This window comes from Lygodium microphyllum, chromosome 7, assembly GCF_053477565.2.
Source record: "Lygodium microphyllum isolate KBCC chromosome 7, Lygodium_microphyllum_v1.1.10, whole genome shotgun sequence".
Taxonomy (NCBI): Eukaryota; Viridiplantae; Streptophyta; class Polypodiopsida; order Schizaeales; family Lygodiaceae; genus Lygodium; species Lygodium microphyllum.
This window is the reverse complement of record NC_141141.1, coordinates 111,235,887-111,307,975: the sequence shown is the minus strand read 5'-3', so window position 1 is coordinate 111,307,975 and position 72,089 is coordinate 111,235,887. Positions and strand designations below refer to the sequence as shown.

At 39.8% G+C, this 72,089-nt stretch overlaps 1 protein-coding gene across 3 annotated transcripts; it reads left to right on the top strand.

Annotated features, from left to right (window-relative positions):
- The first annotated feature begins 32,944 nt into the window (after positions 1 to 32,944).
- Positions 32,945 to 56,885, top strand: LOC148033832 (zinc metalloproteinase-like protein). 3 transcript variants are annotated; one of them, XR_015691385.1, is made up of 11 exons: positions 32,946 to 33,420; positions 51,615 to 51,830; positions 52,161 to 52,241; positions 52,381 to 52,467; positions 52,547 to 52,642; positions 52,725 to 52,778; positions 52,884 to 53,782; positions 54,228 to 54,300; positions 55,146 to 55,194; positions 56,578 to 56,617; positions 56,719 to 56,778. XR_015691385.1 is itself a non-coding variant. In XM_087681843.1 (10 exons), exons 1-10 carry the CDS (start codon positions 33,154 to 33,156, stop codon positions 56,859 to 56,861), a joined length of 1,932 nt encoding a protein of 643 aa, XP_087537969.1. In that variant the 5' UTR covers positions 32,946 to 33,153; the 3' UTR covers positions 56,862 to 56,885. The 3 variants fall into 3 exon arrangements, 2 of the variants coding, with proteins under 2 accessions (XP_087537967.1, XP_087537969.1); XM_087681843.1 differs by lacking the exon at positions 54,228 to 54,300 and having other exon boundaries at positions 56,719 to 56,885; XM_087681841.1 differs by lacking the exons at positions 55,146 to 55,194; positions 56,578 to 56,617; positions 56,719 to 56,778 and adding an exon at positions 54,382 to 55,119 and having other exon boundaries at positions 32,945 to 33,420.
- The last annotated feature ends 15,204 nt before the right edge of the window (positions 56,886 to 72,089 follow it).

The following is a 72,089-nucleotide window of genomic DNA, read 5'->3' as shown; positions in this document are numbered from 1 at the left end:
TCATGGCTCGTGCTTCTACCCACTTTGTGAGGTAGTCTGTGGGCAACTATGATGTACTTTTCCTATGAGTATTGTGTTGCAAGACTAATCGGCCCAATGAAGTCAATCTCCCATTTTTCGAATGGTTTTCTTGCAATGATTGGGGTAAGTAATCTTGTACTTGCGAATTGGGACTTTGTTCTATTAACACTCATCACAGTGCTTCACGAATTGTGTTGCATCACGGAAAAGCATGGGCCACCACAGTTGGGACTACAACATCTTGCATGTTGTCATATCTCCATTGAAGTTTCTTTCCACGATTTTAAAGTGTGCCTCCACAAGTACGTGATGCATCTCATATTCATTGTTAACCTCAGCACAAGAAGAAAGCAAAAAAAAGTGAAAAAGTGCAAGTCGAGACCTAAAAGAGGTGGCCCATGAGGAAATTGGACACAACGGAAGAAGCAAGAAAGGAAATGGCTGAAAGTGCAAGGGCGGCCCCAAAAGCTAAGTTAAAGGCAAAACTACATTCTTAAATGCAAGGTGCCCCTAAAACTTTTTGTAAAAGAGTGCCAGGCTCCCTCCTATGCAAATTGTAAAGGTAAACGGGCGATAGAAAGAAAGCTAGGAAGATAGGAGGACAATGGAAAAGAGAGCCTAGGCCATAGCCGACCATGTAAAAAAGGGGATAAGAGGTTGACCGCACAAAAGGGATTTAGGGTTTTTTATATAAAGTTAAAAAGTGAATGAAGAGCTCATTCTTTGGTGTGTGAAAAAAGTAGACTCGTCTTCTTCTCTCCTTCTCTTCTCTTTGCTTGCTTGTGAGTACTTGAGGGAGGGAGTGTGAGTGAGTGAGGGAGTGAGTATGTGAGGGTGAGTGATCTTGGAGGTGAAGCTCTCCATCATCTCCTCTCTTCTTCTTATCTTCTCTTCTCTCCTCTCATCTCATGTGTGGCTATGGAGGATGGAGCTTGGTGGAGGAGGCTTGAGAATGCTTGAGCTTGCATCACGAATCGTGGAGCTACCGAGTGCTTGAGGAAGGAGGCAACTCATTTGGGAATCAAGGTAAGCTCACTACACCCCGATAGCATCAAAGGTGCATCAGCTAGGTGAGAGATAGCCGTAGGTGCTCGCTTAAAACAATAAGCGGTTCATGGGTCTTGGTAGTTGAGTATGAGCTTGCACCTCTACATTACCGAACAGATTCAAGCTTGAGTTCTTGTGTGCTTCAAATCAAGCATCAAAGTAGGGTTTACCCCTGAACCAATGCTCTTTGTAGGTAGGAGATTTGGGAGTTTAATCTTGGAAACAATTAAGTATTTTGTGTTTTTGATGATTAGGCAAGTAGGAGAAATCATTTCAATGCTTTACTTTTAATTTTTGTTGCATTTAGATTAGGTAGGATCGAGAAATCAAAGTGAGAAAGCTTTAGGGTTTCTACTATAAAACAGACCCAAACAGGCCACATATCAGGAAAAAGGAAAAAAAGGAGTGCTTGAAAGGGTTTATGTTGTCAAGAGAGTGATTGGAGAGGTCGACAAGGAAGGGTTTATAACCCAAGAGACCAAGGAAGAGCTCATTTGCAATTGTTGCTTTTTGAGAAAATGAGAGAGAGAGAGAGAGAGACCTATTGCCCACATTGGATTGATCAACTCACCTGTGTGTTTTTAGCTCATTGCAGGTATGCACAACTCTTCTTCCGTGTCTACAGCTTTAATCTAGAGGTGCTTACTATGGAGCGTGTGGTAAATCGAGTAATTTGAGCCATTTATTGTTGCATCAGTCAAAATCACGTCGCATTTTATGGCAATTTTGGGCCGAATCCCAGAATTGGCCATCGGCCCTCGTGTAGATTCAGTCATTCATCCCACTACCACGTGGACACCCACTGCTTGGCCCACTTGATTCGGTTGTCGGCCCGCCGTCTGAATCAACCATTCAGACCAACTTGGCATTCGGCCTACTTGACTTGACCCTTGGTCGTTCGAACACTTGGCCCTTAGACAACCCACTTAGATGGTCCGAATCGGATGTTCGGCCCACCAGTTGCAGTGGGACCAGTCTCATTCGGCCCTCATCCACTCCGATGATCCAAATCGTCCATTCGGCCCCCCTTGCAATTTGGACCTGTTGTGTCGAATCTGGATTTTCCAAATTTTTAATCGAAAGACCCTGGCTAACCTAGACCATCGTTGTACGAACCCCCGAAGGTCATATAGACACTTAGAACACCTTTCTAGCACAAGAAATAGGTAGATCATTGAAACATGAACTTAGAAGTGACTCTAGCCAACCAACTAGTACTCCAAGCCACTAAGTAGCCCCAGACTGAGTCATAGATTCCCAAATGGATCTTGATCGAGCTAAACGACATAGCATAACCCTAGGACCAATAAGAACCAGGCGAGAGTGCAAGAGTCGTATAGTCACTTTGCCTTTGCACTTGTACTGTTTTCCAGCACTTGAAATACACCTAAGAAAATCCAAAAGCCTAATTGCACACAATGCATAGAAAAGGGTACACACACGCACTAAGTGACTATAAATTGAGGATTGTTCATAATTAATAAGGAGCATAGCTAGACATAACCCAAGAAAGAACTCACTAGAGGAGAAGATCTGGAGACATAGTTGGGTGATCAAAACCCCAAGCATAGGACCAAGCAGAAGACGCAATGGGAAAGCTAGGAGAAATAGACACCATTGGAGGAGTGGATCCACTCGATCTAATCAATCTCATCGACAACTTGGTGGAGAGAGAGACCACGGACATGGCAGAGACAAGCACTAACCACACGCGAGACGAGGAGCTTGATCTAGGCGGTCTCCTGACAAAAATCCTATGGCTAGTCGCCAATTACAATGTCATGACAAACTTAGGAGAGGAGAGGAGACTAGCATGCAAAGCTTTGTGAAGTCTAGTGACCTACAATCAAGAGCACCAGGCCAAGAGCTTGCAGCAAAACATGGAAGTGCGTGAAATTCAGAGGATGCTAGCTCTAGCAAACAAGAATAGGACATGCCTTCCATATTTGTAACTCTGTCAAGGAGACTTCCATATTCGTAACCTTACAATCAGCATTACCTAATGAATAGGCTGCCAAACTTCTTCAAGAAAGGAGTACCATTGGATCTCCCAATACCCAATGATGCTAAACTAGTCATTCCAAGGATGGAGATAAACCCCACTAGAGTACCCAAGCCACATGGACCCTACATAACCCACCCATCAAGCGGTGCTCCAGTACACTATCTGGAGAAGTCGAATGATGAGGAACCTCACATGAACCCTTACATCTTGTATGATGAAGAGGGTAATCCAATCCTCATGGATTATAGACCAATACTAGTGATGGCATTAGGTAGAGGTTGAGGTAGAGGTAGAGGCGTAGGAGGGCAGACCCAAGAGCCAATCTCGTGTTGGACTTGTGGTCATCCAGGACATATCTCCTCGCACTACCCCGAGAGGGAGTAGGCCAATCGCGACAAGGTAGATCTTAGGTGTGCAGAGTTGGAATCACTTATCTCTTTGCCGATTGCCTAAGACAAAAATCACCTTCTAGTTCACAATCATGCCATCAGTCTCATTGGGATTGTTTGGTGTTGAGACACTCAATGGGGAGGCCATGCCTATCCTGTTACATGTCATGACCCATGCATAGACAAACAAGTCTGACATATCATTGCCAGGGCCTAGCAATTTAGATGCAGCCTCAATTGGGAAAAAGAGTCATAGGCGAAGGAAAAAGAAACCAGATGCAAAGGTCACACTAAAAACGAAGAGTGCCACAATGCTGCATGCTGGAAAAAATGTGATAGACGCAGAGGCAGAAACATCGGCTCCAAAGATGGCTGAGAAAGGAAGTGCAAAGTTTCGGGAGTACCCCAATCCAAAGTGCCAACTCGAAGCCATCGAAAAAGTGAAGGTGTGGTTAAAAGAGACCCAAGAACACCTAAAAGATGTTGAGCCCATATTGGAAGATGAGAGTAATGATCTCTCAAGCATAAGCATGCCAATCTCACCACCATGAGCAAAATCGAGAGGCGGACTGCACCACAAGTAGTGCCACTTAGACACAACTCGAATGCTACGGGCCAGCAAAGCAGTTAAGGCCATTGGCTTGGAAATGCAAGATTTGGAGAAAAGCTAGCAGCCAGCAACCTCCTCACCACACTAGTAACCACCCCTGTGATGCTCAGCCTAGGAAATCTGCTTAGTCATCATCTGACGTTGTGGCAAGAGCTGAAGCAATGGGTTGAAGATTCAAAGAAGCAAGCTGCTGCTGCTAACTTGCACGAACATGATGCAGAGACTCAAATATTGAGTCTAACACTACAGGCAATGCCCAAATCCTTACACATCAATGCTTTCTAGGAAGGTGAGGAAATGCATGCCATCTTACCGGTTCTAGCTCTTGGAGATACCACAAGAAAGGGAATTGTCGATACAAGGGCGGGAGTTAGTGTGCTTAGCCATGTAGTACTCCAGGTGTGGGGTAGCCTGCCTATTGAGAATGCTAGGTTTAATGTCGCATTAGCTAATGAAATGAAGGTAAGGCCATTCGGAGTGCTAAAGAACTGGCCCGTGAAGATCGTAGGAGTCTAATTCCCCGTTGATTTTATAGTCATGAAGGGGGTGGACTATGATGTCCTACTAGGCCGGCCCTAGATGCACAATGCACGGGTTGTAGAGGACTGGGGTAATGGTCTGATCTTCTTAGGCAATAGAACAAAAACAGTGAGGGTAGAGATGGACACTTGAAAGAAAACACCAATCAACCTAGATGCCATCTCAGCCATGCTGAAGGGTGACACTTAGATTAAAAAATCTTACAAGCAGTTGACTAATTATATCTCTTGTCTAGAAGATGAGCAAGATTGGATGCACATGCTAGCCACTATCCATCTGGCATTCTCGAACAAGGAAAAGTACGAGCAGGCTGCTAAGGCAATTGGTAAGCCTAGAGACGAACCTTCAATTCCAATCTGCATGATGGCTGAAAGCTCAAATGAATGACCAAACCCTGTCAAATTCCATATTCCTAACAACAAGTGAGAACTCCTTGAGATCCTAGAACATCTGACAAACAAGCTAGTAGGCAACCCAGCCGCTAACCTTAAACCTCTCCAAGATCTCTTGAACGAACCTAAGTGGTGATGGACTAAAGTGCATGACTTAAACTTGAGGTACAATTAGGCCTTAGTCAATGAAGGAGCCATATCAAGACTTAGAAGATGATGAGGAGTCAGATAAAGATAGCTCTAACAATGAATACGAGGACTATTGTTCCCTTTGTGACCAAAGCGAAGGAGAGGACATAGACTCCTTCAATGACAATCGCATCAAGAAGTACTACCCCCCCACGCACCCATTCCATGAACCTCCAATGTTAGAGTCTCTTGTTAACATACGAGTGGCCATTATTATGAAGATTGAAGATAAGGATGAACCTCCAATGTTAGAGTCTCTTGTTAACATACGAGTGGCCATTATTATGAAGATTGAAGATAAGGATGAGAAAATTGTAGAACCAGCTTACCTAAGGATAAATGTCACTACCAAACCACACGACCACCCTCAATGCATTGATCGATGAGGGAGCTAACTTTAATTTCCTAACTCATGATGTCGTAGTGCGTAGGGTTCAAGGTCACCATAGGGGTTTGGCAAGAAAACTAGACAAGATAGATAGAGATGTGACTTCAAGAGATAAGTAGATTACAGTGAATGTTTAAAGGTTCAAGAGATACTTCATGGTCAATCACAGGGGTTTGAGGGAGAGAGAAGAATGTATGGGGGTTCAAGAGCTTAGACTCTGGAGATGATAGAGATAAGAGAAGGATTGAAGGTTTCAAGCCAAGTTCATGAAGATGTTAATAGAGCTTCCAACTGCATATTCTTAACAAAGATCACGAGTATTATCTCATAAGTTCTAAATCAAATCAAGCTTTTTTTCTTGACTGTAAGAGCAATTTAAAAAAACAAGTACAATATGCTGTCATGTATGATAAACAACTCTGCATCCCACCATCCATACATGATGCCATAGCATGAATCAACTTTGCATGATTACATTCAATGTAGACTATTAGGGACAAAAGCTTATGAGTCAATAACAAGGCTTGTAGGGCAAAGAGACTTGCTTCAAGAGAGCTTCAAATTGAGTTCCTGATAAGGATAAGTTACCACAACCAAGAAAAAAGAGAAAAATCTCCTCTTAATTCAACTCAAAGCATTTATGAATTATCTCAAACATTGCCATGTCATAGGGGTGCATAATACTTGCATATTTTGACAAGATGTCTTCTGTAGAGTAAGAAATGAATTAAAAGAACACTGATGTAGATAATTCTCTGAATATGGCTAAAGATATCAGCCCCAAATCATCCCAAATATCTTTCGAAATTCACCTCTGATGATAGCATAAACTTCCCCTAACACGGTGTCAGAGTGTTTGGCGTTGAAAGTCCACCACGCAGGGGTAAGAGACAGTAGGGTGAAGGGAGATTTAGGGGGGGGAGTAGACGAAAGAGAAGGGGTTCGAAGAAATTGAAGACGTAGAAAAATACTCACAAAAAGAAATAGAAAATGTAGAAGAATGCTAACAAATATGAAGCCTATCAGTTTATTCCTGCATTATGAGAAGATAAAACTCTAATAGACAAAAACATGTATAAAATAATACCTTCCTCTATGCTGCTCAAATTGCAAATCGGATGCCTCTATTGGCTTCGAAAGGGGAGTAAAATACCAAGACACCTGGCCAAAATTCAGCCAAATCACTCCTTCTTCATCTCCCACTTTGGAATGTTGTTCACTGCCTGAAAACAACGATCGCACGTCGCACAATTTCGCTAATCTCTCTTTTTACATAAAATCCTCTCAATTTGGCTAAAAGCTACATGCTTTCTTTTACATGTCATCCTAAACTAGAAGTTGTCTATAGTTTTATGGATTTTTACAAGAGATAATATCTAAAATATCATAAATTGGCTAAACTTGTCCAAAAATCTAATATTTTTGAACCATGGACACCAACACGAATGTCTAAAATGGCATTGGCTAAACTTGTCCAAAAATCTAATATTTTTGAACCATGGACACCAACAATAATGTCTAAAATGGCATTGGCTCTCTAAATCAATAAGAAAGCCACACTCTAGTTTTTTTTTTACACACTGTGTGTATAGGGGCATGACAACAAGCATTGGACCCAAATTGGCAAACCGCAATTACAGTCCACTAATGCTAAACTTAACCCATTTGGGGGCCGATCATATGCACTCCTGGGAAAGTGCAAGGTAGCAATCTCTATCGAGTCTGAGAGCATACCAATAACCTTTTATGTATTGCAAAACACTAAAGATGTAGATACATAATCGATGTTAGGATGCACTTTTAAAAAGCAAGCTCATTGCAATGTTGACTATGAGTCCTAATGCATTCATCTTGCCATAGGCAGCGTGCATATAGCACCGCTTTTAGCAAGGGCTGCGTGACTCCTTCAAAGTCTACAGAGCCACTGGTAGAGAAACCCACTGTCAAGTCTAACGAGCGGGGTCGTGACCTATCACAACCTACCAAACCTCAAGATAGGCAAATCATAGGAGTCAAAGCTGAGGCCTATGAACCAAAGCTTCAATGGATCCCTAAACATCAAGGCCCACTAGCCAGGAGCAGGCTCCCATGACCCCGCAAGGCTGAGAACTCAGGCTACAAAAACCATAGCACCTCAAAAGCCTAGGCCAGCAGAGCCCAAGTCGAGCTATCACCAAAAACTACAGGCCACTACTCGCAAGCCACCTCAACCTTATCCCACTTATACCATTAAGGCCTCATATGCAACTAGTAGTGCAACACCCATGGCTCCAACCAAGCCTATCGAACAAGAGGCCAAGCCACAATCTCAGGAGCAACCCAAGCTGCAACAATCACCTATTGAACTATCTAGTTTGGTCAAACCCCAACCACCAATCGGTCTTAAATGCTCTTATGAGCTGAGATCCATTCTAACCTTGGCCACCAACTTGGTGGAGAATACAATAAATCATTTGGTTGCTTTCCTTAGATGCTTGGATGCTACCTTTATGACACTTGCTAAAAGCTACAACATGCTAGATTTCAGTCTTTTGGATGAGCCTATAGCGACAGAAGTGTGTGCACTCCCCTGTTCTTAGGAAAAATCAGAATTTATATTCATTAAGACTTCCGAAGTAGTGAAGGAGTCCTTGCCATGGATAGAGAAATGGATGAGTTAAAATAGCTCGCTAGCACCGATTCCTCTTTCTTAAGGAAATGGTATGCTCTCTGACTTCAACGAGAGCTAGAGGGCTACCAAATCATGACTAACACTGAGCAACAATGTGCCATCAAAAGCTCGGAGTATGACCCCAATTACGTAGTTCCAATCTCCTATAGAGTGTTGAGCACCATCCGTAATAAATCGACCTCTAGAAGAGCACCTCCTCACCCACCCATAGCTAGATGAAATTTTAACTGAGGAGGAGTTACACATCTCCAGTCGAGTAAACTCCGGTGACTCCCTCACGGATGTTCTCACCTACATCACTCAAGTCGACATTCATCCATTCGACATGGACCACTATGCTCAATTAGAATACAACTTGAATTTCTATACTTGGTTCATGCAAAAATAAAGCCCCCAAACACAAGTACTAAAGGCCCTTGACCTCTCGACCTCTAAATCCTAGGAAGGATTCTTCTCATTCCCAAGGGGGGAGGGGGAAAGATGAAGTAGAGGTAAGGTGAAGTAAGGTAAAATCAATAGGTGAAATGAAGAGGTGAAGTCAAACATGTAAGGGGAAATGAAACACGCAAGGAAAATGTAATATCTCAATCAATGCCAAAATAGATAAAAATCAGCTCGTGATTAAGGATCAATGTCGTAAAATTATGGGAAATGAATAGAACTGCTTGAAGGAAAATTCTATTTTTATGCTTAAGCGTGTCTTCTTTGCATAAAAGCATGATCAACTCATGTTTATCTTCTAGTAAGAAAATGTCTTAAAAATGCTAATAATGAATCATGGTCTTATGACAAGAGCTGAAGATGGCAGCACAACAGGATCGTGCCCACCATCTTCAGCGACACGCAATAAAAGAAAACCAAAAACACCCAAGAAAAAGACGACACGTGAGAGACATGAAGAGAGAATTACAAAAAAGGAGAAGGAAGAGCTAATAAAACCGCAAAGAAAGTCCAAGAAAGCTGAAGAAGAGAGAAGAAACAAAGATAAGGCTGAATTGCAGAAAATAACATAAGAATCGAAAAGAGCAGAGGGGGAACAACGAAAGAAGGTGGAAGAAGAAGACGAAGAGTTGAGAAGAAAAGAAGAAGAGGACTTGGCACAAGATGTGCACATGTCCATTGAGCAGCAATGCAAGTACAAGGAGTTGGCAAGGATGGGTGCCATGGTAGGACAAGCGTGGAAACCAATGGCCAAGCACCAAAAGACCTGCCTCCACCCGTTCTAGAGGGAAAAGGCAAGGCTACACTCCACTCAATCCCACCCACCATTTTGCCAGCCACCCCAACCATTGCAGCAACACCAGGCACCCCAACCATGGTTGACGCTAGCAACCTCATGGCATAGGTGCAGTTCTTAGTTGATAAAGCACATATCCCAATGCCCAACTAGTGCAAGGACTCCAATGATAGGAATGAAAAGACCGGTAGCTGTGGATGTTGAATTTCAATAGGAGCCCAAGCGACAAAGAATCAAGGTTACCACCACCACATGGCCACAACCTAGTGATCAGGACAAGCATGTCAAGGAGCTTTACGTTCAATTGGAAAGAGCAAAAGAGGAGAAGAGAGTTGCAAATGGCAAAGCTAGAAACTAAAATAGAAATGTTAGTTGCCTTCCAACTAGAAAAAACACGCCAAGTGGCCATGCAACAAAAAGAAATTAAGGCACTAAAAGTGGAACTAAGGGCCAAGGAAGATAAGGAGGAACAATGGCAAAAAAGACTAGAAGAAGAGAACCATGAACTAGTTGGAATGAAAAGGGAGTACAAGCTCCTGGTTCTACAACAAGCAGAGCTCAAAACGCCGCCGCACTGGAGACAGAGAGAGCGCAAGAATAAGAGGAACGACAAAGTGTCACAACTCTATAGAAACAGAATTTGTATCCTTTTTCATTAATTTGTCTATATAATGATTTATTAAATTTATTTCCTTTGCACTAATTAGATATAAAGAAAAGTGCATTGGACCTGGCCACTGATGAGTGGTCATAGGTTATGGTGGACCCACGCGGTGGGTTAGAGAAAAGATAGTTCACACTTCCACCTATATGACCCGATTGGGCGCCTATGACTAGAACTCACGCATATCAGGGTTAGACTCGCACACAGAAAGGATTGATGCCTTGAAGTGTGGGCTAGATCCACTAGAACAAACAGTTACAATCAACAAGATGGCATGATCATGAAATGCTTGTATAATGGGCATGTGTGGGCTGAAAGCCTGAAATGCACATTTCTTTGCATAGGAAAGTCACATGAAGATTCGGATACCATTTTTGCGATGTACACGGAAAAAGCTTTCATATGACACCCATATTGGGGGGGTCCCTAAATTTTAGGAGATCCCTAAATTTTAGGAGGTCCCTAAAATTTAGGAGCCTCGAATTAGCCTAAAAATGCTAGTCCTAAAAAATAGGGATATCATTCTAAAAATAGTAAGTTCTATACTCTGACTGTGCTTACTAAATTTGGTTGTTTCTATTCTTGACAGTATTCAACCCAAAAAGGAAGGCCATAAAGAAGAGACAAGTGTCAAGACACTTGTCACACAAGTTTCCAAGTGTCCCACCACTTGTCACATCTCATGACATGTGGCTGGACACTTGTCTTGTGCTACTCCACTTTCCCCTTTTGTACTAGCTCTCCCCTCTCCTATAAATAAGAGCTCGTTTTTCTTCATTGAGCATCATTTTTCTTTGCTGTAAACTCATGTACAGCACCCACAGATAGCCAGAAACTGGCCCCATCCATCCCCATTATCATCCCCCACTTCTCCATTATCAAATTCCTCCATATTCCCTCTTCTATCACTGCTGTTTTACAAGACAGCAAGCCTGTAAATTCATTACAGCACCTCCTTCTTGAGCTCTTTCTTCCATTTTAGCTACAAGAAGCAAGCCCTATCCATGTACTGCTGATCAACGATGGAGAAAGGCTGAATTCCCCTTTTTCTTCTCTCATAGTGTAAAGAAATCAGTTCTTATCATTGCATAATAGATAATGCATGTGTGTTTGTACATCTTTGCATGATCTTGTGAGAGTGAGAATAACTTCTTCTCACTCTCAGGTTGATTGTAACTGAGCTCTTCCCTAAGGGACTTGGGTTGAGCAGAAATACATTGGGGGGGGGGGGGGGGGGGGGGGGGGTTGCCCATCTTCAACCCTCAATCTTGTCTCCATTACTTTTACATTTTCATGGCTATAATTTTGTGAGTTATTTTCATTTTCAGCTTTAAGTGTTCATTCTCTTTTATATTAAATCTCGAAAACAAGCGAATATCATAATTGTTAAGCATACTACGTTGTTCGGGGCGTTTACAGTGGTATCAGAGCTTTGGCTCGGTCCTCACCCCCAACACTGGTAGTACTTACAACTATAAGTTTGTTTGTTTTCAGCCCTTGCATTGAGTGCGTGAGCATATTTTTTTTCTTTAGTCTCAATGGATCAATCGAGTGCTATCCTTCAAGCCATTTAAAGTCTTAGAGAGGAGAATCAGCAAATTCATGAGCAACTTCTCAAACTAGAAAAAGTTGAGAATCCCAAAGAATTCAAGGAAAGAAGCCCATCTACTTCAAGGAGACAAAGCCATACCAATGAAAGGAGCCGATCAAGAAGTCCAACTACTTCTAAGAGGCAGTCCCATTCTACTTCAAGACAAAGAAAGAGATCGCGTCGAAGCTCATCCTCTTCTTCAAAGTCATCTGGCGCCTATTCTGATGGATCCTCTTCTAGTAATGAAGAGTCACACCCTTCTCGTGGAAGACCTCATCATCGTCAAAGGCGTCGACATTCTTCACCCTCATCTCCATCTTCATCCCCATCAAGCACTTCATCATCTTCAACCTCAAGATCCGAGCATGGACGAAGGCATAAGAAGAAGAAGAAAACTAAGTCACTATCTCAACTTGAAAAGAAGATCAAGTTCAGTATGTATGATGGTTCCCGAAATCCTGATCTTCTTCTGAAGTTTATTCGTCAATTTCAAATTTTGTATGGTCGTGACAAGTATAAAGAAAAAGAAAAGATTAAGTTTGCAGCTTTACATTTAACCGACTTAGCCCATACTTGGTGGACGGGGTTGGAATATGATCATGCTGCCCCAAAATCATGGCGGTCCTTTGTTCGCCTGATACAAAGCCAATTTCTTCCTGTTCATTTCAAAAGAGATGTAAAAATTGGAATGGGATCAGCTTTGGCAAAGGAAAAATGAGTCACTTGGTGACTATACCAAGAGATTTTGGGAGCTACTTTTGAAGGTCCAACATTTCAAGAAGATCAGCAGTTCGGAAAAGCTTAGGAAGTTTCAAGGAGGTTTGCATTTTAAACTTCGTACTGCTCTTAATCATTATCATTTTTCTAGTCTCAGGGAACTCATTGACCATGCTGAGACATGGGAAATGGAGCACAATGGCAACAAATCATTCCAAAAGAATGATAAGAAGAGAGTAGCTGATGATGAGGAGTATTCGGCCCCAAATGAAGGACAAAAACAGTGGCAAAAGCAGCCATCAAATCAAAAGAAGATGAAGCCCTATGCACCTCCTAATGCTCCTCAATTTCGCTCCAATCTATACCCACAAGCAAAGCAATTTTCCGAAGAAGAAAAGCAATGCTTCATGAAAGAAGGGAAGTGCTTTAAATGTGGACAAACAGGCCACATAGCGAAGCAATGTCCAAACAAGGGACAAAGCAAGGTTTCTGACAACAAGCCTAAGTCGCCAGTGAAAATCAATGCTATCAGTGATGTAGTTGCAAACACAACTCACACTCCAGAGACGCGCAAATTATTAAAAGCTTGGGGACAGTTGCAAGGTAAGCAAGCACTATTCTTGATAGATCTTGGGGCGAATGAAAATATTATTTCCTTGCAATTAGCTAAAGAGCTTGGATTAAAGAATGAAGAGATGGACACTCCGGCAGAAGTTCGCCAAGCTTTAAATGTTGATGAAGGTGACACAATGAAGACTGCGATACCCTACATTGGCAAGCTCAAGTTTCAAATTCAAGGCTACAGTGACGAAGATACCTTCTGTATCGGAGACCTTGATGGTTGCGATGTGATTCTTGGCATGCCCTGGAATCATAGAATAGATTCAACCATCTTCTCTCAGAAAAAGAAGGTAGAACTCACCAACAAAGGCAAGAAGTACGAGATCCAAGCTGGAGTTTCTGGAGACACCATACCTATGGTAAGCCATATGTAAGTCTCTAGAGCAATTAAGGATTGTGTTCAATGTTGTCTGCTTTATGTCACTGATGTAAAAGATAATATGAATGCTGAAAACCAAGAGCAACTTCAGCTCTTGGAAAAGTATAAAGATTGTTTTTCGGAAGATCTTCCTTATCAGCTTCCCCCAGAAAGGCCAGAAGACCATCATATTGATATTATCCCGGGCAGTTCTCCTCCTAATATAGCACCATACCGTGTGAGCTGTCCTCAACAAGAAGAAATCAGAAAGCAAGTCGAAGACCTACTCAACCGTGGGCTAATTAGGCCAAGTAGCTCACCATTTTGTTCACCGGTTCTTCTTGTTCAAAAGAAAGATGGCACATTCAGGATGTGCATTGATTATCGAGCCCTCAACAAAATCACTGTGAAGAATCGGTTTCCTATTCCCAGAATTGACGACATTTTGGATCGTCTAGGAGGCTCAAAGGTTTTCAGCCGCATTGATCTAAAGAGTGGTTATCATCAAATTAGGGTAATACCACAAGATGTACACAAAACTGCTTTCCGTACTTCATACGGTCTTTATGAATTCTTGGTGGTTCCTTTCGGATTAACCAATGCACCAGCCACCTTTAATCGAATGATGGAGCGCATCTTTAGAGAGCATCGACAATATGTCGGTACTTTCTTTGATGATATTCTTGTCTTTAGCAAGAATGAAGAGGAGCATCATCAACACTTGGAAATTGTTCTACAATTACTACAATAAAATCAACTCTTGGTAAATGGTAAAAAGAGTGAATTTTTCATGCATAAAATAAATTACCTTGGGCATGTCATCTCTTCTGAAGGGATTCAGATGGATCCTGAAAAGATCAGGATAATCCAAGAATGGCCTCATCTTCGTGATGTACATGAGGTGCGATCGTTTCTTGGCTTATGTTCTTATTACCGCCGCTTCATCAAGCATTTTGCACATATGGCTTCTCCACTTCATGACCTTACAAAGAAGAAGATCTCTTTCCAATGGAAGGAAAAAGAGAAGGTAGCCTTCACAAGGCTGAAAACAGCTCTTACTTCTGGACCTGTTCTTATCATTCCAGATCTAGTAAAACCATTTGTGGTGGAAGCAAATGCTTGCGGTGATTGTATTGGTGCAGTGCTAAATCAAGAAGGCCATGCCGTAGCCTTTGAAAGCCGCCGTCTAAATGATGTGGAGAAAAGGTATGACATTTATGAAAAGGAGCTCTTAGCAGTGGTTCATGCTTTAAAGATATGGAAACATTATCTTTTAGGCAATGAATTCCTTACTAAAACCGATCATCAAAGCTTGAAGTATTTCAAGACTCAAAAGCATTTGCAGGAGAAACATGCAAGATGGGAAAATTTCTTGTCTATGTTACATTTTCAAATTATGTACACTCCAGGGAAACAAAATGTAGTTGCTGATGCACTTTCTAGAGTACCTCGCATTGCAACTATTACAGTGGCTCATCATGAAGATTTTCAAACGATGAAGAATACTTATGATGAAGATACTGATTTTGCAGCAATTTGGTCAAATTTACAGCAAGGAGGTTCTCATCCAGATTATTCCATCAAAGATGGTTACCTTCTCATGAACAATCGCCTTTGTGTCACTCTTCTTGTTCGACAAAAGGTGCTTAAAGAAAGTCATGAACCCCCTTATGCAGGGCATAGAGGGAGGGCAGCCACTCTAAGTGCAATTGAGCGCTACTTTTATTGGCCAACATTACGAAAAGATACACATAACTTCATTGAGGCTTGTCTGGTATGCCAAAAATCCAAATATGATAGGCAGAAGATTCCAGGATTGTTGCAACCTCTTCCAGTGCCCAAAGATCTATGGGAATCTATCACAATGGATTTCATCTCAGGTATTCCAAGAACACCTCAAGGTCATGATATGATTTGGGTCATAATTGATAGATTCAACAAACAATCACATTTTATTCCATGTCATAAAACATTGAAATCCGCACAAGCTGCAAGACTTTTCATTCAACATATCTTTAGATTACATGGTATGCCTTCTGAGATCATTTCAGATAGAGACTCCAAATTCACAAGTAACTTTTGGCGTGCTTTATTTGAGAATTTGGAAACCACTTTAAAGTTCTCCTCAGCTTTTCATCCTCAAACTGACGGCCAAACAGAGGTGATGAATCCCACTCTTTTGGATATGTTGAAAGCTTATGTTAGTGAACATAAGTCACAATGGGAGAAATATCTTCCATTATTGGAGTTTGCTTACAACAATACAGTGCACTCATCCACAGGGAAAGCTCCAAATGAAATAGTACAGGGTAAAGTGATTCCTCCTCCAATTATTCGCACTAAAGATAAGATTTTTGCTGCTGATGAGTTTGCTTCAGATTTAAAAACAACAATGGATCAAGTTTGAGCCACTATCAAAGTTGCGCAAGAGCGACAAAAGAAGCAAGCAGATAAACGAAGAAGACCTTTGGCTTTTGAAAAAGGTCAATATGTCTTGCTAAAGTTTGATAAAAGCAGGCTCAAACAAGGTTCTGGTCAAAATTCATCTTTTCCAAAGCTCTCCAGTAGATACTTTGGACCCTTCAAAGTGATTGAGAAAATAAATGAAGTTTCTTATCGACTTGAGCTTCCTGCTCATTGGAAAATACACAACGCTTTTCATGTAAGTTTGCTAAAACCTTACATAGGACCAGAACCAAAGGAACCCATTATTGAAGATCCCCCAGAAGTTGAAGAAACATAGCAACTCTTGGAACCTGAAAAGATTTTGTTTCTCAAGGATCGAACCATGAGAAGTGGCCTTGTGACACGAAAATTCTTACTAAAATTCAAGAATCTACCCACAACAGATGCACAGTGGGTAGATGAAAAAGTCATGAAGGATTACCCAAATATTCTACAGCAATATCAAGAAGCTTTTCAGCTGAGGACAGCTGAATAAAAGCCAGAGGGCTGTCACAACTCTATAGAAACAGAATTTGTATCCTTTTTTATTAATTTGTCTATATAATGATTTATTAAATTTATTTCCTTTGCACTAATTAGATATAAAGAAAAGTGCATTGGAGCTGGCCACTGATGAGTGGTCACAGGTTATGGTGGACCCACGCGGTGGGTTAGAGAAAAGATAGTTCACACTTCCACCTATATGACCCGATTGGGCACCTGTGACTAGAACTCACGCATATCAGGGTTAAACTCGCACACAGAAAGGATTGATGCCTTGAAGTGTGGGCTAGATCCACTAGAACAGACAGTTACAATCAACAAGATGGCATGATCATGAAATGCTTGCAGAATGTGCGTGTGTGGGCTGAAAGCCTGAAATGCACATTTCTTTGCATAGGAAAGTCACATGAAGATTCGGATACCATTTTTGCGATGTACACGGAAAAAGCTTTCATATGACACCCATATTGGGGGGGTCCCTAAATTTTAGGAGATCCCTAAAATTTAGGAGCCTCGAATTAGCCTAAAAATGCTAGTCCTAAAAAATAGGGATGTCATTCTAAAAATAGTAAGTTCTGTACTCTGACTGTGCTTACTAAATTTGGTTGTTTCTATTCTTGACAGTATTCAACCCAAAAAGGAAGGCCATAAAGAAGAGACAAGTGTCAAGACACTTGTCACACAAGTTTCCAAGTGTCCCACCACTTGTCACATCTCATGACATGTGGCTGGACACTTGTCTTGTGCTACTCCACTTTCCCCTTTTGTACTAGCTCTCCCCTCTCCTATAAATAAGAGCTCGTTTTTCTTCATTGAGCATCATTTTTCTTTGCTGTAAACTCATGTACAGCACCCACAGATAGCCAGAAACTGGCCCCATCCATCCCCATCATCATCCCCCACTTCTCCATTATCAAATTCCTCCATATTCCCTCTTCTATCACTGCTGTTTTACAAGACAGCAAGCCTGTAAATTCATTACAGCACCTCCTTCTTGAGCTCTTTCTTCCATTTTAGCTACAAGAAGCAAGCCCTATCCATGTACTGCTGATCAACGATGGAGAAAGGCTGAATTCCCCTTTTTCTTCTCTCATAGTGTAAAGAAATCAGTTCTTATCATTGCATAATAGATAATGCATGTGTGTTTGTACATCTTTGCATGATCTTGTGAGAGTGAGAATAACTTCTTCTCACTCTCAGGTTGATTGTAACTGAGCTCTTCCCTAAGGGACTTGGGTTGAGCAGAAATACATTGGGGGGGGGGGGGGGGGGGGGGGGGGGTTGCCCATCTTCAACCCTCAATCTTGTCTCCATTACTTTTACATTTTCATGGCTATAATTTTGTGAGTTATTTTCATTTTCAGCTTTAAGTGTTCATTCTCTTTTATATTAAATCTCGAAAACAAGCGAATATCATAATTGTTAAGCATACTACGTTGTTCGGGGCGTTTACACAAAGAGAGAGGAAAGAAGTGAAGTATAGATTGCAAAGGGAAAGAGAGGAATAAGCAAGATTGGAAGGAGAGATCGAGCACCTAACAAAGGGAAAAAAAAAGGAATTTTTGCAAAAATGAATGGGATAGGAGCCAACAATAGTTTCCATGTAGTCACAAAGACAAAGTGAGGGCTTAGAAGAGATGGAAAAGAAGGCAAAGGAATGGGAGGCCAAAAGCGAGAAGAAAGTGAAGGACCTAGCAAGTCATTTGGCCCTTGTAGAAGCAAGCAAAATACTAGTAGAAAGCAGGGTAGGTGGCGCCACTCAGGCCAGTGTAGAGGCCCAACAACATGCCTTCCTTAACACAATCTTAGACATCACACTATCTGAAGAGGAGGAGGCAATTGATGCGCTTAAAAGAAAACTAGAAACAGCTTGCAAGGTGATTAAAAAAGGGCTATGCTCCCAAATCCAGGACACAAGCCTCAATCTAACTTGGCAAGTTCAATGAGAAAATCTGTTGAGAGCAAGCTTGACACCACAGGAGGTTGACGCATTATCGGGACTCCAAGAAGAAAAACCACATGAAGCAATAGCATGGTCAAGCCATGACAGGGCACAATGAGATGAGGAGTGGGTTCCATCACCTCCCTCACCACAGCTAGAACCCCCTCAAGAGCAAGATGCCATAGCAGAAAGGAAAGCATAAGCTAAAAAGAAGGGGGCTAGAATGCTTGACCAAGCACACAAAAGGGCAAAAGTGCAACCGCCTACAGTCCTAGAGCCCCCCCATCCCACCAAAGAAGGATTGCTCACCCATGAACTGGAACACGGAGCTATCAGTATGGAAGCAGTGGAAAAAACACCACTAGTCCTTTGATTTTACCTTCCAATACCCAGCAGCCCTAAATCCACAGAAGCGGTAACATAAGTAATCACCATGGGAAGAAGGCTTGGTGACTGATGGCTTGCCGAAAGAGAGAAGAATCCAATAGCTTGGGGGACGGAATCTCCAGATACTGGGAAAATGAGGTTGAGGAAGTACCCCACACAGTGAAAGGAGGAGGTACCCCAATGGCTTGGGGGACGAAATCTCCAGATACAGAGAAAATGAGGTTGAGGAGGTACCCCGCAGAGTGAAAGGCTATGAATCCCAACCTAAATAGAGGAGAAGAGTATGGAACGGCAATGTGGATGCATGGATGTCGTTTTGGGGCTCCCTACCCTTCAAGCAAAATGATTTGACCTATCTACCATATCCTCGAAGGGTAGGAGTAGATTTTGACCCTAACATCCATGGTTGATACAACTTCCCAAAGATCTACAATATCAACACCACAAAACTTAAGGAAGCACTCGCTTTCTCAGAACAAGATCTATGGGACTACATGGCTCACTTCTTGATGGAATTCTCCTCCTGCCCAAACCTCACCTTTGTAACAACATGTAACTATATTAGATTACTTAGGACACTCGTCAGGCAACCCCCGCACTAGCAGAGTGCCATCTTCCACCGCTCTTTTTTGACATCGTCATTTTGCATGGCCCTCCTTGACATGAATGACAACCATTTTACCAGTTGTAGCCATCCATTTTTGTCCACCACTCCTCTCCATGTCAGGATAGGCCAAAAATGGTACATCCTAAGTAGAAAATTCATTACTAAATCATTAAAGCCCCCTACCTCCCAATCTCACACTCAAGAGCCTGAGGAATAGATCCTCTATTTTGTACTACCCCCCAAAGGTCAAAGACAAAAAAAGAAAAAGAGAATAAGAACAAGAATAAGAACAAGAACAAGAGGAAAAGAGAAGCACCTCACAAGTAAGCAGATGTACCATCTTGCTTCACATAGACCACGAGCATTGCATCTAGGGGTCCTCAAGTTAGACACGTCCGGTGGCTTCAGTTGGCCAGCTCCGTCCCTAACCCCCTAGCCCTTTTTATTCCCCACATATTCGCTTAGGGCACATAAAGGATAGGACACACCTAGGGAGGTCACACTCGCCTACGGTTAAGACCTGTCTCCCTAAGTCGCACCCAGTGCACCTCCCCCTGCACAAACTGGGTCCTCAAGTGTGGGACAACACCCAGGCTTTTCGACCCTACTCCTAGTTCCACTACCACAAGCACAATGCACCCCCCCATGTATTGCACCCTCTTTTCTTTTCAGGCACAAACAAAAACTGCAATCCATTAACTTCGGAGACCCCATCATCCATGCAAGAAATTCTTGGCCCCACCATCTCAACTAGTTAATCAACTTTCCTTCAAAACCAATCCCCATGAGACCCCATCATCATCGACTTGCACAACAACCCTTTTCAATCACCGAATCTTCATCAACTCAAAACTAACAGTGTCATGGAACTTGCAATTGTCTAGGAGGGGGGTAATGTTCCACGATATATCACCATGCAGCCCACACGATGACACATAGGAAAACCAAGGAAGTCCCTGTCGAAAAGTGAATAAAGAATCTCATTCTGCTCAGGCAGGAAAAGTGGAAGAGAAGACAAGCTCAAAAGAAATGATGAAAAGTATCGAATATTCTAGCAAGTCTCTATCAAGGATGAGGGAGAACTTCTGAGGACTCTCGCAAGGAAAGCACAAGGTGCAATGTAAATCATTTTATAAGAGTGCCAAGTTTCCTCCTATGCAAGTGATCCACTCAAGGTCAATATCAAGGAGGGACCCGCCCCAACTATATCTTTAATTTCAAGGGCCGATCCATCCAACACCATCCCCTATAAGGGCTTGTATACAAACTCAAAAAAGCCATCTGGCTACATCTATCCCACCTTACAACTACTACCCATCAGTGCCATTGGACTAGAACTAGGCTAGGAGGGGGCAATGTTAGCCTCATCACAATAAGAAAGTAAAAAAAGAGGAAAAGCACAAGTCGGGACCTAAAAGAGATGTCCCAGAAGGAAATAGGACACAATGGAAGAAGCAAGAAGGGAAATGGTCGAAAGTGCGAGGGTGGCCCCAAAAGCTAAGTCAAAGGCAAAAGCGCATACTTAAACGCAAGACGCCCCTAAAACTTTTTGTAAAAGAGTACCAACTCCTATGCAAACTGTGAAGGTAGATGGGCGGTAGAAAAAAAGCTAGGAAGATAGAAGGATAATGGGAAATAGGGCCTAGCCATGTAAAAAAGGGGATAAGGGGATGATCACCCAAAAGGGATTTAGAGTTTTGTATATAAAGTTGAAAAGTGAATAAAGAGCTCATTTTTTGGTGTGTGGCAAAAGTGGACTCATCTTCTTCTCTCATTCTCTTCTCTTTGCTTGCTTGTGAGTGCTTAAGGGAGGGAGTGTGAGTGAGTGAGGAAGTGAGTGTGTGAGGGTGAGGGATCTTGGAGGTGAAGCTCTCCATCATCTCCTCTCTTCTTCTTCTCTTCTCTTATCTTCTCTTGTCTCGCGCATGGCTATGGAGGATGGAGCTTGGTGGAGGAGGCTTGAGGATGCTTGAGCTTGCATCACGAATTGTGGAGCTACCGGAGTGCTTGAGGGAGGAAGCAACTCATTTGGGCATCAAGCTAAGCTCACTGCACCCCGGTAGGATTGAAGGAGCATTGGCTAGGTGAGAGATAGCCATAGATTCTCGCTTGAAATGCTTGAAACAATAAGTAGTGCATGGGTGTTGGCGGTTGAGTGTGAGCTTGACTCTACATTCACACACATATCGTCATAGAAAGCCATCTTATCATAACCTATAGAGTTGTCGACTATCAACTAATAGGGTTGTATCTTGAGGATAAGTTACCTAAGCTAGGCCTTCTCAATAGGTCTTTCAGGTAATTCATACTCTAGTATTGGGACTATGTCATCCACCTAGTATGGCCTTAAGTCGGCTCTAAATAGGTCATTTTCGCTAGAGACAAGTTGAAGAGATGCACTTCTCGTAAGTTGTCTACTATGCCTTGTCTAGCGACTTCCCTCATGAGCATGTGGGACATGTGATTAGCCACATAGTGCTGCTTTCCTTTGCGTACCACAATGAAGAAGTTGAATTCTAAAAGCAAAAGTAATTATTGAGCAATGCATCTCATAGCGCAAGGTTTATTTATAAGATAAAGCAAGGCGGCTTGATGGTCAAAAAAGAATGTGAAAGGCATTGCCATATGATAATGTCAGAATTTCTTTATGGCAAAGACCATGGCCACTCTCTTAGTCATTGAATAGTTCATCTCGGTATTCGTGAGTTGTTTGCTATAGCAAAACTCACATGATAGTCTAAGTTGTGTTCTCCATGCTGACATAAAACATCTCCCACGGCAAACTTTGAGGTGTCAACATGCATGTGAAAGGTGATGGTCCAATCCAAGGCTCGTAGAATGGGTGCAGTTGTCAAAGCCTTTTTTAACTCTTTGTATGAATGTTGGCATTCCTTAGTCCATTCGAACATTATTAGTAGTTTGTAGAGTGGTCTAGCAATTAACGCACAGTTCAACACGAATCATCGATAGTATCTCATATGTCCTAGAAAGCATTGAACCCCCTTGTAGTTGGTTGGCAGTGGCAAATTGACAATAACCTTGACTTTTAAGAAGTCAGTGGAAATACCACTCTTGGACACCATGTGCCCTAGGATGCATCCATGTTTCACCCAAAATTGGCACTTAAGGGGGTTCGATACGATCTCCATCATTCAAAGACTATGCAGAGTTTGTCTAGGTGTTCCCGCCAACTCTAGTGAATACACAAATCATTGACGAACACTTCTACCTCTCTCCTAAGCATTTCCTTGAAGACAACACACATGAGCCATTGGAACGTGGTTGTGCATTTGTTAGCCCAAAAGGCATGACTATGTAAGCGAAGACACCCCATTCAGTAGCGAATGTGGTATTATGCTTTCCTCGGGGTGGACTTGCATCTGATTATAACCTGAGAAGCCGTCTAGAAAATTGTAGACTTCTTTTCCAGTCACTCTCTCAAGCATATGCTTAGTGTATGGTAGTGGATAGTTATCTCTTTTCATAGCATCTCATAATTAAGGCACACTCTGATTTTCCTGATCTTCTTTAGGACAATTATAATGGAAAAAACCCAATCTGTGTGTTCAATTTTATAAACCAATCCCACTCTTAATAGCTTGTTCATCTCCTCCCTGATTGCATAACATGCTTAGGATTCATAGGGTATGGTCGCTGCCCTGACCGATGTTGCGTCCAATGTCATGGGGATGTTATGAGTCACTACACTCGGATCTACTCCTTTCAGCTCATCAAGGGACCAAGCGAATACGTATATGTGCTCTCGTAGTAGCGTAATGAGATTTTCTTCTTTCTGTTTGGTCAGATTGCCAGCTATGAAGACCTGACAGGGCTTCTCCCCTTCTTCAGCTACCTCCTTGACCTTGGCAAGCACTTCTACAAGTTTGTTCACTTATCCTTGTCTCTTAGCACCCAACAAGATCACTACTCTATCACTTTTCTTAAATTTCATGAATCACTTTGGTAGATCTTTTGGTTTTTTCTACTCCTGAGTGTTAGGCTCCCTAGGTTGCCTCTTTCTGTCCTCCTTCACCTATCTATGCCTTAGGTGGACTAGTAGGTCCCCCTTGGTGCATTTGGTCTTAGGTGGTCGGGGTACCTCCAAGTCACTATCTGAGCTTACTTTCAACTCAGAGTTGAACTCTCCATCTTTGCTTGAAGAGGGAGTTTCTGTTGGTGGTTGTAGCTCCGAAGGTGATTTCGTCCTACATAGCGATACGGCACTGGTTTGGGTGAGCCCTGCCCATTCTTAGTCAATCGCTCCTATGTGCTCCAACCATGTGCGATCACACTTCGTCCCCATGATTCCTCTCTCAATTATAAAGGTGCTCTCTTCCCGCAACTTGGAGTCTACTCATATTTGCTCAATCTCATATCCATCAGTGTCAAACTTTATCATGTTAATCTCTTCCTCACTCTCTTCACTAGAGGAATAACAGTCCTCGTACTCGTCATCCAAACTATCCTTGTCAAATTGCTCGTCATCTCCTAGGTTTCTACAGCTCCTCTTTCTTCTCATCCATGACTAAGGCCCAATTGTACATTAGGTTCAGATCATGTACCTTGGTCTTTCCAATCGGGTTTGTCCATGAGATCCTTGAGGGGCTTCAGATTAGTGGCAGGGTTGCCACCTAGCTTGTTCATCAAGTACTCTTAGATCTCGTGGAGCTCTTGCTTGTTGTTCGAGACGACGTGGAATGTGATAGGGTTAGGTTGGTTACAAAAGCTTCTAGCCATCATGCATAAAGGTATTGAGGCCTCATTTGTGGGCTTATATGCTACCTTAGCAGCATGCTCATATTCCTCCTCGTTGTCTGAGAATGGCAAATCAAATGTGGCTAGCACGTGTATCCAATCCCGCTCATCCGTAGGGTAAGGAATATACTTCATTAGTAGCTTGTAAGATTTCCTAAATTGAGCATCACCCTTTAGCATGGTGGAGATGGTATCTAGGTCAACTCCCGTGGTCTTCCCAAGTATCCATCTCCACCCTTATTACCTTCATTCAATTGCCCAAGAAGATTAGACCATTGCCCTAATCTTCTATGACTCGCGTGTTCTGCATCTAGGGTCGGCCTAGCAGGATGTCATAATCTACCCCCTTCATGACAATGAAATCCACTGAAAATTGGATTCCTGCAATCTTCAACTGCCAATTCTTCAACACCCCAAATGGCTTAACTTTCATCCCATTGGCCAGTATGACATTGAACCAAGCATTCTCAATAGGTAGGTTACCCCAAGCTTGGAGCACTGCATGGCTAAGCACATTGACTCCCACCCTAGTGTCTACGATTCCTTTCCTTGTAGCATCTCCTAGCACCAAAATGGGTAAGACTGCATGCATCTCAATGCCTTCCCAAACTGTAGCATCAACATGTAAGGACTCGAGTACTAACTGCAGCATCAAGCTTGGTATCTGAGTCACTGCATCGAGGTCATGCAGGTCAGTTGTCCCCTACTCAATTGGTCCTTCCACCCAGTACTACCACAATGTTGGGTGCTACCTAAGCAGGTCTCCTAAGTGCAGAGTCACATCAGTTGACACTAGCATCGTAAGAAGGTTGTGAGCTATCTACTTTCCTCCTAACTCCATGCTTCTTTGTCAATGGTCTTGGCTAGTTTGCTTTCCTGTGGTGTCTAAGCTTTGCCCATGTGGTACTGCTCATGTGGTGTAGAGGCATCTCTTGACTTCAATCGAGTCAATGAGAGTGAAGTGCTCACACTAGAGAGCTCATCGATTTCATCCTCTATTATGGGCTCTACATCCTTTAAGTAATCTTGGGCTTCCTACACCCACTCCTTGACCTTATCTATGGATTCAAGCTGGCACCTCGAGTTAGGGTACTTCCCAACATTAGCACTGCCTTTTTCCGTAGTCTTCGAAGCAAATGTTTCTACCTTTACATCTGTGACTCTTTTCCTTGTGGGGGTAGTATCGTGGCACTCTCCATCTTAAGCGTGACCTATGCCTCAGTTCTCTTCTTCCTTCACCTACGACTCTTTTTTTCTATTGACACTACATCTAGGTTACTAGGGCCTGGTAGTGATATGTCACCTTGCTTCATCTGTGCTCAAGTCATCATAACATGCAATGGATGGGCATAGCCTCTTGATTTTGACTCCGAACAAAAATGGCACTGATGGCATGATTGTCAAACTAGAGGATGGTTTCCTTCTAGGGAAATTGGCAATAGATGGGTGATTCTGCACTCTGGACATCTTAGGTCAGCCTTCCCTCTATTGGCTTGCTCCCTCTCGAGGCAACATGAAGAAATGTGACCTAGGTGACCGCAAGTCTAACATTGGATTTGGCTCTTGGTTATGCCCTCCCATGCCTTTACCTCTACCTAATGACATCATCGGCACTGGTTGATAGTCCATGAAAATGGGGTTGCCCTCTTCATCGTACGAGATGTAAAGGTTTGCATATGCCTCCTCATCATTTGGTTTCTCCACGTAATAGATTAGAACATCGCTCAGTGGATGGGTTATGAAAGGTTCATGTGGCCTAGGGATGCCTATGGGATTAATCTCCATTCTAGGGGTGACCGGATTCACATCGTTAGACACTGGGAGAGCCAATGGGGCTCCCCTTTCAAGAAAGTTTGGTGGCCTATTCCCTAGGTAGGGTTGGTTGTACGGTTGCAAAAATGGGAGTCTCCTTGGTAGTCTGCAATACATTGCGTCATGGCTAAACCTACAGTAATTGGTACAAGGTCAGAACCTAGGATCCTGACATTATGGTGAAAGGTGATTTTTGTCGCAATGCACGCACTAGACATGTGGGCGTGTGGGTCTCCTCACCATCTCCTGTAGCCTTGCTAGCTCTATCTTCATCTCTACTAGCTCTTGGCTTGGGTTGACACTTTTCCCTTTATCTTGGATGCCCGGAGCTAATCGTTTGCCAAATATCATGGTTCTCCCTGAGAATCTAGGGTTAGTGTCGTCTCGGTTTGAGTTATTAGAGCTTCTCTCATTGAACTAGTCATCCACTCGTATGGCCTCTTCGAAGACCCTAGCTAGCATGTCTCTCGGCAAGCTTGAGTTGACTGCCAAGGCCTTGTAGAGTTCCTTGCTATGAATTCCATTCACAAAGATTGTGGAGATGGCTCTCTCAGTGGGTCACTCATTGGTCAAGATTCTCTTGAAGAGACTCCACATGTGGGAAACGTAATCCCTGATGTCCTCTCCTTGTCTTTTGCTTGACATTCATCAACCTAGCTATGAGATTGTCGGAATATCCAGCCTTAGAGAACCTCTTGATGAAGAGATTCTTGAGGTTGTTAAAACGGTTGTGCTCTACCACATCTAAGCTAGTTTACCATGTCCTACCTTTATCACCTAGGCAAAGGCCGAAAGCTTGCGAGCATTGGGCAAGGTCCATGAGGCTGTTAGCCATGTAGACTTTCTCAAACTGCTCTACAAAGCTATACGATTTCCCAGCTAGTATTTGTCTAGCTACTTTGCGATTGCGAGGATTTTCGATTGGCTCTTGGAGCCCTGGGCAACTCCTAACCCTGCGAGCACAATGAGGTTGCTAAGGCTACTGCACTTTGCTCTGCATACATATTGTCTATGAGCCACTTTGTGAGGAGCTCACTCATCATCAAATCTACCTCTAGTGTTCTCTCACTTTCCACATTAGGTCCCATATGATTCCTATTAGCTAGAGCTAAAACATGTTGGACTTCCCCCATCTCAATGTCTTGTTGCAACATTCTAGTTCGCTACTCATGGTTGTAAGCTATTATCTTCTGTAACACTAGCCACATTAATCTTCTCTCCTCCTCAAGGTCTGCTATGATGTCTTCCAATGGCCTACCATGGTGGTCCATCCTGGTTTGTAAGTCATATTTGTGTACCATCTCCTGAATGTTGACTGGGAAATCTCCCAAGTCAAGCTCATCGTTCTCGCGGTTGGAGCTGGATCCTGACATGTCTATGGCTTTTTGCTCCACTAGGCTGTCATCACTGAGGTTGATTAAGTCGAGAACTATTGCGACTTCAATGGTGTCAGTCCATTGATGTCTTTACTGTTTTGCATTGGCTCTCTCTTGGTCCTACTAGTTGGGATTCTCAATCATTTGTTTAAGTCTAAGGGTCGTCTCCTATTAGTTGGTTCATTCTACTTGTTATGCCTAAGTTTGTTCCTTCTTATTACAAACAACCTTCAACTTACGTTCACCTAAGCCATGCGTGATGATCCTTTTGTACACGGTGTGAAATCAAGCTTTTGGCTTTCAAGTGCACTTTTAGTGACAAACAATGTGGGGTGCGAATGCAGGATGATGAATGCTGAATTTTGTTCTCGCTCTCCCCTCGTTCCAATTTATGAGTGCAATTATTGACCACGCTTATGGGTTCTCTGCTGCGTTTCTTAGCTTGGTTAGGGTGTAATCAAGGTCTATGGGTCAATTTGGAGCTCTAAATAGGTGAATAGCTAGCGGATTCACTAGCTATCTCTTTTAGGTCGTCAAGTCGCACTTTTTGTAGTTAGGAGGCTCTATGAACCATCAAATTCATTTGGAAGGCTGTCGAAAGATTTCCCTATTGTGAGAGGTGCTTGACCTAGCTCGAGATGTACTGGATCTAGGAAATTTTCATATAAGCTCTTCTAGTTTGATTTTCAGTGTCTGATTTCAAGCGTCCAATTATTAAAATCAGACTATCCAATTTCAGTGGTCCGATTGTCCAATTCTAACGTGTCTGATTTTCAAAGGTTCAAGTGTTTGATTCAATATTGTTCGATTGTTCTAATCGGACAAGCCAGGTGTTCAATTGGACGGGTTGGGTGGTATACGAGTTGTCCAATTTTCAAAATCAAACCGTTCAATTATCCAGAATCAGATATTTGAGCCCGAGAATTGAACCTCAATTCCGATGGGTTGTGGTTCTAGATGATGTGAAATTTGAATTGATAGCAATGATTTTGGGCATGTCAAGCCATACAAACTTCCAAAATACAAGAGTAGACAAGGGGCAAGGTTTGTATATACCTAACATGATTGGAAAACACCCATATGCGATGATCGATTTGTGCTTTGCCTTGGAACTCTCTCTTCTCTCACTCACTCACAGTGTTGGAATTGAAACTGAGTCTTCACCTCCTCTTCCTTGGGTTTTAATCCTTCATTCTAGTGCTTTAGTGTTGCCTCGTTTGCACTCTTGCCTTGGCAATGGATTTCAAACCCTTTTTTCCTTTGTTTTTGCCCTGTTTTGGGCCTGTTTACAGCAACAAACCTGAAGTGATTCACTTCGATTTCTTGGTCCTATCCTACTCTAAATGCAACAAAAATCAAAGCTTAAGTACTTAAATGGTTTCTTCTACTTGCCTAATAATTAAAAACTCAAAGTACTTACGTGATTTGAAGATTAAAATCCCAAATCTCCTACCTATATCAATCACTGGTTTTCGAAATGAAACCCTACTTCGATGCTCAATTTGAAGCGCGCAAGTGCTCAAGCTTGAATCCGTTGGTCCTAGCAATGGAACCAAAATGAGGTGGGAGGTCGTGCTTGACTGGCAAGACCCACGGACTGCTTATTGTTTCAAGCAAGCTCTAATAGCTATTTCTTACCTAGCTGACACCCCTCTGATCCTACGAGTGTAGTGAGCTTACCTTGATGCCAGAATGAGTAACCTCCTCCCTCAAGGACTCTAGTAGCTCCGCGATCCATGATGCGAGCTCAAGCTAGCTCAACTCTCTACTGTCGAGCTCCATCCACCATAGCTATGCTCGTGAGACAAGAGAAGAGAGGAGAGGAGAAGATAGAGAGCTTCTCCACCATGGTCCCTTACCCTCATACACTCACTCCCTCACACTCTTACACACTCTCTCTCGAGCATAAGCAAGAGAAGAAGAAGAGAAGAACAAGAGAGCTACTTTTGCCACATACTAAGGATAAGCTTCTCATTCACTTTTTGAGTTTATGCCAATGTCCCCCTTTCCTATTTCCTTCCCTTTACCTTATTCTTCTCCTATGCCCATCTAGATTTTACAATTTGCACAAAATTTTAAGGGCATCTTTCATTTAAACTTGTGACTTTCATCTATTGCATTTTTTTGAGATTGCTTTTGCATCTTGTGCCTTTTCTCCTCCTTGTTGACTTCATTGGGTTCACATTTCGGAAAATTCTTGGATTTATTTTTGCTTTCCTTTTTTCTTGTCCTACACTAGGGTTAACACCTATCATTGAGAAGTTGGACAATAACAACTACTAATCATGGAAGTTCCATGTGACAAACTTCCATATTGGAAAGGGCCTTTACAAGTTCGTTTTAGGTGAAAAAAAGAAGCTAAAGCTAAGTATCTTATGACTACATATGAATTAAATGTATGAAAAAAATGAAATGCAAAGGATAAAAATGTGATATATTGGCTATATGTAGGCATTGATAATACTATATTGGGGCATATTAAAAATGTAAAAACTTCACACACAACTTGGACAATTTTTGAGAAAATATTTTCAATAAATACAAAGGCATGGAAGTTTCAACTCAAGCAAGAGTTGAATACTCTGAATAAAGGAAAAATATCTATCAATGAGTATGTTTTGAAGGTAAGGAGCATTATAGATGCTTTGACAACGATTGATCAATGCATGATGATTATTATTTGGTTTCATCTACTTTGTATGGCCTTAATAATGAAAAGGCTTAAAAATCATTTATCACTTTTGTATATGTATGGAAACCATTTTCAAAATTTGATGATGTGGTCTCTCTCATGATCACTAAAGAGATCAACATGCATGATGAATCATCTAAAAGAAGTGGTGAACATGTCCAAGCATTTTACTCAAATTCAACAAGGAAACATGATAGATCCTCTTCAAGAGGCCGTGGTATGGAACATATTGGTAATAACCAACAAAATAGGTTAAGTTAGCAATTCGATGAAATGCAGGTTTTAGGAGACTATGGAAACTTTAGAGGCAGGGGGAGATCTAAAGAAAGAGATGAATAGTAGAACATAGATTCTTGAAATTTTGGTATTGTTTGTCATTATTGTGGCAAATAGGTATACCCCATAATAAAATGGAGTTACATAAAGAAAAAATAGACATATTGTAGAAGTTGCATGGGCATTGATGGTTGAAAAGAATATGCAAAAATATTTTTGGTCTGAAGTTGTTTATACTATTGTCTATATTATGAATAGAACTCCCACAGTTGTTATTTATGGGATGACTCCCAAAGAATGCTTTACAAGCAATAAGCTTGATGTGTCACGCTTGAAAGTATTTGGGTTATATTACATATGTTCATGTTTCAAATAAGCTAGAAAGAAGCTTGATCCAAAGGTTAAAAATTGGATTTTTATTGATATTCTTTAGAGCAAAAAGGATATGGTTGCTATAACCTTATCACAAGTGAGTTCAGAGTGAGTAGGGATGTTATTTTTTATGAGATGAGAAGTTAGTATGCATCTAGTAGTGATGCATTTGATGATTATGATGATCATGATAGTTATGTGCAAAACAAAAGCAAAAATCACAGTGCCTTAGTGGATTAGAAATACCATCTAGTACTACATCTACAATTAGCCCTTGGTTTGGGAGACTAAGGAGTAATCCTACATCTTTAAGTGCATCTACTAGTGTTGCAAACAAGTAAAGACAGAAGGAAGAAGAAAGTGTCTAATTGTAATGATGCATGTGTTAGTCATTTGGGATTCGATGGAGATATATAAGGTTAGACTGGTTGCAAAAGGTTGTACTCAAACATATGGCATAGATTATAAAGAGATATTTAGTCCAATTATTAGAATGGCAACCATTAGATGTATGATTTCTTTAGCAACAACCAAAAGTTAGAGTTTGTAGCAAATGGATGTAAAAAATGATTTCTTGCATAGTGAATTGCAAGAAGAGGTGTATATAGAACACTCAACAAGTTATGAGGATTTAGAGTATCCCACATATGTGTGTAGGTTAAAGAATGTGCTCTATGGATTGAAGCAAGCACCTAGAGCATGGTCTAACAAGATTGGAGAGTATCTTGTCAACATTGACTCCCATTTTATGTGAGAAAGGGAGGTGTATGCTTGGTCATCATAGTCATCTATGGGGATGACCTGATTATTTACAAGTGATAGTGACAATGGGATTGCTAAAGTTAATGATATTTAAAAGAAGAAGTTTAAGATGATTAGGAAGTTTAATTTACATGACCATCACAAGGCTAGACTTGAACTATGCTAATGGCTTGTTAGTTAGTTTATTCAAATGCCTAGAAAGCCTCATTTGGATGAGATATGTGAAGTCCACTTTGCATTATGGATTGTTTTATGAGGTAGGTAAGGATATATATGTGTTTGGATTCACATATGCAAATTAGGCTGGTAGCATGTTTGATAGAAGATGTATCAACGAATTCATATTTTCCCTTTGTAATGCAGCAGTTACATGAAGCAACAAAAAGTAACCTACAATTGCTTTGTCGCGTATAGAGGCCAAGTATAGAGGTGATGCTATGGCAACATGTGAGGTAGTATGGCTGCAAAAGTTATTGGGTGATTTGAATGTGTAGAGCGATGGTCTAGATGTCATTCATTGTGAGAACATGAGTAGCATATAGTTAGCTAGGAACCTAGTGTTTCATGCTAGGACAAAACACATTGAGGTGTATTGCCACTTTGTAAGAGAGAAGGTACTTGCAGAAGAGATTGACTTGGTATATGTCAACACATAGGATCACACAGCTAACATTTTCACAAAGGCATTGGGTGTAGAGGACTACGGTAGACATGTAGGTTGGTAGGGAGGATTGAGGGATTATTATGGTTGACAGATGAACATGGGGATTATTGTAGCTAATAGGCAAACAATGTTGATGACTAGTTGATGCAGTGACGCAAGGTCGTAGGCTTTGAAGAACCAATAGACTTTGAGGCTTCATAGCAAGGGTCACCAAAGTATGTTGGGCCTCTTCGACCAATAAAAAACTGTACTCACAACCCTTAAGCTGGCATAGATGGCATGCACAAGAGAAAGAAAGAAGGAGAGGGAGAGAGAACCAGATTGTACACAAAAAGCTAACCATTATTTTTCTTATTTTGTGATTGTATATATGTATGCATGTATAGAGACCTTTGCAACCTTAGGCACCGCATGAAGATAAGTTTACATGGGGCAGTGTGGTGTACACATTTAACCTCTATATAACACGAAAGGATACCACATGGCAACCATCCACTCCCTTCTATCTATGGGAGTTAAGTGAAATAATACCCGAACGGGCGATGTCGGCATGGTAATGGGACATGTTTGCTAGTCTACCTCTCTCTTTGGTTTCTGATCAAGAGACTTATCAACAAGACAAGCCTTGAATACAAGGTATGACGTGGGTTGTTGACTTGTGTCCCTAAAAAACAGGGACTTGATAAAGTGCATCAAGCACCCTAAAAAATGAGGGTACTTTGTTAATGGTAGTAAGTTAGCACGATGTAGGAATCATCCAACTCCAACTAGTTCTGTCTGATGTGTGTGCGGCGGGCTGTTAGGGCGCCGTGTGAAGCGACTCCTAATGGAACCCACAGAACTTAAGTGACTTGTCGTACCTATATGGGGGCCCCACGAAGGCCTTGATAGAATTTAGAGTCACAAGGAAGTTGTGCGAGAAGCTTCCCAAGAGAAGAAAATCCAGAACACGTCGGTCGACGGGAGTCGGCAGGGCTCGATTTTTACTGTCAGAAATCGCCATAGCTAAAAATTCAAGGACAGCTTTCGATCCAGCGTTCGTATCAGAAGACCGTTAAAGCCAAGCTCTCAGAAGGCAGCGTCAGATCAATTGATCCTCTAGTTTTTGTTCCAATCGAAATGGAAGATCACCTACCCCTCCTGGACCAGGAGCCATCATCAGAGCAACCTGTGCAGCTATCATTCGCGTACCGTGGAAGCCCGTCCTTGCAGCTCTCGGCCTCACCGAACCGGACCTTGCGCCACCTCGGCGAGCAGCTTCATTCACATTTCGGTATCGTCCCCCACACGCTCCGCCTCCTCCTTCCCCACAAGGCTACCTCGGCCCTCTTGCCTTTCTCAGAGGAGCATGGACGCATCCCGATTGGGAACCTTGTCATCGCACAAGTAAGGATCTCTGGTCATAAAAAGACGGTTTTGAGCCTTGAACATAGATTATCGTCATCTGATATTCTCGGAAAACTGAGGCACAAGGATTAAATTTTCCGGATATTAGCCATTCAGTCAAATGGCAGGGTCGGTTTGACAAACAGTGGCTTAATCAGAGTCATTTTTCATGGTCGCTAGTTTATAAGACCTTTAGGTATGCAAAGGCTGTGAAATGGCTGCTGCGTCACTTAAAGCTTACAGAGTGACTTGTTTATGAAATACATGGGAGAAGAATCTGCCTATCTTTTTTACCAGATGCTTCTGTTCATCTTTGTCCATGCATGGTTATGAAGGCCATGCAGGATCAGATGTCCAACCGTCAGCAAATTGCCTGTGGATAAATGCTGGGGATAATGCCTCCTAGGTGTTGGTTAAATAAGTCAGTATTACAGTAAATGAGTTTGTCCCTTTCATTTAACTTGATTCATCAATCAACATAAGTGAGGATTTGGTTCAAAGAACAGTGGAAGACTTGAAGTCATCGTATATTAATTTGTTTATCAGTATAGAATGAAGCATAGTGAAGGAGCCTATATATTGAAATGGAACCACAGCCAGTTGTTAGACGATTAGTTCTCATTTGAGACAACAGGGTTCACATTTCTGCAGCTTAAATCAGTCCAATAACAGACTTCAAAGATGACTGATCTTCCTCTGCTAGATCAGCCAGCAAGAACCTAACATGACAGCAAACAAATACAATGCTCAAATTATAGAAGTGCTGGTATCTGTCTAAGCTCGCAATTGTAGAGCCTCTTTGACTCACCCTCAAGTCTTGGGTTAGCAACATGTGTGTACCTTACAACCCCATATTGCTTAGACGAGCATGCTGAGCTAGCCCAACATTGAGTTGTCCACTTTTGTAACTGACTTTAAAATTCCTATTTTCAAGTCTCTTCTACTTTTATCTTTAACCTACTCAACTCTTGGGCACCATCTAAATGTTTACTTATACTAGTTGCTTAGTGGTCAATGGATTCCGAATCCAGGTAAGGTGCCAACAGAATGAAAAATGGGCTTAATTATTTAATTAAAATAAACTTTAATCTTAGTATCCCTAGCTCTTGGTATGGTGACCATTGCACTAATAGTGAAGGATTTAACACTTGGGCATGTAGTAGTGAAGTATACAGGCTATGTGGTATAAGGACAGGGCAAAAGAAACAAGGTGCAATGTGAAACTTTCATGAATTGTAAGTTTGCACCTAAGGTTTATTGATCATTTGAAAGTTTTTACCCAATAAGTAGCTCACTTAAGTTATAAAGCAAGCCTTGAGTTTAAGTTTGGTATAGTGAGCAGCTTACTTATAATTAATAACCAAGTCATTAATTAGCCTTTCATAACGAGATTGAATTAATAAGCAGCTGTTACTCATTTGGAAAGTTGGTTTTGGCTATTGGAGATTGTCTTCTCTCTCATTTTGAGAAGCATAAGTTTGAAGATGGCCATTCTTTTGTTCTTTGCTGTAGAAATTGTGGAACATAAGTTGAAAGTGTATGGGCAGTTAGGACAGTAGTCAATCTTTCCCTCTTAGCATGGAAAATTCATTGGATAGCTTTGTAACTCCATTTATGGCAACTTGTAAGGTAGGAGGGCTTGATGAATTGAAGTGTCCATATGCATTTAACACTCTATAGTTTGTTGGAGGTAAATATTGAAGGTGACAAGGTCATTGAGTATAGAGAGTAACGGTGAGTAGTAGCCTAGTTGCATGTGCCCAGACAATTAGAAGACTGCTTTTGGTTCTATCTTGTAGAGGAGTGTTCGGCTAATCCACAAGGACCGACTTGAGGTTTTTAATAATTTAACTGTGGTTGCTAACATCATTATAGCATCGAGTTAAGAAAGCAACTTGTGTGTTCAATCAAACTTGAAGTGAATAAGCATTGCACTTCGTTCAATGACAGTGAGAAATGAGAAAGAGTAGAATGTTGATCTCTTTGTCCATAAGACAAAGTCTCTCACGAGCTATCATGAGTATGTGAAATTTTATTGCTTTACTTAGCATTAAATTAAAAAGTTAAATGTGCAAATGTGTATAAATGTGACTTGTACGTATAGGGTGCACACGAATTATTTCATAGTGTGTGACCTAGGACCTCGAGATATCACTTGGTGCCAAAGATAAAAGTTGTGATAAGTTATGAATGATATGTACTAGGTCATATCGAGTGTTAGAAATTGGCCTAGTACATTTAATTAGCCATCAATGTCAATGGTGACGCTAGGCAATTGGCATTAAACTAAGTAATTAATACTTGTTTCGAGCTAACAAGTGCTCAAGATCACTTGGGTGATAAATCGTCCTAGCCAATTTAATTTTTGGTTGGTTAGATTATTTTTTGGACATATAAATAATTATTAAACTAATTTTTAAAATTTATGTATTGAAAATTAATTTAATAGATTGGATAATGCTGAAAATATAGTTTAGAAGGCAACCACTTGGCAAAACTTGCCCATGCAAGTTTGGGAAAGTTGAACTGGGGCTGAAAGGAGAAGGAAATGTGATCTCGTTTTTGCGTTTTGGAGTTGTTGGAAAGAGAGGTTAGACTATTGTTGCTTACTTTTGGGACCATTTCTTAGCCATTGGAGACCATTTGCGTAAAGGTGGTTGCATATTCTTGACTAGGGAAAGCTGGTGATCATGGTTGATGCCATAGTCACTAGGGTCGATACATTTTATCCTTGCAACAGTGGAGGACAATGCATTTGCATAATATCCCTATCACTAATGAAGATCTGTCGCAAAGCAGCACTGCATATGCTTAGGCGACCAAGCATAAAAAAATTATAAGCAAATTGTGTTTCCGAGTACTTCAAGAGAATCTTCTTGGACCTCTTGTGAAACTCAACACGCATAAATTGGTGGTTCAACACAAATGTCACCATAGCATTTGCTTTCTCAATCACAAACTCAATCCTGCCCATCCCGAGACGTGTTCTTGTGTGATGAGGAGATGCATGGGAATGCCCATGTTTTGGGTTGTGTTGGGGTTTGGTCTTGCGTCCAAGTCGGGTCCGCAGTGTCTTGACCCCATGTCCCCTATGTCAGAGTGCAGCAATGCGGAAGCGTAGGACAAAAACTGAGAGAGAGTGAGCACACAGAGAGACAGAGAGAAGGAGACAGTGTAAACGCAGAAAATCTGCAGTGTAGTATGTTGCATAAGATTGCAGAAATATACGGGGGCAGAGGAAATATCTGTCGTGTGTCTTCGACTTGATGACCTCGATCTCCGTCAGCCCGAGCACAGTCTGTCTCAGCCAACAGATCTCAAGATCAGAATCTAAATCATTGAATAATGACAAAATAAGTGTGCACCAGGGGTTGGCTATTTATAGCTAGGAAAAATAGCAATCACAGCAGCAGGTCGGCTACATTAAATGCAGTTGACTGCACCTAAAGTAATGCAGAATCTGTTTGACTACTCATAAAAGTGGCGCCTATACTTGTTGTGCCACATGGCACCTATACGCTGCCTGCTGTCCGACTGTTGACGTGTCCTCTGCCGTACGACTGTCCAAGAAATGACTAACACCCTATGCCCGCTTTAGATATGGTTGATGCACTCTCTCTTGAAGATTATATCCGTTGATACTCCCTTTGTTGTTGGTGAATCCATTTGGGACTGGAAAACTAGGTCAACAACTCAATTTCATTAAAATTTAGCAACAAATGTCTAAAATTTCTCTCTCTATAGTATTCTCTCTTTTTCTCTAGCCATTTTCTAGTTTGCTCCAAGTTTTACAGCAATCCAGCCATTGGAGGTGGGGATTTTGGTGAATCTTTATTGTACACCTTGATTTACATGAGAAATCAAGGTTTGACAACCACCTCAAGAAGCGTGCCCAAATTTAAAGGCTTCAAACTTTGAATTTTCAGAGTTAAAATTGTTGTATTTCAAGAGGATTTAAGAGGGAAACTAACCAACATTGAATTTGGAACTAAATTATTTCCCAAGAAGTGCAGGCGAAGGTCAATCCCCTAGCAAATCAAGGGGCAAATTGATTTGAAGGCTTGCTAGTCATTTATGACAGCAAGAGGCACTTGGCTTAGTGGAGGTGGTTGAAGAATCTCAGTTGTACTCCATCCATTTGCAATATGAACTAAAGAAATACTGCAAGGGGCGCCAAGTTTTGGGACCAATATGTTGTCCAATGTCCAAGATTAAGTGGTAACATTTGCATTTTCAGTTTATGTGAATTTTAGACTTGCTGTAATTGGTGTTAAATTAGGTTAGTATCACCCTATCTAAGGGAGAGACTGGTTTTATGGTTCCATTGTTTGGATAGTATAAAATCCCTTTACTTGGTGGGCCAAAGGCACTTGATTGAAGATTAGAAGTCTTGCTCAAGTGTTGAAATTGTGTTCAGCTGAGCAATTATAGTAAGTATGTCATCTTAAAATGAGATGGTATCAAGCAGTGATGATGCATCTCATTCTGAAAATGCATATAATGAAGGGGAAAATGCAATGCCTAATCTTGGAAGAGGCTTATAGTATGGATGGCAACTAGAAAATGTGGTGGTTGATCAAGAAGCAGGTCCTACAAGGCCATAAGATGTTAATGACCAGTTTAAGGCTCGATTGAAGGTAGCAATTGATTTTTTTGTTCACTTGGCCAAAGGTCTAATGTTTGAGAGATTTTTGAATTCTTCCAAAAAGGATAGCAAGGGGAAGAATAAGATGTCATATTCAAAGGCCATTGGGTAGCAAGAAGCTTCCAAAGGATAGCCATTGCAGCCTAAAGATGTATCCAAGGTTGGGGATGAGCAAAAGCAAATGGTACTAGCGAGTTTGGATATCCAAATGCAAGGCCATATTAGTATGCCAATCCAATGGGTTTTGGATAGCGGGGCATGTAGGCAATGATGGGACAACGAGGATACTTTGGTGGTAGCACTATTTTCCATGCTATGGTGAGTCAAGGACCACATATGGGAATGTATGGCACAACTCCTTATAGTATGCAGCAACCAATGCATAGTGTGCAAGGCCCAATATATCTGGGTATGGCTGGTAATATGTATAATCCTATGTATGGCATTATTGGCATGATACATGGGGCACAAGGTGGCACGTTTGGTAATGCATCTGTATCCCCAAATGCTTATGGGGCTCAAGGAATGAGCATTGGTTATGTGAATACCTCTTTTGGTGTTGGTTATGGTGCAAATACAACAAATGCATCCTTTTTGCAGTAGCTAGTGTATGACAACTTGACTTTTGAAGGGGCGACAAAAGATTATGATGAGGGTGAAAAGGAGGTGAAGTTTGAGTCCTTCAGTGGTGCACAAGATAGGATGAAAGTCTTTGACTTTTATTCAGCAATTTAATGCAGCCTATTCAAGGGGGAACTTTATCGAATTCTCTTAAGATTTGGAAGGTAGCCTCTTTCTTGAAGGGGAATTGCATTGAAGTGGTGGTCCACACTCTTAATGCAAGGTAGAGCACTATCAACATGGGTACAACTCAAGCAAATGTTTGCATTGAATTGGTTGACCGATACATTTGAGGTGGACATCATGACAACTTGGAACAAACTTGATGCAATGCAATGTAAGAACTTGGAATAGCATAATAAGAAGTTTTGGGATGCCTTGTTGCTAATAACTTCTTATCGTCTAGTTTCTCTTCATGAGCAAGTGAAAAAATATATATGTGGGCTGTCCAAGTGTCAAGGAGAGGACTGGAGAGAGAGAGAGAGAGAGAGAGAGAGAGAGAGAGAGAGAAGCTTGCTGTAACGAGAGAAGTGTAGAAGAGAGAGAGAGAGAGTAACGAGGAGAGAGAAAGATTAGAAACGGAGAGAGAAAGACTGAAAGAGAAGAGAAGCCATAGAAGCTCTGAACAAGGAGGTGAGGTGAGAGACAGTAATGTATTAATGTTCCAAAAAGATGTGAAAAATTACACGTCTCTCCCTTTTATATCTATGTTAGTGTGACATAGTAATATTATTATTTTTACACTAAACATCTCTTCTTCCCAGCTTCTTATAATCTATCTCATCCCAAAGGTTTTTGCCCTCATAAACAAACTTACAAAAGTTGTAAAGGATGGATGAAATAGAGTATTACTTTGTTTTCAGCTATACAAGTAGGGAAATGAATGAATGATTGAAGACATATGGATTGAAATGAAGGAATGAAAGTAAGCCTTAGCTAAATACATGATCAAGAGTGCTTCAGAAGTGTAGTCTTCAAGAAATAGACTCAAAATGAAGAAGACAACTTGCTGTAAGAACAAACCCTATTGAACCAAATCTGCCATAACTTATGGTAGAAGTGTCCAAATGAAACGTGCCACATGTCAAAACGTAGCTTTTGAAGAGTACTTTGACCCTATGTAGGTGGCATAATTCTAAAAAGTGGGCATAATAAAAATTGTTCTAAAACAGTTTGCTGTCAGGACCCTATCTACACTATAATTGGCTCTACAATAATTATGCTTCAGCCATCAATGAATCCTGTAGGTAAGGAAACTCATCTAGAATAGAATCGGGTTTCCAAGAAGCTTCTTCAGGTGGCAAACCTCTCCATTTAATTAGATATTCAATGATAGAGCAAGAACGAAGCTTCTTCTCATGCTGACCTATGATAGCCTCAGGGATGTATTGAATAAGACCTTATTCATCAATAGGTGGCAACTCATCAACTGTATCAATAGGAGCACCATAGAAAGGCTTGAGTTGACTAACATGGAATACATTATGAATCTTAGTGGAAGAGGGTAGTTCCAATCTATATGACAAGTCTCCAATGCGCTTCAGGATCTTGTAGGGTTTATAAAACCTATGAGCAAGCTTGTTATTGGATCCATCCTTTAAGGTAGAATAATGAGACTTGGGCACTTTCAACAAAACTAAATCTCCTTCTTGGAACTCTAAGGGTCGTCTCTTTTTATCTGTATATATCTTCATCTGAACTTGAGCTTTTCTAAGATTCATCTTACACTATTGAAGAAGAATCTATAATTTTTTTCAATTTTTCTTTTCCACGAGGATTAATTTTCTCATTGAAAATGACTGTGGGTAAAGGTATCTTATAACCATACATAGCCTCAAAGGGTGAAACTCCAATGCTAGTATGAGTGGAGTTATTGTAAGCAAACTCAGCCAAGTGTAACCAAGAATCCCATGAATTCTACACATCATGACAGAAATGACGAATATAAGTCTCCAACCACTTGTTTACCCTTTTTGTTTGTCCATCAATTTGTGGATGATAGGTTGTAGAAGGAGCCAATTTAGTGTCTATGGATGTGATTATTGCCTGCTAAAAGTTTACTCATGAACTTTTAAATCTTTGTCATGAACAATCAACTGCGGTAATTTTCTATATAATCTAAAAATCAGCTTCATAAATTGACTAGCCACTTGTGAAGTAGTAAACTGGGTCTTGGTTGGAATGAAATGGACTGCCTTGGTGAGTCTATTCATCACCACATATATACTATTCCATCCCTTTTTGGTAGTAGGTAAGCCAGTAATGAAGTCCATGGTAATGTGCGTCCATTTGCCCATAGGAATAGGTAATGGCTGCAACAAACCACCTGGCTTATGGATGCTGTCCTTATTCTACTGACAAGGCATGTACTTCATGACAAAATCTTTAACATCTTTCTACAGTTCTTTTCAATAAAAGCTTTTCCTGATCTTATCATAGGTTTTAAAAACTCCAAGGTGTCCAAACTAAAGGCAGAGAATGCAACTTCTTCATAATTTTCTATGTAAAAGAAGTAGAGGGAATAACAATCTTGCCATTTAACCAGATTAGGCCATTTTTAAGCTGATAATGTGAGTTTTTCTCCGTGAGGCCTTGTTGTAATTTTTGAAAAACATGGCTTGAGCTCTTCATGCAAAAGATAGGCTTCCTGTAATTCTTCAATCTAGTCACTATGTAGCTTAGTCATAGCTGAAACTTTACATGCCTATATACGAGAAAGAGAACTAGCCACTACATTGTCTTTGCCCCTTGTATGAGCGATGCCAAAATTATAATTTTGCAGTGTAGCTACCAACTTACGCTACTTAGGAGTAATATTGGACTTGAGTGAAGAAATACTTTTGGACCTTGTGATCACTTTGAACTCTAAAGTGGTTACTATACAAATAATGGTGCCATTTTTTTATCGCATATAAGATAGATAATATCTCTTGGTCATAGACATTCATAGCCATTTCCTTATCTGTAAGCTTGTGACTTTCAAAGGCAATCACTCTATGCTCCTGTAACAAAATAGCTCTTATGCCCTGGCCACTGGCATTACACTGTATGGTAAACTCCTTAAAAAAATCTGGCATACTAGAATAGGGGCAGAAGTAAGGAGTTTCTTTAATTGGTTGAAGTTACTATCTATAAGTGTATCCCAAAAGAAAGCTTCCTTCTTCAACCTGTCAGTCAAAGAAGCTACAAAAGCTGCATAATGCTTAATGAATTAGCGATAAAATGAGGATAAACCAAGAAATCCTCTCAGTGAAGTATTGGTAGTAGGTGTTGGCCAATCTCTTAACACACTACACCTTCTTGGGGTTAGTCTGGATCTCTTTTTTACTGATAATAAGTCCCAAGTACTCCACCTCAGTTTGCATGAAAGAGCATTTCTTCTCCTTAGCAAAGAGACTGATGCCTCAATACATCAAAACCTTCCTCATATGTGATAAATGGTCTTAAAGAGTCTTGCTGTAATCAAAATGTCATCAAAGAAGACCAGGACAAACTAGAGGAGGAAAGGCTGCAAAATCTTGTTCATCAGACTCTGAAAGGTTATTGGAGCATTAGTAAGCCCAAATGGCATCACTAGAAAATGGTATAGCCCTTGATTAGTTTTAAAGGCAGTCTTGATTTAATCACCCTCTCACATACGGATCTGATGATACCCTGACCTCAAGTCAACCTTTGTAAAGAATCTAACCCCCTTGAGCTCATCAAGCAAATCATCAATTCTAGGTATTGGGTACCTGTTCTTCATTGCGATCTTGTTTGGATCCCCGTAATCAATTCACATCTTGAAAGATCCATCTTTCTTATTCACTAACAAGACCGAAGATACATAAGGTGAAGAACTGGGTTCAATGAATCCCATTTTAAGAAGCTCCTTGATTTGCTTGGCTACTTCTTCACTCTCACACTTAGACAATCTATAGGGTGGCTTATTAATTGGCTTTGAGTTGGGCTCCAAATCAATAGGGTGATCTACTGCTCTCTTAGAAGTTAGGAGGTAATGAAGTAGATACTTCAAACAAGTCTTTGTACTCCTCAAGAGGCTTCCAAAGCTGGATGATTTACTGAATTTTTGAACTAAATTTCAACCTCTTTATTTAGGTGCAAAATAAAAATCTGTGAGCGTCTCTTGTACTCCTTGAGTTATTGAATGGTGATAAGCTGAAAATCTTATTTACTAGAGATTCTTTATAAATAGATGAGCTGTCCATCAAAGATAAACTCCATATACGGCTGTGAGAAATCCATAGTAATTTTACCCAATGTCATCAACCAATCACACCCGAGTACATCTATGGGTTCCATTTTCAAAGTTATCAGGTTTACCTTTGCTTCATAATTTTCAGCCAGCTGTAAAGAAACTTGTGGGCATATAAGTGCTGATTTCTTCTTCATCATTGGCTATTTGAACTCTTATAGGCTGCTATAAATCAATGGAAATACAATTCAATTTATCCACAATGGACTTACTCACAAAATTGTGTACTGCCACTATCTATCAATATAAACACATCCTTCCCATGAATATCACCCTTCCTAGAAAGTGTATTAGGGCTCTTAGAACCTGTCCAAGCATCCATGGAAATGGAACAATTAGTGGCAGCAAGCGGCTTATCATGAGTTCCTCCGAGATCAAAAGAAATGTTACCATCCGGATCAAAAGAAAAGTGTCAATAGAATCATAAAAATGTTCTTGCTCAACTTTCTCCTCAACATCCTCATTTTCAGTGGTAGTTACAAATGCATTGACCTCATCAGTGTTATCCTTTGAATCTTCAAAGACTAACATAGTATGAACCTTGGCTTTTGCATTTTTGCATACACACTTTGTTGCATGATCAGCTATATACTTTTCTCCACATTTGAAGTATAAGCCCTTTTCTTTACTTTCTTTATAGAGGTCCATAGGAATAGACTTTGGATTCATATTGATTGAAGTAGATCTAAACTTGCTGTCCCCTTGTTTAAATTCCACTCTTGGAATTTGCTGTCCTAAAATTGCTTTGAGGTCTTGAAGCATTGAACGATAGATAAGTTGAGTGTTGGCACTCTCAGGCTCCCACTTGGTGCATGATTGCTGCCATAAACATTGGCAACTTGTCCTTGTTTAAAAAAAGTCCTTGGTTGTCCATAACTAGGCTGAAATGAAGATTCCCTTCTATACTTTCTTTCATAATGTTCCGCAAGCTCAATACCTTTGAAAAGATTGGTAGGGTTTTGTGCCATAATATCAATTGCTAATAAAGAAGGTTCTAAACCATATATATACTTGTGAAGTTTAGCTTCATCACTAATGCTCTCTACATACATGGTAAGGTTGAGGAATTGGTTTGTATAATCCTGTACACTAAGGCCTCTTTGCTCTAATCCATACCATTTTTGTCTCAATTTCTCTTTTGCAAGAGGAGACAAAGACTTCAGCCATAAGTGTCTTGAATGCATCCCAATTCTTTACAAGTATGTTTTCTTTCTTAATGTATCTCCACCAAGTATGCGCAAATCCTTCCAAATGTCAAGATGCAAAATGAATTTTCATATCATCAGTTCTAGGGAATATATCAAAATAGGATTCTAATTTTGAAATTTAACCTCTAGATCAGATGGTGAAGATGATTGCCCATTGTACTTTGCCAAAATAATCTTATCCTTCAACTCCCTTTTATGAAAGGGTTGCTGTTCCAAAATAAACAACTCATGATTAGTAGGCATTGAACCTCCAAAATAAGATGGTACTCTTCCAATAGGTGGCTGAGAACTAGTGCGAAACCTTTTTAATGGCAGAGGACCTTTAGGAAATTCAGCCCATAAGCTTGAGAATTAGCACCATTCAAACTACCCAAATAGTCATCATGCCTTTGTGAAGTCTCATCTACTTCATATTGACTATTGGCAATGCCCCTTTATCCAATGATATGACCTTGACAATTTTGATTAAGTGGCTGAAGTGGGACTGAAGGTTTACTGCTTGAATGAGCTTTCTCTTTAGCTTTCTTGGTTCCCATGTACATTTGCATCCATTGGGAGAATTGAGTCATTATTTGAGCATTGGATTCTACTATTTTGTCAATTGAAGTCTTCGTTTGGGTAGTGGAATCCACGGACTTCTCAATGAAAGACTTTTTTTGATTAGTAGACAATACTATCTGTTCCACTTTAGATAATAGCTCCATATGCCTTTGAGCATGCTTATTCTCATGTTTATACATGGTATTATTAAGTGCTATTTTTCCTTGCATTTGAGGTTATTCAAAGCTCTCTTGAGGTTTATTTTTCAATATAGAATCTTTGCTTTGCTGACCATACTCATCCTGGGCCTTAATCTTTCCCTTATGACCTGCCATAGTAGTGTAGTTCTACAATACTCCCTGTCAGAAAATTGGCTATAACTTGAGCTAGGAAGCTCCGATTCCTAAGCTTTTTGATTCAAATAGGAGTCAGTGATGCCTTCTTCAAGATGAGCTATAATAGGTTTAGAATAAAAAAAATTGCAATTCAATCTCTAAGGTTGAACTGTCCAGGCCTGCACCTTGTTTTAACTTGTAAATACCCTGTTTCCACTTGTGAGAGCAAAATTGTAGTGCCTAATGGCTACCAAACCCTATAGGAAGTTGGATAGGACTTTTGGGCAACCTGTAGTACTTGCATCTATACTTCAATGATGAAGATGGTATATATAATAACCTGTATATACCTTGCAGTGTCTTGTAAATCCCGTGTTTCACCCTGTTTGGATCTTCAAGGTACTTGAGTCTTTGAAAGTGCTTAAATCTTCAATTCTCCACTCGTTGTATTTGTGTGAGGGATAAAACGGTAGAATAGGCTTCCTATATGGGCTTTGAATCACTAGGAGGTGGGCAAAGTTCCCCCCCGGGTCGGTTGGTTGTACCCCTTCAAAATCTTTAATAGTGGGGGAGAGTCATCTCTCTATTGTCCCACTATCTCCCCTGGCATCCACCTTTTTCCTTGGTGGGAATATCAACATGGTAGTGGCACACTACTCTAATCAATCACATGATATACATTATTGAATTTTTTTTTTCCAGCCCTTTACATGAAATGCAAGAGAATTGAAATGTGGTGAACAGCTGCATGCCACATGGCATTGCATGTCCGCCTTGCATAGCATGCCCAAAATTGTGTCCAACTGTTGGTGGCTGCACAATACTGATGCCTGACTTGATCTAGAACAAAATGCAACTACCTAAATTGCCCTATACATGCCTATGCCTGTCATGGGGATGACCGTATCTCTAACACAAATCTAGTCCCTCACATTGCACGCTACTAACAATGCATAATTTATGCAAAAACTCTGTTTCAAACCAATCTAATTTGCTTTAGGAAGGCTCAACCCTAGTCATGTATCAATTCTAGTGCTTTGTCTTGACCTTTGCATATTCAATTCACTATCAATTTGAGCAAATTCAAGCCTGCACTTGCTGCAACGGCAAATCATCATTCACTCCATATTGGACCAAATTTAAGCTCAAGGTTTGGTTTATAACATAAGTGAGTTGCTTACTAGGTGAAACTTTCAAATAAGCATTGAACCTAAGGTGCAAACTTTCAATTAATGAAAATTTCACATTGCACTTTGTTTCTTTTGCCCTATCCTTGTACCACATAGCTGGTACACTTGTCCACTTCAGGCCAAGATGTCAATGCTTCACTATCGGTGCAATAGTCACCCTGTCGAGAGCTAGGGATATTAGAATTAGAGTTCATTTTAATTAAATTGTTAAGCCCATTCTCATTCTGGTGACATACCCTTCGCCTCGCCTCTCCCCCCCCCCCCCCCCCCCCCGGCCCTTGAAACATTGCAAGCGACTCTATTTGCACTAGTTAAGATCAAGAATGACATACAAAATGACCAATACATCCACCAAGCATGCTACCATTACTATATGTATTCTCAATGTACAAATATCTAGACATGGTTCCAAGTAACTAAATACATTAATGTTACTCCAAGTGTCTATACATGGTTTAAAGTAACCAAGCATGTAGATGTTACTCCATATATTGCCCATGTAGAATCATACAAGTTGATAGTCACTATGCTACTAAACAATGAATCACAACTGTAGATCTCAGTGGCTATTAAAACACAAGTGTCTGCAACCTTAATCATAGTAAGTCTCAAAGCTCACTATCTACTAAGATAAAAGGGTGCAACAAACCCAATAGCTTTGTCCTAGAGATGCAGCTTTTTTATAAAAACATTCATCTCTTGTCTCAAAGTTGGCTAAAGAAAGTCTTAAACACTCTCTATAGCATCAGTACATCCATAATTTACAACTGTAGACCATAACTTTTTTCATACAAAAAATGACTATACCTTTTGAAAAATCCATTCCATTTAGCTATCAAACTCAACATAACATATGTTTCATCTACAAGAGATCCAAATACAACAAGATGCCACAACAAGAGGTTCATTCCCATATCAATTGTATATCATCCTCAAAGCTCACACCTACGATTAGCTGTGCGAATATGTAAAAATAGCCAATCAACATATGCAAAAGCCCTCTTCATAGGTTAATGAATGTAAGATCATGAACACAAGAGCTCTAGAAAGTTGTAACCAACTAGAAAACGATAAGTCATGTCATGCAATTATTTGGCTTCCCTCCACTTTCTTGAAAGCCTGAATCTTTCCCACGTAGCAATGCATCAACTATAGCAACAATCTCTATGAGCTAAGATATGATAGACAACGGATTTGATGCAAAATCCCTAATTTCCTTGGTGTAAGAAGCTGGGAAGAAGAGATGTTTAGTGTAGAAATAATAGTATTACCATGCCACACTGACACAGGTATAAAAAGGAGAGAGATGTAATTTTTCACATCTTTTTGGAACATTAATACATTAATGTCTCTCACCTCGCCTCCTTGTTCACAGCTTCTATGGCTTCTTTTCTCTTTCAATCTTTCTCTCTCCTTTTCTAGTATTTCTCTCTTCTCGTCATTCTCTTTCTCTCTTCTGCACTTCTCTCATTACAACAAGTTTTTCTTTCTTTCTCTGTCTAATTTTCTCCTTGACAAGTGGTACCGGAGCTTTGGTCTTTGATCCATTTTTCTCCTCTTTTTATTCATATTCAGTTCTAATTTTCATCATTAAAACCAATTTCAAGCAAGTACTACAGGTACAAAGACATGGACAGTGACTAGGAGTGACTTGCAAGACATCTACATTTGGAAGAAGACTAAATCTGGAGATCTTTATAGGGGTGGAAGGACAAAATAACAAGTCGTTATCAAAATTTCATGGAATTTTGAAGGTAACATGATCAAATAGGAGTTAACCGGACTTGGAAGAGAAACAAATTATAGTTATTTTTTAAAAAAGAGCTTATTCTTATTCTTCATGTCTGAGATCTCCATGGAAACTTCAACCCTTCAACCTCATCTTTCTCCATGAATCTTGCTTCTCTTCAAGAATGGATGGTATAGAAAGTTTCTAGGGATCAAACTCTACAGATTGCATACCATTTTGACCAATTGAGATGATGCCACGTGGAGTAGACAGCAGCCCAAAATTTGCATTGATTTTTCAGCCTGTTCTTCATGATTTCTTCATCTCCTAGACAGCAATGATGCTTCTAATCCATCATTAGCGCAATATACTTGAAGTCTTTGATGTCAGGGCTCTCAAATGAAGCTTTATTGCTCATTCTTTTGCTCTCTTGAAACCCTAATTGTGCAGTGCATGAACAGCCATGAAAGCTTCAGCTTAAGCTTCAATTTCTCTTCAATTTCTTAAAAATTCATAATCATTTCAACCCTTCGATTCATTTCAATAAAGATTCTTAAAGAAATTGCAAGGATTGAGCACGAATAGCCAAAGATTGAAGTTCAAGAGCTTCTATGGAGTCCAAATTTGGGGGAAATGAGTTTAATGCTTCAATCTCAAGCTTCTAAAGCTTCAAGTTTGCTTCTAAGCATTAAATGCACAAGGATTGAAGATTATTTCAGCAGCATTGGGCAATCAAAGGCTCTATCAAGCATTTAGGGATCATTCAAGCCTTCATCAAACTAACAAAAGTATTCCTCTTCAATTCTTAATCTCTCTCATTCGTCCAATTACTGAGCTTTATCCAATTGATTGAGAAATTGAAGAATTGTAAAATTTTCATCAAATCTCACTCAATCATTGCTTAAACTAGCCCACTTATGGAATGCATTGTTTACTTGATTCATATTGGATTTAATCAATGAATTAGAAGCTCTTAACTAAAGTTTCAAAATTACATTCAATCCAATTGATTAAAGCCCAATTGATTGATAAGATTGCTTACTCTAATCCATTGATTTACTGATGATTGTTTATTCATGGCAAAAATATATCATAATCAATTGCAAAAGAGTAAGTCAACAGTGAGTCACTACATGGTAAGACCCTCTTCTTGTGCAGTCAGTTCGTTTTAGCTGCAATTTGCCATATTTGGCAGTAGTCAGCCAGTTTTGGCTGGCCAACCTGGTCATTTTTATACTGCATTTGCTGCCTATCTAGGCAGTTCAGCCCATTGGTTACATTCATTCAGTTTTTTGTAGGTGAGATAGGTAGCTCCATCTGATGATACTCTAACAGCCCATTGTACAAATTCTTCTTCAGTCATCAGCATTCATACTTTGCAATCTTTTGTATGCTATACTCTCTCTCTCTCTCTCTCTGTGCGCCCCAAAAAAGTAAAATGTTCATGTTTTTTCTTTTTAGTCATCATACATGTCTGCTTTGCTATACTTTGCCAATTTGCACATCCAATACACTTTTGAAAGTCAATTGGATTGAGAAGAATATGTATTGAAATGCATTACACTTGTTAGAAAGTGAATGGATAGATTTGTTGTGCACTTGGTTAAGGTTGGTGATAGCAATAGAGGACACCATGCTAGAAACAAGTTTGGGCTGATTCCAGAGTAAGGTACATGGGAATCACTGGCATAAAAACAATGCTAATTTGTGATAGCAAGCCGCTTGTGATTTGTGTAAGCTTTGAATAATGATAAAGAGATACCAAAAGAAGTGCCTCCCTTTGCGGCATATCGTGTGTTGCCTATTGTGCAAGAGCATTCTAGCTCTCTTGTTTAGGGAATATTTTGTTTATTTGTTGATTTATTTCACATATACGCAAATTATTTAATGATCAGGTTCTTAGATCAGATCTACAGGTTAGTTTCAATAGATCTAGTTAAACCTAAGGCATGGGGATAGAATACTTTCCCACTTAAGAATTGCCCCACTTTATCCCTTTGGAATGATTTTGAGACTATAAATTGCTTGTCGAGTAGCCTCCACTATATCTACCAGTCTTTCCAAAGTTCGGAATTTCTTTCTAATATTATCAGCTACATCAAGTTGTTCCTTTAAATATCTGACTCCAAACATTTGTGAATAGTTCATTCTAGCCTAGGCTTTATTTTCTAGTCTTTTTTGTGATTTCGAATATTCCATGGATCATAATGCATGGAATATATAACACTTAAGTCTTAGGCAATCGGCATAGTTCCTTATGTTTTAGGCATTGCCAGAATCATACACGTGGTCTCAAGGTGTTTTGTTCTGGTTGGCAGAAAACATTGCTCCATGTTGAGCTATCTCTATGCTTTTCTTTGCAAACTTTAGCATGTCTGACATATTTCACAAAAGAAAATCTATGGCTAGTGGCAATGTTACCCCTTGGGGCCCAAGGGCAATTAGTGGTTTTGGCTGATAGCCTTTGTCATGAATGCATGCTGTCTTAAGACGCACATGCTACTGTTCTAGGCAAAACTCAATCTACATTTTCCAGTAATATTAACTTTTGAAAACATATGTCCTAATCATGTCTTCCACTGTTTGCTTTCCCGTATTAGATTGTCCATATTTTTGGATTACTCTTGAGAGGAGTTACACAGTTGAGTTTCCAACTTTTGGAAACCAGTCTGCAAGGATTGTGCTGCACGAATCTGTCTCTCAATTTGTTTTTACAATAGGCAGAGCTTATGCAATTGGTAGAGCTTACACAAGTACTCAGAAACAATTGAGCGAATACAGGATTCTTTACAGGAGTGGACTTAGTACAAGTAAACCTGGGTCCTGAACATCTTTGTTAGTGGCTGGTTGGTGATGCATATTGCATCACAATACCTATAACTCCGATCCCTATTGTGAAATCCATAGATAGACTGCCATTTGTTTGCTGGGCTTTGTAGTTAGAGTAAGGGCTTGCCTGTCTTGTGTTTCTCAGCTCTTGGGACTCTGCATAGGCTAATTTGATACCATTGTGGACTAGTAGACTATGTTGCTGTTCTTAACACTTTCAGAGGACCTGTCAATTATTTGTAGTCGTGAAGGCCTTGCTAGTTCAAGTTAATGTTGCACGCAAGCACAAAGTCTGGCAGAATCTAGCTTTAGTTCAATAGGTAGTAATCATCAAGTTTGCTTAAATGAAGCACTTCCTGAAATTCAGTTGTCCTCAGTGCGCATTAACCTTCACCAATTGTGATGTGTTTGTTTCATTCAAATGCATCAGTTTAGGAAATATCAAAACTGCATGTTACTGCTGACTTTACTATCCTTCAAGATTGTGTATGATACATCTGTGTGATCCAGCCTGCTGTTCTGTGATAGTGTGCTAAGTTAAAGACCATTACATAATTTGCCAACAACATAATAGCACTGCGCACAAGCTGGAAGCTTGAATTGTCTGTTCATATTTGTGCAAAGACAGTTTGAATCTTGATTGCTTCAAATTAAATATTAATGTGTCATTTACGTCTCTCTAGAAAAGCAAGTTTCCTTGACGAGGGAAAACTAAGTGTCTTTTGTGTGACTCGTCACATTTAACTTGTTGATTGCTATTGTAATTGTCTGCTTAGACAGTGGTAGCTGATAAGACTGCTCACAGTGTTGGTCTGTATGCTTGCTAATTTTAAACTTATTAGGGGCGAATTATAAGGATAATGGGTGCACTGCCTGGAGAGATCAAGGAAGTATCTCAAGAAACTGGACAGAATTATGAGAGAGGAATTCTTGGATTTTCAGATGAGGACAGAAGGGCCAGGCAACGGCTAGCTGTTGGCTCGGCTGGTACTGGAAAGTTACCACAAGGCAGTTACATATTTTGTGATTTTCGAACTTTGCAACTATCTGGCATTGTGGTAATATCTTCTACACATCTTCTCCATTTATTTTCTTTTTTCGTTCTTTCAAGTTTGTGAAAATATATCTAGTGATGCATGGTCTTTTGACAAATGTTTTCAGATGTGGTCTGATCTTCTGTAATCATGTTATTAAAATAGTGTTGAAATTAAGTTACCTGGTTATGTTTTGAACTTGAGCTACCTCACAAGCTATTGCTAAACCTGTTTTCTGTATTTAAGTTTGCTGAATGGATATGGCCACCAGATTGATCTTCACCATTTGTCACACTTCCTGTACTTGGATTATTGTAAAATCCTGATTTTACTCTCTGCCTGAGATTTATGCAGCTGCATCCCCCTGCCGAAGAAGCTTTAAAGATCATGCATAGGCTTGCAAGTGATCGTGGAATAGTCGCAATTATGAATAAGGTAGGTGGATGTTTTTGTTACTGGACATCATGACTTGGTATAAAGCAGGTTGTTCTTTTGCAAGTAACCACACACAGTATCATTAAGTGTACAAGCCAGCAGGATGCTTATGTTTTTTCTTATCTTGGTTTGAGGTCAGCATCGGTGGAGGGTTGGAGTGATGACTGAAATGGCCCCAGTTGGGTATGTTGGAATCAGCCCAAAATGCATTCTAGGCTATAATAAGGTAAGTCAAGGTTTAGCACATGATGTTTGTTGTTTTTTGTACAAGTTCTTAATACTCAATACCGAGTCATGTTTCACAGAATCACGGAGAAGAAATTTCCTTACGCCTTCGGACAGATGATCTGAAAGGTTTCAGGAAGTATGAGAGTATCAAGAAGACCCTACTTCATGAATTGGTAAATCTCTAGAGCCTGTTATAGTCATTCGCCTTTTCATGTCAGTAAACATTGTCTCAACTGTGGACGTAACATTGTGCAGGCCCACATGGTTCATTCAGAACATGATGCAAATTTTCATGCTTTGGATAAACAGGTAGCTTTTGCATGCTGCCAGTAGCATTTAGTTCTTTTGGATGTATTACAAGTCAGTCTCTGTTTATGCAAGTCACTCGTGATACTACTGTTTGTTAATATGCAGTTAAATGAAGAAGCTATATCTTTGGACTGGACAAGGTCTCAAGGCCATACATGGGGTGGCATGAAAGTCTATGATGGAGAGGAACTGATCGATGTTGGAGGTGTACAAACAGTACATGGACACAAAGTTGGAGGAAGTAAAGAACGCTATGAGCTTGGTGCACGCCCTGCAGCTGCACTGGCTGCTCTTCAACGTCTGTCACAGAGCACTGAAAACCTGCAACATGATAGTACAATGCCAGCACAAGATAATAATATCATGTCCCCTGAAATAGAAGTTATTGCTCAAGGGTTTCAGATTGATACTGAGAGTGAGGCTACAGACTTTAGTAAACATGAACCTGATCCTGATGATTCCAGAGAAGTGGATGAGAAAATGTTGGTATCTGACCCTGATTTGCTGAACGGCACTTTGTTTCCTGGAAAGTTGGAATATGAAGTTTTGAATTCCAATGTAGAATCAGGTGTACATTATAGTGAAAGGGAATGTATTGCTTATGATGTTACACGTCAAGAGCAAGTAGTAGAGATGGAACATGAGCCTACCTTCAAAGGATGGAGCAGCATCCGGACACATCATTCCAACAATGATAATACGGCAGTTATTGAGCCAGAGTCAGAGACATATGTAAAGCAAGATTTAAATATCCAAACAAACAGCAATGTTGGTGTTGAGGCTGTAGAAGCTTCAGCTGCACCAGAAACTGGCAACAGTTTGCCTACTTTCGAAATCAAGGCTGCAGTCTCTGAGCTCATTCCAGAAGAATCAGGATTAAAGGCATTGCAGCTTCACACTGAAACAGTCTGCAAGCGACTACAGGATGCAGTCAACAAGCTTAAAACAGAGGCGACACCTGCAGAGGCTTCAGCAGCAGTTCAGACTTTGTTTAACATTCTTAGGTAGACTTTTCTCCGATTAAACTGTTCATCCTTTGTTTAACTTTCATAGGTAGACATTCTTCAGTTCAAACTTTGTAGTGTGTATTTCTGTGATAGCAAGCGTAAGTTTACTTGACTCAGCTTTCAGCTCTTCCTGTTTCCAGATTTGAGTGTTCTTGTTTTACAAGTTAGGGAAGGATTTAGTGAATTTGAGTGTAGCCTCTTAAACTCTGGGTCAGCTTCACCAACAATTTGAAGAGCAAAAGGGAATAATATGGTGCAGCTTGTTGCATATCTTGGAGTCAGTTTGACCTTTCTGTATCTTCCTTGCTTTATGTAGAGCGGATATTCTGATGGCAAACTAAGTAGAGTTGATAAGGCTGCACATGATTGTAAAGTGGGATTAGAATTTTTTTCATAAACTCTTGCCTTCTAATGTGTACTGGTGAGATCTGCTTGTATATAGATGGAATCTGGGGCTTGCAATGCTGAATAAGGAGAATGTTATACAGAAATGTCGGACCCACAACTACCCTGAGGTGAATTTGGGCCTAAGTAACTCCTGCAGAGTGTAAGGGATATAACTAACTCTTGCTGACTGCCAGTTTCTTTTCCTGTAGATGCTGGTGTCAGATGCATCTGTGAAAGAGCTGCTAGATTTTACCAAAATTCTCTTCAATGCTGCATTCCAATGTAATATTTCTGCTATACCTGTGAGCAGGTCAGCAGGAGTAAAAGGAAGCATTAGATGCATGAGTAATTTGTCAAGGATCACTGGAGACAGGATTTTCAGGCCTCTTGTTGATGCCACTATTACACTTTACAAACCCTTTGCCTACCAATGCATGGTTGCCCACATGGGATGGTTCATTCCATTGGGCTTGTCTGTAGTGGATGGCTTTTTATTAGTCTGTTAAATGCAGCCTGGCTGCAATGCTAGTTGCAGACAGTCGAGAAAAATTTCAAGAATCAAGTGCCCAATTGTTATGACCCATGACCTTTAATGACAGTCTGTAGGGTGCACCTGGCTGCTATGCTGCTCTCAAATAGTTAAGAAAGAATACAAGGATCAAGTGCCCAATTGTCATCACCCATGATCTGGAACAGGAACCAGTAATCTTGGTTTATGTGCAGTTGATTTTGATGTAATCAACCAGATTCAATGCTTGTTCCGATATATATGTTCTTATTCTGATCTTACAAGTCTTTCTTTAGGTTTTCAGTCTTGACTTTTAACTCAATCATTCAGTTATACTCTGATCAGATTCTCTCTCTCTCTCTCTCTCTCTCTCTCTCGTTATGGTGTAATGGTGCAGTGGACAGTGCATCTGGAAGGAATTTAAGTTGTTTGTGGACTCTTAACACTTTTTCTGCTTCTTATCAGGAATCTTAAGGAATACCCGAATGAGGCCAAGTTCAAGCGCTTACGAAAGGCAAGTGAAAGCACCCATCATTTGAACTTTTCTTGATGTTTACATGCACATGCATCCAGTCAAGTTGAAGCTGCCAATGCTAGACGTTTTTAAGAAAATATCACAAACTGAGCAGATGCGAAGGCTATTTTGTTGTGTTACTTATTGTACAAGCTACTACTCTCCATTATTGGATAAGGATGTTGACTTTTTGATTGAAGATAGCATCAACATGTAAGGTCATGGTTTTGTGCATGCTTTGATACACAGCTGTCTTGAGGCTTTTGGGTTAGTAAAATCCAGTTAAGTGGAATGCGGCATGTCTTTGAGATTCTAGAAGGTAAGTAGAAGATGCAGAATTGGTTGTGGAATACGAGTTGCATAGCTAGTTCATGCACTCAAATATTAACCAATCTATTATCCTGGCCTTTTTTAATCTAGGAGGCTCTCAAAGAGAGAGATTTTGGTTTCCCCTCCCCCCCCGCTCCCCCGAAGGATTCCAGCAAAGTTGTTGATAATGGTGGATAGTGCGAGGAGTGATGTGTTTGGGCATGTTAGGCAGACAATGAAAAAGAATTGCAAGCAAAGGGTCTAGAGTGTCTTTAAGGACGTGGCTTAGTCATGATTTAGCCTTAATCCAGTATTAGGTACAGTGGCTCCTGCAAGTAGGCCAAGTGGCAAGTGGTTGGAGATACTCTGATCCAGTACATTCTCTCCAGCTTTCTTCTCAAGGAGGTGCTTGATGGTGTGGCAGAGCTGGTAATTTAAACTTGAGCTCCCTTCTTGATGGTTGGTCAAACAGACTGATCTATGATTTCTTTGCAATACCCCCCTGGAGGGTAGGTTTGGCTTTGAGGTGTATGAACTTTGGAAAGTTGGGTGAATGATAAGAGTGCCATGAATGATAGGGTGTCCGCTCTTACTAGATCACAGGTGGTTGGCCTCTTTGGAACAAATTGTGTAGTACAGGGGGTCATGGATTAGTTATGGGGTTCTCTCTTTCTGAAAAGCTCTGCTCATTTCTTTGCCAGGGGGTCATGGATTAGTTATGGGGTTCTCTCTTTCTGAAAAGCTCTGCTCATTTCTTTGCCCTTGTGTCTACACAAGTCTTTGAGATGGTGAGGGGAAGTTAAAGTGGGGGTAAAAGGAAGACTTTACAGGTGTAAAGTTAGTTCACCTGTCTACTGTTATAGTTTTGTTTGATGGTGGTTTTGGTACTTGCATTCCTGTTGTCTACAGTCGGCGGGCAATTTGGTTTCTCTTTCATTTTGTCAAACCAACCCCTTCAGGGGTGGGACAGGTGTCCTGTTAAAATTGTATCAACTCTTGTGCAATGAAAGTGCCTCTTGTTCAAAGTGTTGAAAGCTTTAGTCCCGTTTTAAACTTCTTTTTGTGGCTTTACAGACAAATCCAGCATTCCAAAGCCGAATTGCAAAATTCACAGGTATGTTATGACTTTTCAAAAGAACATTTTTTGAGAACTACAATTTCTATCCGCACTTAATTTTTAGTTGAGTGTGTGTTTGTTTTCTTTATGGGATTCAGGTGCCATGGAAGTACTCCAAGCTGTAGGATTCTCAGACAGCTCACACAATGCTGGTGAAGGAAATGACTTCCTTGTGCTCACAAGAAATGATCCTGTTCTACTTTGGCTTGCACAGACAACTTTGGAATCATGTATAGCCTGATGGATCTATATATATATATATATACCTGCACTGTGCTGTAATACGATATATGCTCTGCAAATGTGTTACCATAAATTTGGAGTCTGGACAGTTTGTACGCCCTCCATCTGACTACAGGTTCCTGCCCTTGTTTGAGCTGAAGACCACCTATTCTTGCTTTCAAACCAAGTAGTTTTCTGTCAATGGTGCCAGATATGGTAGAGAGCTGTACTAATTTACTGACTTCTGAGGACAGTCCCAGCTGCAAGTGGTGCTGCATTCCATCGAAGGGTGGACAGAATTTGTATATTTGATTTGTTGTATAAATATTTCAAGACCTGTTTTAGAAGTCCATTGCATGTCCTAGAGGTTGTGCACCTAAACTCTGGAGTACCAACTCAACATGTGGTGCTTGATATTTCCAAAACATTTGTGGGGCTGCCTTCTTGTGAGGAGGTATATACGTGTGTGGTATTTGTGCATTAGAGATGAAAAAGCGCTTAAGACCAATCTTTAGCTTTTTAATGCCGTTGTCACTTGTATAAAGTACAAGGGAACCTAGCCTTAGTTGCAACATATGCATAAGAGAGCTATATGATGGTTGGAGTCCCATTGAAAGCATTTGACATTGATCGTGGGGATGCTACACAACAAAGTACTTCATGTCCCTTCATTGCAACATATGCGTAAGAGAGTTGTATAATGATTGAAGCCCCATTAAAAGTATTTTAGTGACATTGATATTAGGGGTGTCACACTTGGTATTAATTCTACTTGAGACAATATGAGTAGATATGAATTCACGACTTTTAATAGTGGAGACTTTGATTAAGTTGGTTTCATTTCTACATGGCCTATGAGGTGCTCTATGATTTATGTTCGCATGACTAGTAGTATAATTCCACAAACAACTAGTGGAGAGGGGTATGATTGATCATGTTGGCATGTAGGATTATCTACATAGTTTTGGACTCATGGCTTCTCTAAGGCCTCATTGTTCCCCTTCTCCATACTCTTGATATCCTTGAGAGTAGAACACAAAGAGAGTTTTGAGCAATTCAAAACTTTCAAGACTGTTGTTGAAACGAAAAAAGCTTAAAAGTCAAGTGCTTGAGATCAAATGGAGGGAAGAGTCTCTAATGAGTTCAGTGACTTCTCGAGATCTTATGGGATAAAGAGACACTTTACTCTCTATAGTAATCTCTCTTGTATGTTCATGTGTCAAATGACTTTGAAAGAAGCTTGATCCAAAGGTTGAAATGTGTATTTTTATTGGATACTCTTTAGAGTAGAAAGAGTATTGTTGCTATAAGCTTATTACAAGTGAGTTGAGAGTGAGTAGGGATATTAGTTTTGGTGAGGTGAATAGTTAGTATGTATCTAGTGGTGATGTATTAGATGATGATCATGATCATGTTAGTTATGTGTATAAAGAAAAGCAAGAATCATAGTCTTAATGGACTGGAACCATTGTCTAGTACTACATCTACAATTAGTCCTTAATTTAGGAATTAAGGAGTATTTTTACATTTTCAAGTGTATCTACTAGTGTTGTAGGTAAAAACAATGAAAAGAAGAAAGTGTTAGATGGCAATGATGTATCTATTAATTATTTATGGTTTAGTGGAGATTCCAGTGGTTCAGAGACTTTGAATGATGAGCTTAGTGTTGTTTCAGTTAGAACACCATGCGTATGGAGAGTAAATGATAATATAAAGACTTCATTAAGTGATCCAATGATACGCAGGTCTAGTAGAATTAGATATCATGTTAAAAGATTTGATTTTGAAGGTTATACAATTTACCATTATGGTTATATGGTAAAGGTAATTGAGGATATTGAGCACACTTGTTTTGAGGATATTGTTGGTCATGCTTATTAGGATGCAACAATGGATCATGAGATGGTTGCATCAGAGACCAATAAGACTTGGGATCTAGTATCATTATTTAAGGGTAAGAAAGCTATTGGTTGTAAGTGGGTCTATCAAATCAAATATAATGTAGATCGTCTTATTAGCAGGCATAAGGCTAGGTTGGTTACAAAAAACTATACTCAAATATATGACATAAATTAAAAGAGACATTTAGTCCAATTGGTAGAAGGGCAACTATTAGATGTGTGATTGCTTTGGTAGTAGCCAAAGGTTGGAGTTTGCAATAAATGAATGTAAAGAATGTATTTTTACATGGTGAATTGCAAAAAGAGATGTATATGGAGTAGCCAACAAGTTATGAGGATTTAGAGCATACTACTAATGTGTGCAGATTAAAAGACACTTTATGGACTGAAGCAAGCATCTAGAACATGGTCTGATAAGATTGGAGAGTATCTTTCAACATTAGCTTTTATGTTTTTAATGTTGATCACTCACTTTGTCACTTTATATGAGAAAGGGAGATGTAGGTTTAATCATCATAATCATTTGTGGATGATTTGATCATTACATGTGATAGTGACAATGGGACTATTGAAGTTAAGAAACTTTTGAAAAAAAAGTTTGAGATGAAGGATTTGAGTGAGCTAAGGTACTTTCTTGATATTGAGGTGATTAGATGTGATGATGGTATATGGTTGTCCCAAAGGCGATATGACTTAGATATGTTGTCTAAGTATGGTATGATAATGCATAAGCCTATTTCAATTTCATTGGAGCAAAATGTGAAGTTGAGTGTTGATGTTGGGGATGGGATAGAAGACCCTACTATGTTCAGAAGGATAGTAGGGAGTTTGATTTACATGACTATCACAAGCCCAAACTTGAGTTATGTTGTTGGCCTTGTCTGTCAGTTTATGCATATGCTTAGAAAGCCTCGTTTGGATATAGTTAGACACATATTGAGGCATGTGATGTCCACTTTGGATTATGGACTTTTTTATGAGATAGGTAATGATATACATATGTTTGGATCATTGGGTTGGTAGCATGTCAGACAAGAGATCCACCAACAAATTCATGTTTTTTCTTGAAAATGCAGTAATTATATGGAGCAGGAAAAAACAATCTACAATTGCTTTATCAAGTATAGAGGTGTTTCTATGGCAGGATGTGAGGTGGTAAGACTACACAAGTTATTAGGTGATTTGGATGTGCAATGAGATGGTCTAGTTGTCATTCACTATGACAACATGGGCAACATATAGTTAGCTAGAAATTGAGTGTTCTGTGTTAGGATAAAACATATTGAGGTGCATTATCACTTTATGAGAGAGAAGGTATTTACATGAGAGATTTACTTAGTATATGTTAGCACATAGGATCAAATAGTTGGTATTTTCACAAAGGCATCGGATGTAGAGAAGTTTTAGAAATTTTAAAGCTTACTTGGGGTTTCGGAGATACAATTGAGCTTAAGGGGGAGTGTGTTGAGATAACAAGCTTAACACATGTAGACATTGATGATAAATCGCTTGGTTAGATGGATTGACATATCTACACTTAGCACGTTGGTGGTCATTATGGCTCTTACATGGCTACTCACTTATCACTTATTATATTTAGTTTGTTGCATCTACCTACTATAGCTGGCATAGTTATAGTGTCAGTCGAATACTATAGTCAGTTATGCATTGTGTGACTTAGTATTTCACTTTCCTTTATGTCTATACTTAATGTATATTATATTGTGTGTAAAAGAAGAAGAAGAAACCAACCAAAAAATATTTTGGCCTCCATCTCTCTTCTTGTATTCTTGAGTTGAGCTTTCTTGTTGTGTGTATGGCGAGCAACTCAAGTTTCCCTACCACACAATTCTCGACAATATTTGTAAAACAATTGAACATTTCATGGAGGCAACTATCCCAACCACCTCCATGACAAGTATTCTTGAAATATGTACCTTAAGTTCAATAATCAGACTTCTCTATACCTTAGACACTCCATATTTCCAAAGACTCGTACTTTTCCAAAAAATATGATTCATGAGCATATAATATGTGCTACAAAAGAATGGACCATGAGCATTAGATTTAGAATGCAAAATTATACAAATAAAAAAGAACACAAGTACTAATTGAAAACGTACCATATAGCAGGTGATGTTGGTTTCTCCCAGGGCATTGATAACTAGATTTTTATAATCATTAATAATATTATAGAATTCAACTTGTCTAGGATAATTTGTTGATGATTTTAGCATTATATACACTGGCTTATCAAAAGAATGCCAAACTTTAGTATTAGTATGAGCATTATTAAGATTGAGATCTCTTTCCAAATTTATAATGCACTTATACAAAACTTTCCACTATTTTCTATTTAACTTTGATGGCTTGCCAATCATGTTGCTCATGAATCTATTCGCCTCATTCCTCATTGATATTTTTGTATTGCATCTTAAGTTAGACTTGAGATTTTCTAGTCCTTTTGAATCTTAACATTGCCTCCATGTATACCTAATGAATTTAATAGCTCCTTGCTTTTCTCGATAGCTACTTCACATCTAGAGGAGGCATGTGTGTGTGTGTGTGTGTGTGTGTGTGTGTGTGTGATTGACATGCAACTTCAATAGCTTATCAAATATGTCCATAAGGCAATGTAAAGTATAAAAATGGGCATGATCAATGTCAATTGGAAATATGGATTTCTAATTCTTGTCAAGACATGACTTATTTGGTGGCACCTTTCTATTACAAGCCAATGCTCCTTTATTCTGTGTGACATGATCTAAGGCCTTAGAAGAATTATTTGCTTTTGTGCAAAATGGACATGATAATGATGCTAATGCCATAGTGTCACAATTGAACGTATATTTTAGTACCTTAAGATCATTGCTCGAGTGCCCATTGCATTGAATTCTCCAATTCCTTCCATAAAGAGATTCTGGCTACCTCCTTGCGTGAAAATTATATCTAAATATGGAGTTCATTGGAAGATCTAGGAGAGAGCATTATGGGTTTGCTTGGGCACTTCAAGTGTTGCCAATCTCACCAATTTTCCTTTTCCAACTACACTCTAAATAGAGAGGTAAACATCGTGTTATCTCTTGCATAGGTGAAAGAAGGCAAGATGAAGAATGAGATGCAAGAGCTAGGGGAAAAAATCTACCCTCCTCATCTTCATAGACACTAGAGATGAAGGTACTATTTTTCCACAGGTTCTAGACACACACAAGATGCCATAGAGAAGATAACATAGAATAGTGAGGAGGGAGATAAGGCACAATTTAGTTTTTCTAACATCAAAATATTTTCTTTTGATTTTTCTTTTCACTTTAATTTTGGAGCTGGCTTTTGTGCATATAGACAAGGCTAGTTACCCTTGGGCACCATGGCTAGATATTGTTGCATGCAACCCTCAAGTTTTTGACCTATCTCGTGCATCTAGATTCAATTCTACTAACTTAGACATGTGTGTTGCCTTTACATAAGTGCATGTTTGAATTATAACTTGCATGAGAGTGAGTCTAACCCTACAAAATAATATGATAGTTTGAGGGTCTTGGATGTTAAATTTAATTTCTTAAATTATTTGGGAGTGTTGGATGCCTTCACATTGTTTGTATCTTTTTATGTTTTGAAGTGTTTCTTTACTTCCAGTTCCATTTTTATTGCTTGGATGTGGTTAATGTACTTCTAGGAACCTCTATGTTGTGTTTTGACCTTTGTTTTTTTGTTTTTTTTTTTTTGGTTACTATTTTTCACTATGGCTATAAGCTTTTTGAGTTGCTTTTTAGCTACTTTTCATTTTCAAAGTATCCATAGGAACTTCCAAGCTTTGTATGCACCTTTACTTTTTTCCCAAGCTATTTTTAATGTGACTTATTATTTTTAATATACCTTGCTTTACTTTTTTAAAAGGTGCAATAAAAAATGTGAGGACATAGCTCTATAGATCTTGATGTCCCAATCCCTGCTATGTCTTTGCTATTTGCCTAGACTCTTCCTTAAGGCTCTTGGTTTTCTAATGGTAAATGATTGCCGCCACAATGGATACAATATATATCATTCCAATTTGGCCTAATTTTGAGGCTTTTTGCAATCCTCACTAAATCTTGTCTTAGGTTTGTTACTTCTTGTGTTAAGCTTGACTTTATCTCCTTTCCCTTGTCATTCTAGGTTTTTTCTTCATTTCTTTCTCTCAGTAGGTCATCCACTCTGATAGCATCTTCAAACACTCCATTAGGTCATTGCTTGAGTTGCTACCTAGAGATTTGGAAAGTTCTTTGTTTTTAATCTTGGATTGAGTTCTTGCCTAGAGCCTTGTAAAGCTCTTCCTCTTTTATCTCCTTAATGATTTCTTTTTTCAAAGCCTTGGGATTCATTCTTTCTGCAGAAGGGATTCTCTTATAGGAGACCTCAAACACTAGTCATGTAGTCCCTAATTGCATTTTCCCTTTGGCTCAAGTTCATTAGCTTGACTATCAAAGTGTTTGCATAGTTGATTCAATAGAATCTTTAATTGAAGAAGCTATTAACCATATCAAAATTAACCCTTAAAGCAGTGTCTAAGCTCATGAACCATATTGAGATTAACCATTTTAGCAATGTCTAAGCTTTTGAACCATGTGCTAGCCTTCTTATGTAGCACAAAAGTTCATGCTTTGTTTCAATGGTAACCAAGAGATTATTAGCCTGGTAGACTTGCTCAAATTATTCCACAAATATGTAAGGGTTGCCCCCCACTCTGTACATTGTGCAACTGCTTAGTTATCCTTGGAATCTAAAATTGCTCGCTAACAACCAATGTTACACACAAAATAATGAGTAGTATTGTCTTGATAGCTAGACCTATTTCGGTAGCTATGGTATTGCCCAAATCAATCTTGATCAACATATCGATTAAGATGTCAAGAGTTGCTATCCATTTCGTACACTATCCATTTCCTTATCATCTTTCGTACACTATCCATTTCCTTATCTTGCATTGTTTGGTCTCTTGTTGTTGCCTTGTAAACCATATTAGTCTCTATACTAAGTTCTAAGTGGCTATAATGGTAGCTATAGAGTCTATAATAACTTGATTAATTAGTCTGCCTCCTAGTTCTACACTTAGGGCTTTGACACTCATTGTATTGAGCTCGCAAAAATTTAGGGATGTGGCTAATTCTTTGCTTCTCCATCCTAATTTACTCTTGCTTAATGAAATGGTTAATTATATCACAAATGAGAGGGATGGGAGTTTTGATGTAGCAGTGTGTCTTGTGGATTGGCCTAGTAGTCCTTCTTAGCTTAATTGATAGTTTCCATATTGAGATTCCAAAAATTTGTCTTTGTAAGGCTCAATTCCACTAAAGTTTCTTTATGGTCATATTTTAGCTCTCTTGAGAGTAGTAGTTGGCCTTAGTTGCTTTTTCTTAGTTCTTGGTTTTCTTTTCTTGATATTTTAGCTTTCTAGCCTTGTTTTCTAGTTCCTTCTTTCAATTTTAGCTCAAACTTGAAGTTTCCTTGGCCTTATCTTTGTGCTTGTTCTTGTTAGCTCCTCTTAGTCCCAAGTTCATTTCAATCACCCTAGGTCATTGATTATGTCCTTGGGTCCACAAAGAGTAGTGCACTCTTGCTCTAATTTAGATAATATTTGGACTTGGTGGTTAATCTCAATGTTTGTGTTCCTTTGACCAATTATCTGTAATGTTCTAATCTTTTTGACAATTTGTGACATAGGAATTCAATCCATATACATTGAAGATAAGTTTTCTTTTAAGCTTAAAACATAGTTTCTTCAAGATATGTCACAAAAGACCTTCTTTCAAGTTACAAGTCCCACTATGAGATTTGAATGTAATGGTTGGCCAAATTGAATGGTGGTAGCCCAATGGATTTTTGTGACTCCTATGTGTCAAATCTATCACAAGCTTGACCATTGGACTCCATAGAATGCTTATTATTTCAAGCACTTCAATCAATTCGGCAATGGCTGCCTCTCACATAGTTAATACATCTCTCGCACTCATCAATCAATCCGTTCTTCTCCCAAACCACACGAAAACAAAAACAAATGAATCGATGAGGGTGTAGTGAATGCTTAATGATGGCTCCACAATCCATGTAATTCTACTTGATTTGCCTCCTCTTCTTCATAGCTTTGATCTAGTCTGCAAGCACCTAATCCATGAGAGGAAATGCATAGAAGCAAAGAGACAACCCAACCTCTCCTCCAATTCACCTCTCAAGTGCAATCAATCCGTTCTTCTCCCAAACCACACGAAAACAAAAACAAATGAATCGATGAGGGTGTAGTGAATGCTTAATGATGGCTCCACAATCCATGTAATTCTACTTGATTTGCCTCCTCTTCTTCATAGCTTTGATCTAGTCTGCAAGCACCTAATCCATGAGAGGAAATGCAGAGAAGCAAAGAGACAACCCAACCTCTCCTCCAATTCACCTCTCACCCGACAAGGGGAAGAAGAGAAGAGTTCATGCAAGGAAGAAGCTTCACTCTCACACTCCCACTCTCCCCCACTCTGAAGATGGAGCACAAGTAGGTAGAATAGAACAAAGAAGAAGAAGCATGCTCTCAAGTTTGCACATTGCACATACATGGATTTTTGAGTTTGGACTTCCACTCTAGTTGGGTGGTTGTCTCTCCAATTTGACTATTGGCTAGCCTTTTCAAGTTTATGCATGCACATTAAGATTACATTGACCATCACAAAAGTGAATGAAAGCTAGTGCTTGTACCCTTGCCAATCTACGGGTTTTTCTTCTTTATAGAATATATTACAACTCACATAGGCTCTATACCCAACTCTTAAAATAATATTATAACTAATTGTATGATTGAATATATTTATTGAAAATCATTGCATGCCTTACGCCCTTTACTTGATTTTTGTGTTTTTTTTAAAAAACGTTTTCTATTAGTGTCCACCTTTGTCGACCGGCTCTATCATTTTGTTGCCTTTCTATTTTATGGTGAATTGCCCCCTCCTAGCTGCAAGTGCCAATCCCATGGCATTCTTCATCAATGGTAGCATGCTTTAGCTTGCACTGAAGTTTAGGAGTCTTTGGGACATTTGTTGGGTCATTAAGATCATAGTGGCTTTCACATTTGAGCTCAATCATGATGTTGAAGCTGCTAGGAGCTAAATGTCAGAATTGGAGTTGTTTTGTGTATTGGATGTCAAGTAAGAAGTGGTAATGCAGAATAGATGTGATTCATGGGATTAGGATTTTCTATTGGGAGATTATTCATAATTAAATGGAATGGTTGAAGTTGGTCACCATGGAGGTTGTTAGCTCGAGGTAGAAATTACAAGCTGCCAAATTCACTTCTACCCATAAGGGAAAACCTCTTGTGCTCTCATCCTAAGAGAGTGTTAGTTTGTTTTGTGTGCACAATATATCTTGTTGGATTAGAAGATGGGAACTCAAGGCAACAATCAAAGTGTTGACCCACACTTGAGGACCCAATCTCATATAGATTGTAGTGCAATTACTATGTAAGTGTACATGTTTAGATAGGCTATTATATTGTTAGAAGACAAAATGATGGCTTCTATTTGTCGATTGCCAATGAAGTGGGGCACTAGCTGATGGGTAGCTAATGCGAAGTATTACCATTGCTAAGGGATAAAGGAGTCAATAGGGCATCATGAGAATAACTCTCACATTTTTATCAATTGAATGTAGAACAATACATGCCATTAAGGTGGTGGGTCAAATGTCCCTAACCACCAAAGCCTATCATTCCCTTGAGGAACTACCAAAAGCAACACCAAGTAGCAAAGGCCTATACAAAATACTTCAATGGATGAGAATTCAATGACCACATCTACAAACATAATTCTCCGCATTCAAGTATGTCTTTGTAGGCATTCTCTTAGCTTTTTTTTCCCCCACAAACAAAGTGCAATACAATAAGAAGACAAGCTTCAATCAATGGTGAGAGTTTTGTCATCAACCAAGCCTCAACCTCTAGGATACCTTTCCATGAGTCCCACAAACAACTCTATCAACACTTCTGTAACATCAACTAGGTTATCCCTCCTTAAGTCTCTTGATCTTGCCATCGCATTCCTCTCAATGAGCTAGAAAGTCTTTTTAAGTTAAATTGTACTTCAAAAGAAATGAAAGAAGGAAATAAAAAGAAAATGCACATGCACAAACATAGCAACACACCTAGGGGTCCCTGAGCTAGGTACGTTTGGTGGCCTCGATCAATAGGCTCCAACCCTAACCCCGATCTTGCTTTGTATTCCCCCATGAAAACTCAATGCATATCAAGGATAGAACACACCTACGAGTCTCAACTTAAACTTGTCTCCTCAAGTCATGCACATGAGTTTTTTCAATCTTTCTCAATATCTCATTGTTGTGGTAGCGATACATAAAGCATAATCAGCAAGTCAACTAGACATCATTCACTCAATGCTACAATCCTACTTGGCACTATCATTTCTATTCTTTGCAAATGATAAAAGAACCCCCATCATCATAGCCATGATTGTGAGCCCCATGGGCCACACAACACTTTGATATAGGGCTTTGTCAAAAGAAGTACCACTTACTTGACTTTAGTTGTGTTGACTTTGATTCTAGTTACCTCAACTTGATAGTTATTGCTTGTAGAGCATGCAGGGCTTTTTCCTGTTTAGTTTGATCTATACACAATTATGGGAAATGTGTTTGATTTATGTTTATGTACATATTACAATTTACGACTCTATGTTACTTTGAGATGTTAAAAGCTAATTGTAGAGCTCAATATCACACTCTATTGCAATGCAACACGTGGGAACTTTATTAGGAAGGCTAAGTATTATGCAATATCAAGGAGTACCATTCATTGTCAACCATTCTGTTTCAAGCAAGGGACAGTTATGAAATGAATGTTTATTGAATTAGCTTCATCTCTTAGCTTGTTTTTTTAACTCCTCTATCTTGAACAAGTAGTGTTGACAAAGTTCTTCATCAAATATAACTATTAGATAATGCTCTTTAGCTTCCTTATCTGAATGTTCCATAGAAGATTTTCTAGAAGTTCATTGTAGTACTCGCCATGATGTTCTTGCTCCTCCCATGTTAGTGGGATATGCTAGGTATTCCTCATGTTCTTTAGACAATGTGCTCGTATTGATGTGGATGTAGATGCATGCAAGTAACTTCAACATAGCATCCAACTCTATGAGACATGCTATGGTCCTTCTATTTTCTAAGCAAGCTTGCTCTACTACCATTCCTTCTAGGGTTCTGACTATTTCTTTAAGCTTTAGCATGGTGGGAGGTTTAAGGTGAGCACACAAGATCGAATGAGCACAAGGTTACTTGTGCTTTTGAGGTTATTATGTTTATCTTAAAAGTCGATGGCTGCCATGTCTTGATCCTTGTCAAGTGTGATAGGTGTAGTCACAACCAATGTTTGTGCCTATTCTGTTTTCACATTTGATTCAAAATCATGCGATTTGTTGTCGATGGATCAAGTTTTATTCTCGCAATAGTTGAAAGCACTTGTTGCTTAGAATCGTTGGTACCTTTAGAAGCATTCACTACTTTAGCACTTTTGGAAGAAGTAAGAATGGAGATGTCTATGGATTGGTTGTGTGTAAGGCTATTGGCTTCTCACTCTTCTCCTTGGAATCTATTTTTGTGGCTTCTATAGTGCTTGCTACTGCTTTTGTTTCCTTTGCTTCCTTGGTAACCACTTTGAAGATATAAAGACCTCAAGAAAGAGAAGAACATGGAAGCCTCAAATTTTTGGAAATTATTATACTTTGAGAAAATAAATTATTTATTTTAAATGAGAGTTGGGCTCCCTCTCCCATGTATGTTGTGATCAAAATTGATAGCACTCAACATATGAATATGGATTTAAATTCATGTAAGGAGAGAATATTAGCCTTTGATCCAAAATATCGGTCAAACGCCCAAGAGTATAGGGAAAATCCTAACCTTACTTTTGTATAAAAATGTTGAAAAGTGATGAAAAAAGGCTATTCATATGTATGCCAACTTTTGATTCTTGCCTTCTTGCTTTCACACACACACACACACACACACACACACACACACACACACACACACACACACACACACACACACACACACACACACACACACACACACACACACACACACACACACACACACACACACACACATAGAGATGAGTTGAGAGCAAGAGAGTGAGGGTGAGGAACCAAGAGACTACAACTTCCATCTCTTCTAATGCTCTCTCATGCCTTACCATGCTCCCTGTCAGCATAACAAAGGTCGTAGAGGGTTTGACAATCTCATAGGTATACCTTAGATAATAGAGTATGCTTTGCACATTCAATACAAACATATATTGTGTTTATATGCAAGAGGCTACATGAGAGTTCAAGCTCCTAAAATAATAGGAGTCTGTCCAAATGTCCCAAATATGTTGAATGCATGTAGCCCAAATTTTTGGTTCTATTACTAAGACCATGGATGCATTAACAATAAGAAGGTCGCTTGCATGCTTCACGATTACAAATAGGAGTGAACAATTGTGCAAACTCCGAAACATGTCCTAATAGTTAAACTTGTGTTTCATTGTTCAAATATGTATTTGGGTTTTTTTATTGAGATATCAAGTTCATGAGATCTGATTAGAATTATGGTAGAATAGTAGTAACAATTTCCTATTAAAAATCATAAGCATCAACCATAGCTATAAATTATCACCATAGATTGAGAGGAAGGCGCCCTATGTGTAATGGAGATTGAAGAACTTGGGTTGCTTTCTTTTGCAAGATTTCTTTCCTGTCTAGAAAGAAAATGTTAAAGAAAATCCAAAAGAGTTAGAGGAAGAAAAAGCAAAAGTTTCTTATAGCAAGCCCACTCCCATCTTAGCATAAGATCTCTCTATTTTCAACCTTTTAATCATCATCATCATCATCATTCTATATGATTTCTGCTCATCGTGGCCTACTCCTCCTATGCAAAATATGGACAACAAATTATGATTTTCTCTTATGCTACTTCTCTTAGTTCAAATCATGGGCATCCTCACCAAAAATTTGTGCATGTTGCTTCTATTGCAATTCGTGGGATAGCTTGGCATCTTCAACATTGTCATCATCTTCTCCTCCATCAATTTGCACCTCCTTTCTTGTTGATTATTGGGAAACATAGGTAACATCAAAGGCGTCAACATATCCTAAAATTTTGCATCTTGTGCTACTAATTATTGTAGCATGCATAGGCTGTAACATAATCATTAGATCTTCATCAATTTGCACCTATATCCCCTATAGTTTGTGGCTAGGGTCATCTTTGTAACCTACTACTTCTCCTGTTGCCAATCGTGGATAGCTAATGCTGCATGTATACTAATAATTGTGGGCATCTTGGGACAAAAAATCATTAGCCTAATATCCTCCAATTTGCACTTGATTGTTGTTATTATTCATGACTTGCTTTGTTATCATATTTGTTTACATAGGTTACACTTTATCTAATGGTTGTGGGCTGCATAATTGTGGGTAGAAAATCTTCTTCATAAACCACCTACAAATTGAGCTTCCTATTACTCATGTGCATTAGCATGATCATCATCTCCATCTCTATTGGTTTATAGCCCTTGATTTTTGCTAGTGGAGAGAGCAACTTAATCATCTTCGCCATCTATGTCCTCATCATCAACGTCAAGTCTATCTTCATCCTCTCATCTCCATCAAAGTATTCTTCATTGGCTTGAGCATCAATGGGATTACCATCTACATCGATATAATTATCATTCCTTCACTTATGTTTCCTTCTCTTACCCTATTGACTTTTGAATCTCTTGACTTTACCTCTGTTGGTTTCCCTGCATCACTACCATCACCTGCATTACCTCTATCTCGATTACCACCATCATCCTCTTCCTCTTCATCCTTGTGTGAGATATACCACACATTGACACACCATTGCCAAACAAAGAAGAACCGCCATAGAGAGAGAGGAGCCACCTCCAAGAATGAGAGAAGCTATCATGTCACAATCATCATGGTTGCCACACAACAATAGGTATGCACTAAAACCACATGTGCAAAGTATTAATTGTATTGTGTAAGGGGAGCATAGGCTAGCAAGAAGGACCTCCCAACAACCCACATGTGACTCAATCCTCTCTTGGTGGGGAAAGTGCATTGTGAGAAGAAGAAAAGGCCATTGACAGCCTATGCATCACACATGGGTAGCCATTAAATGCAGCATGTGTAGCTATTTGAATATGGATGCATGCAATAGTGGAAAGAGAGGATTTAATGTATGTGCATCTAAAGTGTGTTGTAGTTATTGTTAGTGTGATTATTTGTGTTGAAAATTTTTCCTTTTCAATATTTTTGTGTAATTAGGAAAAGAATATGTTTTCTTTATGGTGTAGTACTTGCTATGTACATCATATGCACCGAAGTGTGATAGTGTGAGCATAGAGTCCACCTTCTCGCACACTTGGCCATCCAACCTACTAGGAGGAAGGATTGACATGAGTGGCAAGACTAGATGAAGCTTTGATGCACCATTGTTACACATAGTTGCATGTAGGCATACATGCATCACATTGGTGTGCCTCAATTCCCATGTCAATGATTGCACACAACACATTGAGTATCCTATGTGCACTAGCTACACAGTCACACATGTGATGATACATCATACACACTATAAAGGATTCACCCCATTGTGACACACTTTGCACCGCGCGCGCACACACACACATGTATAATTGCTTCATAATACATTGTGCACACATAAATGCACATAGGTACCCATGTGTATCTAGAGACCCTTCTCCTCCACAAATCAACATCCAATCTATTGGAAGAAAGGATTGCAAGGGATTGAAGCAAGAAGAGGGTGGGTTATGGCATCTATGTGGCATACCCCACAGATTCACTACACTATGCATTCACCCATTGTGTTTGTCCACCTACACATAGTTCATCCATCCACTAATACACAATGCATCCATCTGTTCCCTCCAAGGGTCCCCATTGCCTCACACACATTGTGCATCCATTGATACACGTGGACACATCATACAAAAATGTACACCAAGGAGTCTCAACCCCTCTTCACAACCCAATTCCAACCTACTAGGCAAGAAGGATAATGAGAAGTAAGACAAGAGGTAGGAGCTTTGGAGACACACATGTATGCATGCACAAACATACACATTGTGATCTCACTTACTTCCATAGTGCATTGTGCATCCATCTATACCTATAGTATATCCACCTACACATAATGCATCATCTACACCTATAATGCATCTACCTACATAAAATGTATCCATATACACCTACAATGCATCCCACTATACATATTGTGCACTCATCCCCACATAGTAGTACTCA

Coding starts and splice junctions, on each gene's coding strand:
- LOC148033832 (XM_087681841.1), top strand. CDS start 33,154: ATGGAAGATCACCTACCCCTCCTGGACCAGGAGCCATCATCAGAGCAA. Junction 33,421..51,614: donor GGAACCTTGTCATCGCACAA/GTAAGGATCTCT, acceptor TAAACTTATTAG/GGGCGAATTATAAGGATAAT. Junction 52,643..52,724: donor AGACCCTACTTCATGAATTG/GTAAATCTCTAG, acceptor AACATTGTGCAG/GCCCACATGGTTCATTCAGA.